This window comes from Aotus nancymaae, unplaced genomic scaffold (genome assembly GCF_030222135.1).
Source record: "Aotus nancymaae isolate 86718 unplaced genomic scaffold, 86718_ANA_hifiasm-v0.15.2.pri h1tg000006l, whole genome shotgun sequence".
Lineage (NCBI taxonomy): Eukaryota > Metazoa > Chordata > Mammalia > Primates > Aotidae > Aotus > Aotus nancymaae.
Genome location: NW_026988417.1, coordinates 80,631,175 through 80,692,122, shown reverse-complemented (window position 1 = coordinate 80,692,122; position 60,948 = coordinate 80,631,175). Strand labels below are relative to the sequence as shown.

At 36.2% G+C, this 60,948-nt stretch overlaps 1 protein-coding gene and 1 non-coding gene across 2 annotated transcripts; one reads left to right on the top strand and one right to left on the bottom strand.

Annotated features, from left to right (window-relative positions):
• Positions 1-6,437: 6,437 nt before the first annotated feature.
• IBSP (integrin binding sialoprotein) lies at positions 6,438-18,618 on the bottom strand. Its single transcript, XM_012437666.3, has 7 exons — positions 18,539-18,618; positions 15,761-15,828; positions 15,617-15,667; positions 15,444-15,521; positions 11,944-12,006; positions 8,119-8,277; positions 6,438-7,512 (listed from the first exon to the last, which is right to left on the bottom strand). Exons 2-7 carry the CDS (start codon positions 15,812-15,814, stop codon positions 6,964-6,966), a joined length of 954 nt encoding a protein of 317 aa, XP_012293089.2. The 5' UTR covers positions 15,815-15,828; positions 18,539-18,618; the 3' UTR covers positions 6,438-6,963.
• Positions 18,619-39,582: 20,964 nt separating this feature from the next.
• LOC135272176 (small nucleolar RNA U13) lies at positions 39,583-39,685 on the top strand. Its single transcript, XR_010340266.1, has one exon. It is a non-coding gene; the product is annotated as a small nucleolar RNA U13 (small nucleolar RNA).
• The last annotated feature ends 21,263 nt before the right edge of the window (positions 39,686-60,948 follow it).

Here is a 60,948-nt window from a genome sequence, read left to right as displayed (position 1 = left end):
CACATATTTTGTCCACCTGTATGTCTTAACCTGATTTCAAAACTCTTAAAAGGCATTCAGAAGATAAATTCAAATGATATGCACCTCAGGTCTTACTTTGCTATTGGTTTTGAAATAACCTGAAAGCCTGAGTCTTGCCAGCATACCTTTTCCTCTTTCTGGTGTGGAGAGCTCCGGTGGGCCAGGGAAGCACTGCCTACGTTTGTGCAAATGGATAATTACGGTCAAAAGCAGTAAAACGCTGAAGCTCCTACCTTGAATATGTAAACATGTTGTGATGAAAATGGCTTCTTCTCTTGGGAAATAAAAGAAGAAAAGTTCTTGAATTTCAGCTTTAAAACTGGATAATTATGAAATAGTGCCTCAGGTTAGGCTTTCTCAAAAGCAGACACTGAGACAAGGATCTGAGTGCCTCTAATTGACTTGGTAAGTGACCCCAGCAAGCCTGGGTGAGAGAGCGGGGCAGGGAGGCAGGAGAGGAAGAAAGCTAACACTGGGCAGATGGCCATGTGGCCAACGGGGGCTCAGTATAATAGGTATGTGTATATATGAAGAGGCACACAGAAATAAGAACATAAATACGGCAAAATGTTAACCATGAGTGAATCTAGGTGAAAGGTGTAAGAGGGTGCTCTAGTCTTCCAACTCTCTGAAGGCCTGACATTTTTCAAAATAAAAAGTTAGAAAAAGTTGGGCTGGGTGTGATAGCTCATTCCTGTAATCCCAGCACTTTGGAAGGCTGTTAGTGGATCACCTGAGGTCAGGAGTTTGGGACCAGCCTGACCAATATGGCAAAATCTGTCTCTACTAAAAATACAAAAATTAGCTGGGCATGGTGGTGGGCGCCTGTAATTCCAGCTACTCAAGAGGCTGAGGCAGGAGAATCACTTGAACCCAGGAGGTGGTGGTTGCAGTCAGCCAAGATTGCACCACTGCACTCTAGCCTGAATGACAGAGCAAGACTCCATCTCAAAAATACAAAGAGGATCCTGGTGGATGGGAGAAAGGAGTAGCTTGCAGCTCTGGACAGAGCAGCATGTGGAGGCTTGCGTTGTGAAGTTTAGCTCTAGATGGACTGCAAGAACAAACAAACAATCCTGAGGAGAACCACAGACCCTCTGAAGGAAGCAGACTGCTCCTGTAGAACCTGGGAGACACTCCAAATACTATGAGTGTCGCAACTGTGGAAGTGGGAAATGTTGACCCTCCTCTTCCAAACACACAATCCCACTGGAGAAGCTGAAGGTCTCTTTGTGGGAGAAGTTTCAGACTTTACCTGGAGCTAAGTTAGAGAGCCGAGTGAAATACAGGGGTAGAGGAAGCAGCAAAGGAGCTCGCTGGGTCCCCATCCAGCCCATTCTTGCCTGGTACCACAGGGATCCATCAGGAGAGTGGCCAGAGGAGCAGTGGGTAAAACTCCACAGGGAGAAGGAATTCTCTAGCTGAACTTCATAACAATGTGAATGAGACAGGAAGCCTCCTGACCAGAACTTGGGGGAGGAAGTGAATCTGGAGTGCAAATTTCACAGGCAGGGAAGAACTAAAGCCCTTTTCTTTTGCAACTAGGGGGCAGATATCCTTGAGCAAGTTTTCAAGCCTGTCTCACCCTTTGCCTGGAAACAGACTTGGGGATATTGTGGGGCACATGATGGGAGTAAGGCTGGCCCTTTGGTTTGCATGGGAGCTGGGTGAGGCCTGTGAATGCTGGCTTTCTCCCACTTCCCTGACAATCTGTATGACTCAGTAGAGGCAGCCATAATCCTCCATTTCCCACAGCAGCCACAGCAAGACCAGCCAAAGGAGAATCTCAGTTCAGACATGCCTAGACTGGCCCCCACCTGATGGTCCTTCCCTATCCATCCTGGTAGCGGAAGACAAAGGGCATATAATCTTGGGTATTCTAGGGCCCTGCCCACTACCAATCCCTCTCCACATTACTACAGCTAATGCTTTCTGGAAAGCACCACTTTCTGGCCAGAGGCCAACCAGGACAAAAATAAAGCATTAAACCACAAAAGCTAAGGACCTGCAGGAAGTCCACTGCACCCTCTACCACCTCCACTGGAACAGGCACTGGTATCCATGGGCTAAGAAACCCATAAAAGGTTCACATTACAGGACTCAGTGCAGACATCCCCCATTACCAGCCCAGAGATGGGTAGACTTACTGGGTAGCTAGACCCAGAAGACAGACAACAATCACTGCAGTTTGGCTTACAGGAAGCCACATCCACAGGAAAAGGGGGAGAGTACTACATCAAAGGGGCACCTAATGAGGAAAAAGAATCTGAACAACAGCCTTCAGCCCTAGACCTTCCCTCTGACAGAGCATACCCAAATGAGAAGGAACCAGAAAACCAACCCTGGTAATATGACAAAACAAGGCTCTTCAATACCCCCCAAAACATCACACTAGTTCACTAGCAATGGATCCAAACCAAGAAGAAATATCTGATTTGCCTGAAAACAAATTCAGGAGGTTAGTTATTAAGCTAATCAGGGAGGGACCAGAGAAAGGTGAAGCCCAATGCAAGGAAATCCGAAAAATGGTACAAGAAATAAAGAGAGAAATATTCAAGGAAATAGCTTAAAGAAAAAACAATCAAAATTCAGGAAATTTTGGATACACTTTTAGAAATGCAAAATGCTTTGGAAAGTCTCAGCAATAGAATTGAACAAATAGAAGAAAGAAATTCAGAGCTCGAAGACAAGGTCTTTGAATTAACCCAATCCAACAAAGACAAAGAAAAATGAATAAGAAGGGTCAGCCGCGGTGGCTCACATTTGTAACCCCAGCACTTTGGGAGATCAAGGTGGGTGGATCACGAGGCCAGACATTCGAGACCAGCCTGGCCAACATAGTGAAATCTTTACTAAAAATCAAAAAAGTCAGCCAGGCATGGTAGCGGGCGCCTGTAATCCCAGTACTCAGAAGGCTGAGGCAGGAGAATCGCTTGAACCTGGGAGGTGGAGGGTGCAGTGAGCCAAGATCATGTCACTGCACTCCATCCCAGGCCACAGTGTGAGACTCTGTCTCACAAAAAAAAAAAAAAAGAATAAGAAAATATGAACAGTGAACAAAGACTCCAAGAAGTCTGGGATTATGCTAAATGACCAAACCTAAGAATAATTGGTGTTCCTGAGGAAGAATATAATTCTAAAAGCTTGGAAAACGTAACAGGAATAATCCAGGAAAACTTTCCTAGCCTTCTAGAAACCTAGACATGCAAATACAAGAAGTACAAAGAACACCTGAGAAATTCATCACAAAAAAGATCTTCACCTAGGCACATTGTCATCAGGTTGTTCAAAGTTAAGATGAGTCAGAAAGTAACCTATAAAGGAAACCCTATCAGATTAACAGCAGAATTATTAGCAGAAACCCAACAAGCTAGAAGGAATTGGAGCCCCATCTTCAGCCTCCTCAAACAAAACAATTATGAGTCAAGAATTTTGTATCCAGCAAAACTAAGCATCATATATGAAGGAAAGATACAGTTGTTTTCAGACAAACAAATGCTGAGACAATTTGCTATTACCAAGCCACCACTACAAGAACTGCTAAAAGGAGCTCTAAATATTGAAATAAATTCTGGAAACACATCAAAATGAAACCTCTTTCAGGCATAAATCACACAGAATCTATAAAACAAAAATGCAAGTTAGAAAGCAAAAGCAAACAGAACAAAAACCAAAGTACACAGGCAACAAAGAGCATGATGAGTGCAACAGTACCTCACATTTCAATACTAACATTGAATGTAAATGGCCTAAATGCTCCACTTAAAAGATACATACAGAACTGCAGAATGGTTAAAACTCACCAACCAACCCTCTGCTGCCTTCAGGAGACTCACTTAACACATCAGGACTCACATGAACTTAAAATAAAAAGGTGGAAAAAGGCATTTTATGCAAATGGACAACAAAAAGTGAGCAAGGGTAACTATTCTTATATCAGATAGAACAAACTTTAAAGCAACAGTGGTTAAAAGAGACAGAGAGACCTTATATAATGATAAAAGGCCTTTTCTAACAGGAAAATATCACAATCCTAAACATATATGGACCTAACACTGGAGCTCCCAAATTTATAAAATAATTACTACTAGACCTAAGAAATGAGAAAGACAGCAACACAATAATAGTGAGGGACTTTGATACTCCACTGACAGCAGTAGACAAGTCATCAAGACAGAAAGTCAACAAAGAAACGATGGATTTAAACTATACAGTGGAACAAATGGACTTAACAGATATGTACAGAACATTTTATCCAACAACCACAGAAAACACATTCTATTCAACAGCATGTGGAACTTTCTCCAAGATAGACCATATGCTAGACCATAAAATGAGCCTCAATAAATTTAAGAATATTGAAATATATCAAGCACTCTCACAGACCACAGTGGAATAAAACTGAAAATCAACTCAAAAAGGAACCTTCAAAAGCATACAAATACATGGAAATTAAATAACCTGATCCTGAATGAGCATTGAGTCAAAAATGAAATCAATGTGGAAATTTAAAAATTATTCGACCTGAACAACAATAATGACACAACCTATCAAAACCTCTGGGATACAGCAAAGGCAGTGCTAAGAGGAAACTTTATAGCCCAAATGTCTACATCAAAAAGTCTGAAAGAGCACAAATAAGGTCACATCTCAAGGAACTAGAGAAACAAGAACACACCAGACCCAAGCCCAGTGAAAGAAAGGAAATAACCAAAATCAGAGTAGAACTAAATGAAATTGAAACAAACAAAAAAATACAAAAGATAAATGAAACAAAAAGCTGGTTCTTTGAAAAGATAAATAAAATTGATAGACCATTAGCAAGATTAACAAAGAAAGTAAGAGAGAAAATCCAAATAATCTCACCAAGAAATGAAACAGGAGATATTACAACTGACACTACTTAAAGACAAAAGGTCATTCAAGACTACTATGAACACCTTTACAGACATAAACTAGAAAACCTAGAAGAGATGGATAAATTCTTGAAAAAATACAACCCTCCTAGCCTAAATCAGGAAGAATTAGATACTCTGAACAGGCCAATAACAAGCAGCAAGATTGAAATTGTAATTAAGAAATAGCCAACAAAAAAAAGTCCAGAACCAGAGGGATTTACAGCAGAATTCTACCTGATAGTCAAAGAAGACTTGGTACCAATCCTTTAGAAACTATTCCACAAGACAGAGAAAGAAGGAAGCCTCCCTAATTTATTCTGTGAGCCAGCATCACCCTAATACCAAAACTGGGAAAGGACACGACAAAAAAAGAAAACTACAGATTGATATCCTTGATGAACATAGATGCTAAAATCATTAACAAAATACTAGATAACCAAATCCAAGAACATATCAAAAAGATAATCCACCATGATCAAGTGGGTTTCATACCAGGAATGCAGGGATGGTTTAACATATGCAAGTCAATAAATGTGATATACCACTTTATCAATTAATAAATTAATAAATTAAAAGATGGATGCATTTTTGTTCTTCTTGCTCCTTCTCATGATATACCTTCCTTCTTTACTCCCATTTTAAATTGCTTTCAGGTTTATACCAAAATGTGACTCACCGTTAAGTCTTTGTATCAGCCCTCCTTTGTGTGTACGTGTTGTGTAAGAGTTTTTTTCTACTTCATTCCACGTCTTGCCCAGCTAAAATTAAACCAAGTAGAAATAGGATTGCCAGATAAAACAAAGCACGCAGTTAAAGTTGAGTATCAGGGCTGGGTGCAGTGGCTCAAGCCTGTAATCCCAGCACTTTGGGAGGCCCAGGCAGGCAGATCACTTGAGGTTAGGAGTTCAAGACCAGCCTGACCAACATAGTAAAACCCAGTCTTTACTCAAAATAAAAAATTAGTCAGATGTTGTGGTGTGTGCCTGTAATCCCAGCTACTCGGGAGGCTGAGGCAGGAGAATGGCTTGAATCTGGGAGGCAGAGATTGCAGTGAGCCGAGATCATACCACTGCACTCCAGCCTGGGCAGTAAAGTGAGACTCTGTCTTAAATAAATAAATAAATAATAAAGTTGAGTATCAGATAAGTAATGAATAGTTATTTAGTGTAAGTACATCCAACGTATTTCACAAAGGCAAAATATTGCAAGGTGTATACTTATTCTAACAATTATTCATTGTTTATCTGAAATTCAAATTTAGTAGGCATCCTATATTATATTTGTTATATCTGGTAGCTTTAATAAGAGCCATTCATTCCCCTGATGTATATGGCTAACACTTTCCGTAAGCATGGCAAAGTCTTAGTTATGCTGATTTAACCCAAAGAAAATGTTTACAGTTCCTCTTAGTTTTAAATCATAGTGGAAATAAGCTTTTCTCCTTTGGTGAAATTGTCTTCCATTTGTTTCACCTTTTTCCATTCTGAATCGCTCACTTCTCTTCTTAATTATAACACATTTGAAGGATTGCATTTTTATTTGTGATGAAACTCATAGATTAGAATATACATACAAGTCACGTAAAAATACATCAGGATGATAAACCTAATATACAGTGTTGCGTAGGTAGTGCGATTAAGAAACTACACATTTATTGTATACAGTGTCATTAATGCCAATGAAATTCTTCTTAGAAGCACTTCTTGTACAAAGAATATGTTTTTGCAGTTAGCAATAGTATAGGCATTTTAAAAACTACTATTTATAGAGCTACAACCTCAAACCATTCAGTGGAATTTGATCTTATGAATTGGCATACCACTTGATAAATGATGCTGATTTACAATGATCTTTCCATACATGCCAGAAAAATAGAGACAAGAAGCCTGTTACTTTGCAGAAGCAATTAGAGAAAATTTGGAACAGTAGTACCATTCCACATTATAATATGCACATGTGTTATATTGCACCTTCCTGAGTTGAACTTTGAAAATGGTAGCCGGATGCAAAGCCAGAATGGATGAATTCATCCGAAGCCGGACCTTCACTGGTGGTAGTAGTACTCCTGACCACCATAGCCGTCATAGCTATGGCCTTTAAAGTAGCTGTACTCATCCTCATAGGCTCGGTAACTGTCTCCACGAGGTTCCCCATTCTCACTTTCATAGACTTCATATCCATTGTCGTATTCACTGGTGCCCGTGCGTTCGTACTCCCCCTCGTATTCAACGGTGGTGGTTTTCCCAAAAGGTGGGGAGGTGGTTCTATAGAGCTGTGGTGGGGTCGTAGGTTCAAACCCACCATTTGGAGAGGTTGTTGTCTTAGATGTGCTCTTGCCCTGCCCTCCGGTCGCTGTGGTGCCTTCCGCACTGGCTCCAGTGACACTTTTTTCTTCCTCTTCTTCTTCCCCGTTGTCTCCGCCGCTGCTGCCATTGCCGTTTTCTGCCTCTGTGCTGTTGGTACTGGTGCCGTTTATGCCTTGTTCGTTTTCATCCACTTCTGCTTCGCTTTCTTCATTTTCTTCCTCTTCCTCCTCCTCTTCTTCTTCATCACTTTCCTTCTTTTTCATAGCTTTCTTTGTTATATCCCCAGCCTGAAAGGAAACATTTTAAAGAACCCAAATCTAGCTTTGAAAAATGTAAAATTTAAGGCCATCACTTCATCCAACACAATATTCTACACTGTGACAGCCTTGTTCTAGGCATCTGATTTGAATTAAGAGCAATTTAATTTACAAAATGATTGAAGGCTTTAAAACTTCAGGATAAATCCCTTTGTCATGGGTTTTGATGGGCAAAGTGTGCCATTATTTAAGGATAATGTCTTTCCTGGGGGAGATTCTTCCTAGCACTTTGCTACTCACTTTTTCTGTTTTGAATTCTCAATCCTGAAATGCCATGATATCTGTCAGGACCTTTTATCCATTCCTAGATGTGTGTCCTTAGTTCTGTTATAATGTACAAGACAGTGTAATAACATGGGAGGAGAACTTGCCTGGGAGAAGATCTTTTCTTATTTGTAAATAGAAAAATTGTATCTGCTCTCACTTTTTTAACAAGTTAATGAAGATAGTATAAAATACTATGTGTATAGTGTTAGGATACCCTTACACTCCAGTAAAAAAGTTTTAAAAAGATTTAACATTACCATAATTACTAATTGTAATAATTACATTTTGGAGGAATAATTTCATTGTTACCTTCTTGGGAAGCTGGATTGCAGCTAACCCTGTATACCCTGTGCCTGGTGTGGCATCCTCTCCATAGCCCAAGGTTGTAGCAGAAAGTGTGGTATTCCCAGCCTCAGAGTCTTCATCTTCATTTGATTCTTCATTGTTTTCTTCTTCATTTGAAGCCCCCTGGTAAAAATGTTCAAGGTAAGAAAAATTATTCTACCTCGAAGATAGTTCAAGGTTTATTGGAGCTGTGAATTATTTGTCGGAGGTTTATTATTTGGAAAAACTTTGTATCCCTCTGCTGGCTGACCACTCAAAGCCTGCCTTCCCTTATGCCATTTGCACTTCTCACTTCTAAGAGCTCAACTCCAAGTTATTTAATCCTCCTTACCACACTATATTATGTTTTAGATATTTCTGCTTTGTATTTTATTAATTAAAAAACATTTGTGTTTCAGGCATTTGACACATCATTTTTCTGTACAAGGAAAAAACTAAACACTCTAAGAAATGCTTAGTGATATATTATTGCATGAAGATGATTTTAAAAATTAATACTCTTCAAATGAATGCTTATTATAATCTTTAATATTTCATTCTTTTGTGTTTATTCCATGTTGTGAGGCAAATGTTTTCTAATTGAGTTGATTTCAGTGTAATTCACAGCTAATATTAAAAGTCAGGGTTCCCTATATAAAGAATTTATTTAAACAAGCACTGGAAAATTGAATTCATTTCAACACATTTTAATAGATTGTGATAACTTTTAAAGTTTAAAACAAACAAACAGATATTTAGCCTGCCTATTATTAAAACAAAGTGACTAAAGCACCACACGTTTCATCGACTTTGTAAATTTCACCATTTTTATGAAGGGTTGTGGTACTACCAGAGTCTACCTCAAATTGTCTCCAAGCTAATTGTGTCAAATATCCCAAAAACACCATAGTGTTTGTTTATTGTTTCATGTTTATGCTCTATTCTAGCAGACCTTTCAAAGGTAGAAGGAGAAATCAATGTCAGCATCCTTAGAAATATACCTAGAGTAGGAGAATATACTATTTGCAGGTGAAAAAATCTGATTGGGTTATATGACTCATATGAGGTCAAATAGATAGCAGTTTATTGGTGGATGGGTCATGACTAAAGTTTTTTTTCCCCAGATACTTTATTTAAGGATGTTCTGCTGCCCATGAGTTAAATAGGAAAATAGATCAATCTGTTGACAGGTATGAGGTTTCAAAAATGTTATTGGATAGAAAAATAACTCTAATTTGGGCTTACAAAGATATTATCAACTCACTAGATTGCCTAACAAGACTGAAAGAAGCAAGTATTGGTGAGAATGTGGAGCAACTGGAACCCTCATATGCTGTTGGTGAGAGTTAACCTGAGTATGTCTGTTTTGGAAAGCTGGTTACCATTTACTAAGGTTGATATATGCCTTAGTAGATTTTGACTCCAAAATTTCACTTTTAGGTGAAATGGCCTCCAGAAATGAATATTTATATGTTCACCAGAAGAAGTTCTAGAAAGTTCATAGTAGCACTTTGTAATTGCCCAAACTTGGAAACTACTCAGGTGCCCATCAACAGAATTGTTATGTTCACATAACGAAATACTGACAACAAGAATAAATGATCTACAACTACAGAACAAGGTGGATGAATCTCTAAAGTTGAGTGAAGAAGTAACACACAAGAGTAAATGATGTATGATCCTACATTTATAAAATACAAAAACAGGCCAAAGTAATCTATCTATTAAGAGTCAAAATAGTGGTTGCCTTTGTTGGATTTTTTTAATGAATGGAATGGAACACAAGGCAGGCACTGCTTTTTTATATGAGTGCTAGTTTCACTTATGAGTTCAAATTCTGAAATTTCAATGAACTGTAAAATCAGGATAATTTTATTATGTATATTTCAATAGAAGATTCTTAATGAGATTAAATAGCTTAGGAGTGGAAAAAGAAAATGTGTGATCACCAAATAAAAAATATGCCTGGGTACCCTCTTCATGCAAATGCAATCCCTGGAGACTCCACGTTTAACCTAAGTTGCTAATAAAATTTTAGAGAACGGGGAAAAAAGATGTTTCAGAATCTCTTCGGGATGAAAGACTTCCGGTTTTATTTATCCACTTTTCCATTACTACTTCTAATGAATGAACTTTGTTGCATTTATTCCTCTGAATTTTTGAAACCAAACCACCAGATATTTACTGGGCACCATATATGTATAAGAAATTTTGCTAGGCAGCATGAGGAGATATACAACTGGGTATCGTGGCTCTTCCCCAAAGCAGGGATTTTAACCTATGGTCATGAGGTATCTGCAGATATGTTCTGGGAATATTCAGAGATCCTTGGCAAAATTTTGTGTGTAGGTGATTTCATCAGAGCCTCCAAAGAAGTCCCAATCTCCCTCAATCCTCAACCACCACCACAACAAATGAAGAGCCAATCCCAAAAGATATGCAATCTAGCTGGAAAATCTAGTTGACAAGGAAATTTTACAATCACTGTACAGCAAATAGCTATAACTAAATTGATAACCCTAGTCTAGTTATTGTGTAAGATTGCTATGTGGAACTCCAGGAGAAATTTTGTGGGTTTTAGTGGGTGGCGTTTTTCCTGGTACTGGCTTAACATTCTTGTAAGGTCTTCCTTCAAGCCGTTAGTATAAATTATGATACGGGAAATGTTACTTTTATAGTTAAAAATATACCAAACTAATGATTTGTCACTTTTCAAGTTCCCACACCATTTTGTTTTCAAGATAGCTGTTTAGACATAATCCATTATTGACTATCATTGTCCATTCATAAATAGCACCTGAGAATACCTGAGAATTTAAAAGGATCCCAAACCAGTGGATAGCTATAATTGACTATGCGGGAAGATGCATCCTAATTGGCATGTTTGCTTAGGCAAGAGTGTCAGTTATAAACATGGTAGCACAATTTCTAAGACATGTAGATGAATCTTAGCCAGGGACTACACTAATCTATAAAACTGTGTGGGAAGATATTTATATACCTATGAATTTTGTTATTACCCAAAAAGACATTTTTTTTTTTTTTTTTGAGACAGAGTCTCATTCTGTTGCCCAGACTGGAGTGCAGTGGCAGGATCTTGGCTCACTGTAACCTCCACCTTCCGGGTTGAAGCAATTCTTGTGTCTCAGCTTCCCGAGCATGCCACCACACCGGGCTAATTTTTGTATTTTTAGTAGAGACAGGGTTTCACCATGTTGGCCAGGTTGGTCTCAAACTCCTGACCTCAAGTCATATGCCCACCTTGGCCTCCTACAGTGCTGGGATTACAGGCGTGAGCCATCACACCGGCCTGAAATTTTTATTAAAAAGAATAACCCTATTTTGTGGGTTATGAAAGGCTAATGAATCACAATAATATTGCAGAGGATATTAACTGGTTTTTACATATTACCTTCTTGGTAAATTAAATTTTAAGGTTCAGTTTTTAAAACAAGGCTTGCACTGAGTTTAGGATTATTATTCACTTGTCTTCTAATATCATGTTCTATCCACCTAAATAGAAATAATACTATCTGTTGCTTTTTATCAGATTTTATACACTTCTACTTAAAAGGGAGACATTTTTGGTTTTGAGTACCATTTGTAAGTAACTTCAACCCCAAACTGCAATAGTGTTTTAAACAGGTCATGTTAGTGGACTCTAATTTAAATAACATTCTGCTTATCCAATAGGATATTCCGGGCAGTTTGTAAGGTGACAATGGCTATTTGCTGAGTTCAGACAAACTAGCGTCCTATTTGTTTTTTGTGCTGTCTGCTTTGTTATGAAAAGACTGTAAAATTCCTTACCTCCTCTTCCTCCTCCTCTTCTGAACTATCATCTCCATTTTCTTCAGATGAGTCACTATTGCCCTAAAAATATATATACATGTATGTATACACATATCTGTGTACAAACATATTCAACAGCAGTTTAAATTTCCTGCTGATTGAATCATGATAAAATACACACAAATATTTACTCAATCTAATTAGTATTACCATCTTGACTGATTTATTTACTAAGAACAGATTGCATGCTGATATGAGAAATATAGGAGGAGATTAGACATGCAAAATGAAGTTGGAGAAATATAGGCATTTTACAATGATCAAGATATGAATTGGATGCCCCATTTGTCAACTTCCAAAGCATTGACAATATGTTGAGACATTTTGCATGCAAAAACTAGAGCAATGAATCACAGAATTGTTTAACTTTGAGAGAACAAGGGAATTATCTGGTCCAATTTTTAAATTTGATGAAGAATGAATCAGCAGCCTACAAAAATAGTGACTTCTCCAGCCAGTTCAAGGCAGACCTTGGGCTAAGATATAGTTCACATTTTAAAATTTTATTTATAAAACATAAATGAAATGATTCAGCTTACTATAAAACCAAAGTTGTTATAGATGATTCTCTTACATAGTGAGCTCTCCTGTTGAATTTAAATTAGTATTTAATTTAAAGAAATTTAATTTGCATGTAATTTTTATTATCTTTAAATTTAATTAAAACTAGTTCCTAAAATGAGGTTAATTTGTATATGTGAAGTAAAACTTTTATGAGAGAAAAATGTATTCTTTTAATTATTTAGGGAATTGTATAGAGTAACATCTGTCTAACAAGTTCAATATTGAATGAGAAGAAATTAAACCAAAGATTTTGTATACAAAAAATATAATTATAAGCTAATAAGTTTTTCTACTTTTAAAAGGAAATGTAAATCCAACCTAAGATTCTGTCATTTCCCTCCCCAAAATTTTTAGCTTTGATTCTGATGATCCAGTTAAGTATCTTGCATTTAGAAAATATAGCTGCAGAAGGATCTTTAACTTCTGGGTTAGAAATCGGTTGTGAGACAGCATTCATGTCCCAATACTACTGAGGCTGTCCCTGTTGGCTCATTCTTCAGATGGCCACGTCATCCACCCAAGGAAAGGGAATGCTTGTTGCCTCGAGCCAAGAATAACCTCGGATGGCAAGGACAATAATTAGACCTGTTCTTCCACTGCCATGACCTTAACCTTAACGGTTGTGCCTTCTCTAGCCCAGAGGGTGAATAGAGTGTTTTATTTGAACTATTTCTATTTGTTAGTTAACTTAAATATAGAGGACAGAATATTTATGCAATCAGAACTGTTTTTCTCAGTGGGGGTATTTCAATCACTTTACGTGCTCCTTCACCACTGGCTGTCTCCCTGACTCAACCACGTCCCTCTTCAGTTAGTGTCTGCAGTGAGAACACTTTAAAAACTGTATGAAATGCCTTGAAGCCTTGTTATTTTCTTTTTTTCCTGTCTTTCATTTATGCCTTATGATCAATCTGTTACTAAGTCCAGTTGATTCTCCAAGAGGTCTTTTATCTGTCTACACAGATAGACGAGAGTTCTGAAATGCAAGACAATTCTGAAAACCCACAACTCTTGTATCGTAGCTGAGATGAGTCTGATAAAAGAAATGTAAGGTTACATTCTTGCCTTCTATATGTTTGCACACTAATAAAATATCATTTGAATCACAAAAAGACAGTTTTCTCAATTAAGAAGCTTAGGATGTTAAGTTTACTTAAACTTTCATTTCTATAGTCCAGCAGACATATAAGCTGTAGTAGATAGCTTGCTAATAACTTTGCAATTCAAATAACATATTTCATTATAACTGGTGTTTTAAAAATGATTGTATATAAATGCAGATTTGTTTGATTAAAACATGAATTTCAAAGCCAATATAGCTTAATGTATTTTAGGGTGACAACTTGGGTACTAAATACCTAACAATACACTTAAGGAAAATAAACTTTTGTAAATTAGGAGAACAGGTCATGAATACTCGGTCAGACAGTTGAATTGAGAGATATATTTTATATAATTTTATTTAAAAACAACTATCTTACAAATTCTACATTAGTTGAGATGGACCTATCTGCATATAATTTGTGATTAAAATGTATATTAAAGAGCTTCTTGATCTATAAACCTCAGGTCTATCAATATTCAGAAATGTAACATCTCCTAATATTGCTTCACTATGGACATTTTAATTGGAACATACATATATATCAGTAAAAATATCCAGATTGGAATTAATATCTCTGTGTATCTCTATGTATCTAGTATTTCAGAAAAGTTTAGGAGCTATTCAGAGAGTTGAATTTACTATCATTTCCATTTAGTTTAAAAAAGAGAACAAAGCAAACTTTCAAATGTGCACTGTTTATTTATGGGCCTGAGGCAAACCAAAGAAAGGAATACAATTCTGAAAACCCACAACTCTTGTTTCATTCATGATCACATTTTTGTGGCCACACAAATCCCCCATAATTATGATGGTGCTAGAAATACTTTAAAATGATCATTTCCTATCATTGTATGGGTTAGAGATGGATTAGCCCAACATATGGTAAGATGCAATGCCAAGCCACTGTGCTGAGACATCGTTTTCATGTGTTTTCAGCATTCTGACTGCTTTTAGTGTCTCAGGAGTCCTGGGTCAAGTGGTGCATAATTGGTGCCCTGAACCCAAACTGTATAATACTAAAAATAGTGCAATCCTGGTTTGTTGTATATTTAAAATCAACACCACACCCTCTGGTTTTCAAAGGCACTCTCACAGGTAACCCAGCAAAATTAGAAACTCTTATTTTTAGTTTTAGTTATTTTTCTTTTTGTTTACAAATTTAAGGGATGGTTTGTTTTTCTCACAAGCTTTTTTCGTGCATGTAATGTATTTCTTTCTTTCCTCTGCAGTTTTACTGTTATAATTATGCTCCAGTGTATGACATATTGCTCTAGTGACCCACACAGGTTAAAATGCAGAAAATCTTCAGAAATTACCATTGATTATCAAGGTTTTTAAAAAATAATGGCCTCTGATGTTTCTGAAGTCAATTTTTCCCCTGTGTATTAAAGGACTGCAGTGTCACATGTAAAACAGCTATCTGACAGTATTGAATCAGCTATCGTAGGACAGCTAGTAACCTTATCACTGACGTAATTGGTCAACAACTGATAAAACTGTCCACTTTTGTCTGTTAGTTAGCAAAAATACCAGAACTCAATGTGGTATGGTGTTCGTTTTTATTATATCATTCTAGACTGTACTCAAATAATCCAAATGATTTTGCTCTCTGTTTTAAAAGGGAACTTAGAAATAAACCTTATGTCACTAAAAACAAACTTCGTATGGTATGTTTTTCTGACTGAACTTCAGTGAGAGTTGAATTTAGGTGCTTTCTAGTTAAATTTGAATTATCTCCTTTAAATTATAATAGAAATTAAACTGAAGAAAAATGAATTTCTATACTTACCTGAACTGGAAATCGTTTTAAAGGAGGATAAAAGTAGGCATGCTTGTAAAGATAATATCGTGGCCTGTACTTAAAGACCTGTGTAAACAAAATAAATAATATATTCATGTTTAATATGCAATAAATATACAGCAGATATAATCAGGCCAAGGAAGTATGCTAAAATTAATTACCCCATTTTCTTCAGAATCCTCTATTTTGACTCTTCGATGCAAATTTTTCATCTGTTTTAAAGAACATTTAATTATTATATAATTTTTCTTTTACATAAAAAGACAAAACTGAAAATAACTGTAGGTTTTTGATAAAGAACTTACTGAGAAAGCACAGGCCATTCCCAAAATGCTGAGCAAAATTAAAGCAGTCTTCATTTTGGTGATTGCTTCTGGAATTAATGAAGTGGTAAGTTTAATAAAATATTAAAACTAAAAGCATAACTTTTTTGCTCATACTCAAAGACCAAGTATTGTTTTCATTTCTGTGTACTTATCACTTTGACTAATTAAAAAAATAAATTATTGCTTTTATTTTCAAATTATTCCTTCCATTTAAGTAACGTAAGACTGACTTAACCCATCTGTCTAAATAATCTTGAGTTCCATACTTGGTTTTAACCTATTTTCTGTGATTTGTTAATGGAAGAGCTTTTCATTACTGCAAGGGATTTTGAATACTTAGGGTACTTCACACTGGGGTAAGGGCCCTCTAAGTATCATCGACGTGAGAGTGTCAGCTAAGTGAATTGAATTGTTAGTGTAGTGGTGTGCCGTTTGTTTACAATTAAAAACTTGACCAGATGTGGGGTCATGCCTCTAAAACCAGTATTTTGGGAGGCCAAGGTGGGCAGATCACTTGATCTGAGAGTTTGAGACCACTCTGGGCAACATGGTGAAACCTGTTCTCTACAAAAATTGCAAAAATTAGCCTGGCGTGGTGGTGCACACCTGTAGGCCTAGCTACTCGGGAGGCTGAGCCTGGGAGGCCAAGGTTGCAGTGAGCTGTGTTCATACCACTGCACTCCAATCTGGGCAACAGAATGAGATTCTGTTTCAAAAACAAACTCAAAAAGGCAAAAATCACCAATACCCTATAAGCAGTTTCCAGCTTCCGTATAGGTTTTGGGCTAAAAATTTGTTTGTAAATTGGAAAGTAGGAGATATTTTCCTCTGAATATCTTGGAATAATTGGGATGCATGTGTGTGTGCATGTGTGTGTGTGCACGCCCATGTATGAGTGGGTGGATGTGAGAGAGAGAGAGAGAGAGACAGAGAGGATCCATAATACGGGAAATACTATTCTGATAGCATGTGGCACCCAGCAGCCACTCCCCTAAAGATGATTCCATGAGACGAGTTCTTCAGAGTTTTGCCTTGGTATGATAGCGGGGGAAGATTTCCTCAAATTTAGTTGCCTCTAGCTCCATTTAAGCTTTCATCTGCTAATGTGTGAGACGGTACTGGGGTGGATTAGGGACTCTCTAGGATTAGGATGATAGACATGGATGAAAATTTCAATTCTATGGAACAATGAAGATGCAGCTCTCAAAATGAGAATAGGTCTTGAATAATCTTGGGGCTTGCAGCCATGCAAAGAGCCTCAGTTCCACATAGATTCCTCGTAAATAAAGGAGATAGTGAAATCCTAACCTATTTTAATTTTATTTAGTAAAATTGTATTTAAAATTACATCATAATAGAGGTTGGGCAAGCTTAGTGGAAAGCCTACTAACACTCAGCCATTTGCATTGACATACAATTTAACTGTTAGCAATTTCTTATACATAGTCATAGCTTTGGCAATATTTTGGAAGCGAAATGTATTGGTGATGGCAATTTCCTCATGAATACATTTTGAAAAGTAATATTTAAAATCTGTAAAACCCATGTCATATATTGAACCCTGCTGGTAAATTTTGTATTGTGTCATCATCAGCCAAGATTTATTGTATCCTTATTGATTATCTGACACCAAGTTCTGAAGATACTGTCTTGGGTCCTAAGTCACACTCTTTTTATGTGGCAGAGTGAGTCTTCGGATTTTGGTGCCCATACAGTTTCTCACAGTCCTCTCTATCTTAGTAAAAGTTCTTGAAGGCCACAAGGGAATAAAAAGGCTTTTCCCATGAAGGAGCCCATCTTTTTAGGAAGCTCTGATTGCTATTGGGGTGGTCTAAATAATGCTTTCAACTTTGCCAGCTGTGGCCAAGTACATCAGCAAGCAGAAAGATTATTGCTTTGGAACTTTATGAAAAGCATTGAAATATTTGTAATATCTTAAAGAACTAAAAACTTAATTACATAGAACTATATAAATAGCTTTGATTACATAAATTTCTCATAACAAACTATTAAAATAACCATATGAAAATATGGCAGAAATAGCAATAATAATAATACAAAGAACCAAGTAATTCATGTAGGCAGAATTGGCTGCCTTTATAAATCTTATTTTATTTACTTTGTGATTCGCCAAAAAGCAAAGACCTGTATAGTGATCACTACTAATGCAAACAGCAATTTAAACATTCTTAAAGGAGAGTTTGAGGTTTTAATTTCAAGTTTTTATTGGAAAGAGTATGATAAAGTACCAACATTATTTATTTCTCTAGTTAGTACAATGTATTTTCTGTTCTGACTTTAGAGCTATAGTAAACATCAAAACCTAATGTTTAACATGTTGAAAAGATAACATATATACTTGAAGTACAGACTAGGTATAAGGTATAGAGAAATATGCATACATCTAGGCAGATTTACAAATGCAAAATAGTATTTCAATCACGTTATCTTGAATGCATCAGAATGAGAAAACAAACAGTTGATCTATGATGTGCAGAGAACGAAAGTAAGAAGCATATCTTCTAGTTTTTTGTGCATAATATTAATAATTTATTTACATGCCTAGGTTAACAGGTTTAGCCCTTTGGAAAAAATCTAAAATCTGAAGTGCCAGTTTAATTATAAGTAATTGTTAAACCACGTAACCATTCTACACAATGCAATAACATTTAAATGAAAAATTCAAAGCCAAGTTCAGAGATGTAAACTGTGGAGTGTCTGATTTTATGATAATAAAGTTGTCCTATTAAATCTTACCCTCTGGCAGTCCTGGGATGAGGAAGCAGGTTCACGGCAGTGAGTGGCACAGATTGAGTATTTCCTCTGCTCTCTCACTCACTCATTCACTTGCTTTTGCTGGCTATAAACTCTTCTTTGCCTTCCAACAGCCAATCACTGTCACGACCAAGGTGATGTCAGAATGTGGATTCTCACCAGAAAACCCCCAAATTTCAACACTTTTTCAGGACACAGGCTCAGTTGAATAAACACGCAATGTGGTTCTAGAGCTAAGAGGTTTGCATTGTGGAATTTAATTGAAGGTTTAGATGAAGATGAATAGTTTGGGTTCCGAATATATATAATAATATACTGGATTTGAATTAAAATAAATAGCAAAAGATTTAACCTTTTAAAATTTTCTTAATTATCCACGTTTTCACTATGTTGAAAGAAAGGAAAGCTTACTGTCGTATAATTTTACATTAGTTTAGCTAAAAAAGAAGAAAAACTAATAATAAGGAAAGGAGCTAATGAACAATCAATATTTTAATATCAATAATTTTATGTTTTCTCCTGAAATATGCTTCAGTGACTCATAAAGTTGATATGATTAAATCAGTCAGACTTTGTAAGATATATTTGCTAAAACACAATGCTGAATATAAAAATTAGAACTTTTGAGAATCATACCACTGAGAGGCAGATTTTATCTTTTGTTTTGTAAATTAAACCTCTTTAGATTGTCCATTTATGTGGCCCTTCCTGCCATGCATGTGAGGTCAGCTCATTTTTTTCTTGGGCCTCTGTACACCTGTTTTCCATTCATTTCATATTTAATTTTTTCCTATGAGTATAACAAAATGACTAGAGCTGGCAGGAATGATCCATCGTTTTTGAAATATTCATGAAAACCGGCCCCCAAGGAATGGATTGATAAACTAAAGTACGAATTTCTTAATTTACAAAGGGAAATCTAGCTCAGCAGTTTGCATATTCTCCTAGTCCAGTCATTTTATTCTTCCTCCAGTTGCGAAGTCTACTTGAGAAGTCAAAAATTAATGAACATCATTTTTAAGTTGTGTGCCAATCACCCAATTAGATTCTTTGGATAAGTCATCTTTCTTTCAGAAAAGTTACTTGGAAAATACAGACTCATAAAAAGAGAAGTTGGATACATTCTTTCAATTTTATTCAACCCCATAAATTTAGTTCAATTTACCAAACCTTGAATTATGGAGCTTTTCACTGAGCCATACTATATAAGATGTGAGAAGAAAACAATAAACTATGGTTTCTATCTAAAAATTTCACAGTTGTGCAAGGGAGAGAGACATATAGCCAGAGGATTCAGTAGCCTAAATACCTACAAGGTTCCAAGGTGCTATGGAATGAGAGAGGTTTACTATTAATTGTCAAAAGAGCAGTGGAGCTGGGCCTTTACACAAGAGTAGGAATTTGCTGGCTTATCAAGAGGGAGAGGTTGTCAAGAAGGAAGAGAGAAACATTCTTGGGAATGTGTTCAAAGGTTATGAAATTATATAAAACCACATAGCAACACCATCCTGTATTTACTGAGTGAGTGCTCACATGTGAGTTCTTCACCTGCACTATTTCACTCATTCTTCATACACAGAAAACAATTCTATGAGATTATTCCCATTATGCAGGTGAGGTATATGAGGCACAGCGCTGCTAAGTATGCCTTGTATTGCACAACTAGTAAATGGGGAAATTCAAGGATAAAAGTTAAGTATGTCTAATTTTAGAGCCCACACTTTTAATCACTGCATATTCTTGCTGGCATATCCAGAAAACTTCAATAATTCAATAGACTGGAATATAATGAGTGAAAGTAGTGACACATGAGGTTGGTCAGATAGGCAAAGCCAAGTGATGGAGGGACCTGTGAGTCACACTAAGGGGTATAAACTCCGTCATGAAAACTGAGAAAAAAAACAAATTCAGAGTTTCAGTTGGAAAAATCTTTTGTTAACAAGGCAGCAGTGACTGAAGAAGGCAAGATTGTTATGGAGAAGGGCAGCTTACAAAGGCTAATTGTAATGGTCCAAGAAATCAACAATAAAATCTGAAATAATGCAGTGACAGTGGGGATGGTGAGGAGGGAACAAATGAGAGCTATGTTAAATAGATACAGTCAGTAGGACTTAGTAGAAGTAAGAGAGGTGGAGAAGCCTAGGATGACTTCCTGATTTCTGCCTCAGATAATTTTGTGAGTGGTGCAACCATGTCTTACACAATGCCTAACAGAGCACCTGCTGTGTTCTAGTCACTTAGCAAACTTTTTTTTTATAGTAACATGATATAATGAAAGAGGTAGAGACTGAGACTCAAAAGTCTGAGGTTTTAATCTTGACTCTCCCACTAACTTGACTCTACCTCTTAACCATTCTGAGACTTCAATTTAAACCACCTTTACAAAATAAGGGCATTTTCACCAAAAAGAAGAAACTAACCATTATGTGTGCTTTCACACTCATGGAGCATTCTGATCAAATAAGTAAACTTGAATCTGATCAGGACTTTATATCTACCAGGTTAAAGGAAATATAAGGATAGAAGAACATGTAAAATAACACCATTGGGATGCATTCAGGAAAATCCAGAACATGGGAAACTTTATTAGATGCATTACCTCATTTCTCCAATAAAATAGAAAGGAAAATAAGGAAAGGGAAACTATAAATTATAAAGAACTTTAGAGACATTTCTAAAGAAATTATGAAACAATTGGAGAAATGTTCAATGCTAATGAATATTTCATAGTATTAAGGAATTATTGTTAACTTTTAGGTGTGACGATATTATTATTATTTGGTTTTAAAAAGAATTCTTGTTTTTTAGAGATAAAATAGTTAACTGAGGGTGAGGATAATGATTAAATAAGATTGGCCATAAATTGATAATTGTCAAATTATTGATAAATTAATGGGAATTAATGGGAATAAATTAATGGGAATTCATGATATTTATCTCCACTTTTATATATGTTTAAAATGATCTATAAATAGTTTTTTAAGAAAATGATAGAATTATTATAGGTCATCTCTAAGACTGTTTCAATTTAAAAATATACTGTGATGCCTTATTTTCAGTACATCATTAACCCAAACAAACCCTTTCCAACAGTCCCCTAACTTCTAAATTGGTTAGATTTTTCATGTGTGCTCATTAAAGCATTTTTTCTAAGAAATAGTACTAGAGGAAAAGAATCACCGATGCTTACTAACTTTGCTATTTCTATAATCAGGACTGTCCCAACAACACTTTACTGCAATTCTCATGATCATAACATTCTTATTTATTTAAACAGTTATGAATCGATTCTCTTAGATTGCATGTGAGCATAGATACATCTCATTGCCCCTCCATGACCAGCTGCTCTGTAAGATGAATCCATTCTGGCAAACCCCACACTCATTGTAATATACCTGCCACATACGCTGAATTGTCAAATTTTATTAATACCGCTTTCATGTTTCCTTTATAATTCAACCTTCTCCCTTTTTTCTTGTCAGTTCTGTCTTTGCTCAAGTTCTCATTACTACTTGCCAGGCTAGAGTAGTAATATTCTAATCACAGGCACCTTGCCTATTTCCCCTTACAATCAATTCTATGGCTATAGGATTTGAAATTAAATATTAAAGTCTTAGTGCTGTCTTTTGCTAGCTTTTAATTTTTATATTTCCAAACTTTAAAAAATTTTATTTTATCTTGGAAAGAACACTTAACATGAGATCTACTGTCTCAATTTTTTTAAGTGTACGATACAATACTGTTAGGTATAGGCACAATATTATACAGCAGATATCAAGAACTTAAGCATTTCACATAAGTGAGAGTTTATGCTATCAATTAGCAACATCTTATTTTCCTCTCCCACTAGCTCTGGACAAGCACCATTTCACTCTTTGATTCTATGAGTTTGACCATGTTAAATGTCTCATACAAATGGAATGATGCCATGTTTGTTCCTCTGTGACTGGCTATTTCATTTAGCATAATGTCCCCAAGGTTCATCCATGTTGTCTCATATTTCAGAATTTCCTTTTTTTTAAGGTTGAATAATATTCCATTGTATGTATATACCACATTTTCTTTATCTACTTATTCACCAACGTACATTTAGGTTGTTTCCACATCCAGCTCTGGTAAATAGTGCTGCAATGAACATGGGGCGCTAGTATCTCTTTGAGATCTGAATTCAAATTCCTTTGGATAAGTCCCCAGAAGTACTGTATTATATGCAGACAGTCCCCAACTTACAATGGTTTTATTACTTTTTTTGACAATAATGTGAATGTGATACACGTTTAATAGAAATCATACTTTGAGTATCCATACAACCCTCTGTTTTTCACTTTCAGTACAGTATTCAATAAATTGCATAAGATATTCAGCACTTTATTATAAAATAGTCTGTATGTTAGATGATTTTGCCTCACTGTAGGCTAATGTAAGTGTTCTGAGCACATTTAAGGTAGGCTAGGCCAAACTATGATGTTCAGTACTAAATGCATTTTTGACTTAATGGTATTTCAGCTTACAATGGGTTTATCAGGATGTAACCCCACCGTAAGTTGAGGAGCATCTGTAGTTCTATTTTTAATTTTTTGAGGAACCTTTAAACTATTTTCCACAGCAGTTGCAACATTTTACATTCCCACCAACGACGTACAAGGATTCCACTTTCTCCACATCCTTGCCACTTTATAATGGCCACCCTAACAGGTGTGAGGTGCTATCTCACTGTGGTTTTTTATTTGCAATTTCCTGATGATTAGTGATGTTGAGTATCTTTTTATACATGTTGACCAAATGTATGCTTATTTGGAGAAATGTCTATTCAAGTCCTTAGCCCATTTGTAATTGAATTATTAGGTTTTAAAAACTAATTTGTAGTAGTTTTAAAAATATGTTTTGGAACTTAGCCACTTATTAGATACATGGTTTGCAAACAGTTTCTCCCATTTTATAGGCTGCCTTCTTGCTAGCTTTTGACTTTGGGCAAAACTCCCTCAATCTAAAAATATCTAGACCCTAGCTCCCTTTCCAAACTCATTTAGTCTTCCTTGCTTGCTAGAATACATTTCAAGATACTTTATTTAAGATTCATGAATAGCCAAGACTAAAAAAGGAGATAGATACTTTTCAAACATATTTTCATGTAAAGTATCTTTGTAGCTCTTATTTGAAAGTTTAATAAGCTAGATTTTTTTGGATTCTAGCTCAGAATGACATAATTTTTATGTCAAAATTTTATATGACAAATTTTTTTCTATTAGAAAAATGTTAAAATATTGGCTATGTGAACATTATATTTATTTCTAAACTCTCTGCTATTTCTCTCATATTCTCCACATCCAGCTTGCTCTCTGAAACCAAAAGGTAGTGTCTAGTTTGGGCACCAACCCTCATCTTTACAGTATTCTGCTGAGCTGTCTGGACATCAGCATAATTATTCTTTAATCCTTCATCACTAGACCCTTTGCTAGGCAGTCTAAGAACATTTCATGCCCCTTTTATCCTACTAATTTCCAGTATGTATTCTGCCTTCCATCCAGCCTTATCTGCTCAAACTTTGCCTAGTTTTTCCATCACTAAGTCTCTAGGCCTAGGACTTTATATAATCAGCCAACTGCTGTTGTTTATTGAGGGCTCATAAGTCTGAATGGTGAGGGATATAAGAGACAGGTTTTATCCCGGAAACCTACGATAAAAAAAATCCTACCTCTTCTCTTTTGTCCCAGGCCTTCCCTATTTATGTGAAGATCAAGTAGTGCTCTTCCTAACCCCACCCAATTTCCCAGCAAAATCTTCACGTATTCCATAAGCCAGAAATAACAAATACCACACTTGTACCTACTATAGATGCTTATTTAAGACCATCATGTTTTCTTAGTATAATATTGTGTCCTTATGCGGTGGTGGTGGTGGATGTGTGTGTCCGTGTCATCTGTTTTGTATTGTGATTTACTGAAGGGCAAGGATTGCATCTATTTAAATTGTTTTATGTGGAGTCAGGGAAACCACATCTATGGTATTTACGTGAGACTAGAAGTTCTCATAGAATTTGACATCAGGTGAATTAGTAAGACGTCTCAGTTGAGTCCTTGCCCTTTCTAAACCGGAAGTCGAAGTTTAACAGACAACGCTATTTGCAGATGATAAATCTGAGGGCAGAATACTTGTAGACTCTTCTCTGTGATGTGGTTCCTTTGTATTAACTCAGATGGAAAGCTCTTAAATTCATTTCTCTTCTTCCAAATCTTCATTATTCAAGGTTTACGAATCTTGAATAAGAGTGCATGAAGGTTAAATTTTGCTATAGCCTTCCCAGGCAACTTTCTCTCCCAACCATATTATAAATTTATCGCTATTGGCTCTTTTTCATTGGCATTTAATTTTCAAGTCTCTTCTACAAAACAAAGAAACAAAAACCATCTTGCACTCATACTCATTTACGCCTAGCTTCTCATATATCTCTTGCTTTCTTTTCACAGCCAAGCTTCTTGAAACTTGCCAACATTTGATGACTTAATTTCTTTACCATCTACTCACTCCTCAACCTACTGCAATATCACCTTTGCCTCTACAACTCTGGAAACAGGTTACCAATGACTTCTTTCTTGTTAATCAATGAATTTTTGTTTATTAACTGGAATTGACACTTTTCAGTCACTATCCTACATGGTTTCTATAGCAGTTCACATCACGGACTGTTTCATCCTCTTTCAAAAGCTCTGCTTTTCCACCATGCCCATGGTACTGCACACACTGATTTCCTCTGCCTGCTATTTCTTAGCTGCTACCCTCCCTGCCTGCTGCTTCTCAGCTGCTCCTATGTGTTGTTCTTTCTCTTTGCTTCTGATGTTCACATTCTCAGGGCTCTGTCCTTGTCCATTTCCTCCTCTCATTCTGCATTCTCTTTGGATGACTCCTCTCATTCTTGTGGCTTCAGTGGCTTCAGATGTGTAAATCTGTTACTTTAATACAGATTATCCTCCTTCGCTTCAGGGTCATGTATCAAACTTATAATAGAAACCTCCACTTGGAAGTTCCAAAATTATCTCAAATTTCCAATACCTTTCTTCCTGTATTCTTTGTCCATTTGCTCAGGCTAAAAGTACGGTTGTCATCCTAATCACCTACCTGTTCCTTACCCCTACCTGCTCAATGTAGGCCTGTCCATTCCTGTCAACACTTCACCCCTCAAATCTTACTACTATCTATACCACTACTACTATGATCTTATTTGAGGCCACTATTGCCTTGTCTGAGTTAATACAAGAGCCTCTTTATTGTCTTCCCTTCAATCCATTTTTCACACTGTGGCCAAAGCAAGCTTTCTAAAATACCACTAATAGATTTTAAATTTCTGCTTAAAATCTTCCATGACTGGGATACACTCAGGATACAACATCAACTTCTCAGAGTTTCCTAAAAAGGCTTTTATGATCTGGCTCTTACGATTCTAGGCTCACACCTTTTACATCTGTAAAAGGTAAGCTCAATAAGCTCACAGTAAGCTCAGTCATTTAAAATATTTCACTTCCTTCTTCGCACCTTGCTTTCTCAGGGCCTTTGCACATTCTACCTTTGTCTGTCTAACTCTGGTCTGTCCTTCAGACTCAGTTCTGAAGTCACATCCTGCAGGAAGCCTGCCCCAATTCCCGTCCCAATCATGGCTGGGTCTACCTCTTCATATATTTTCATAGCACCCCTGTGGTGGTGCCAAACCTTCTCTACTGTGGCTGGTCACTTCTCTCTCATACCCTCTAGATTATGAGTTGCTGAGAATAGGGACAAGCTTTTATCTGTCTTTATATCTTCAGCCACAGTGCCTGAAGTAGGGCATGTAGTCGATAAATATTTTGAAATAATGCTTAACAAAGGGTGAATAGAAGACCATCTATTCCAGTGTTTCTTTTTCATTATCATTCTGCTAAAGACCAAAATTTAATTTAAAGTCCATTTAAGGAGAGAAATTAAATACCAAGGGGTGGACAACTCCTTTGTGGATGAATTGGTGGAGCTCAGCATAGCCCAGAGCACCAGGAGCACCTTACTTTTATTGAAGACCTCAAAGGTTTTGCCAAGAGCTAGTAGAGCAGACAGAGGCACTGAAAGCCTTAATTTTATGGCAGCCTTTGGCCAGTGAACAAAGTCTACTCTGAAGGTAGACACATGTGCTTTGAAATGGTTATCATCCTAATTATCATGAGAAAAAATAGTAAATTTAAATTATCTTTGTTGTGCTCTGATTTGCTATTCATTTGGTTTTTCTGTACAAATTCATTAATGTTTTTAGATTTTTGTATGACATGATGATAAACAATGAAATTGGCTTATAGTCTCATAAAAAGGCAGCAAACCACATTGCCACGTATGTACCTATGCAACAATCTTGCATGTTCTTCACATGTACCCCAAAACCTAAAACACAATAAAAAAAAATATATATGTATATATATATATAAAGTAAAAATAAAAAGAATAAGATTTTGTTGGATAGGATTGAGCTTTGGAGGAGTATAAACCATTGTAATATCTAAGATTATTTTGTACTCCTAAGAACCATTCCCCAATGGGACAATATTATTTTCTTCGAGAATGCAGGTCTATCAATATCGCTTTTTGCTCTGAGAAATTGAATAAGAAGCTCATAGCTCATCTGTAGGAACAATATTGATAGCCATTATAGAATGTGTTTTCTGAATAGGCTTGTGGCCAATGAAATTAAAGACCTACTTTTAAATGTTTAAAAAATTTTTAAACCTCTCTTTCCTGCCAGATTTATCCTCTAGATGTCTTAGTCAGTTTGGGCCATGATAGCAGAATTCCATAGATTGGGTGCTTTAAACAACACACATTTATTTCTCAGAGTTCTGGAGGCTGGGAAATCTGATTAAGGAGATGGAGATCTGGTGTCTGGTGAGGGCCTTCCTCCTGGTTTGCAAGTGGCTACCTTCTTCCTGTATCCTTATATGGTGAGAAATGGATCTCTTCTCCCTTCCTAGTTTTATGAGGGCATTAATCCCGTCACAAGGGGCCCCATCCCATGACCTAACCTAATTCTAATTGACTCCCAAAGACTGCACCTCCAAATATGATTACATTTGAGATTAAGGTTTCAATGTATAGACTTGGAGGGGGAACACAATATTCAGTTCAGAGCAAGGGGCTCACACTCATTTGATTCAAACTGAACCTCTTAACAAAATAGGATGAATGACTCTAAATCAACTGAAAAGAGACATAGTTTTTCTAATCATACACAATATTCATCTAAATAAGGTTTCTTCCTAAAATTAGCCTTCAGGGAAGAGGGATTTGCCTTGCAAATTCTCTCATGTATTAAAGGATACTTGTCCATTTTCTTTATATTGAAGAATTAGATAGTTAAGGCCAAATTCTAGCTTCTGATCTTCTGCTTTATCTCTTTCAACCATTGTACAAGCATAAGCGGTAGTATCTCTTGTTTTTCACGCTCTTTTCTAAATGGTGTACCTAAAATTGCCAAAACAAAAGGCTAATCAAATACGTCTGTGATTTCACCGATGATAAGTGTGGCATTAATTTTTTTTTGGGGGGGGGGCTTCTTGTCTTCAGCTCTCCTCCTTCTCAGAAATCCCTGAGCTCTTCACAGATTTTCACACGTCCAGACACTGAACAACCCCGCACCTAGGATGCTATGTGGAGGCCAAAGCTGCACCTCCCACATGGCTCCTCTGGCCAGCCGGTGACCTCATTCAGATGAGAACTGCACCCAGGCCAGCAGCAGCACCTCCGCCAGCAGCAGCAGCACCCTCTCTACAGTTGGCTCTCCTGTTGCTGCACCTCGGTAGCCAGGTCTGATGCCTAGATGGCAACCACGGCAGCTGGCATGGCTGTGGGCTCTGCTGTGGGGAACACACTAGGCCATGCCATCACTGGAGGCTTCCATGGAGGAAGTAATGCTGAGCCTGCAAGGCCCGACAGCATTTATCAGGAGGCTCAGGAACCCAGCCAGCACAGCCACAGCCTTGGTTTGGAATATGCCCAGAACCAGAGTGACTTAAATCGCTATACAAGTTTTGATGAGGTGCTGAAACAGCGCAGACTTGCAAATGAATTGGCCCAATCAAGAAGTTCAAATTGAAGAAATGTAAAATTGGCTGTTATGACCAAGTTAGTTCAGTATAAAACTATAATTGGTATCTTTTATAATTATATAAAAGATATAAAGCGTAAAACTATCAGTTAAACCCCTTCTCTGTCATTCATGGCTTCCTTACTTCAGAACTGAAATGCAAGAGGGTGTTTTTACTTTGTAGAATTTCATTAAGATAGCGTAAACTTTGGGGCTGGGCAAATGTTTGCATGGCCTCCTTCTACCAGCTATTATGATTTTATTTTTTGTGAGTTAATTAGAATAAAGTGATTTTCTTCCAAAACTTTTTTTCCTGGAAACATTTTGTCATAATAATTAAAGCATGTGCCTTCCCAAAGATTTTAATGTTTTCATCAAACCCCTTCACTAACAATTGGTTATTTTGTTGTTGTTGTTCTTGAGACAAAGTCTCACTCTGTCACCCAGGCTGGAATGCAATGGCACGATCTCGGCTCACTGCAACCTCTGCCTCCCGGGCTCAAGCAATTCTCCCACCTCAGCCTCCTGAGTAGCTGGGACTATAGCACACATCACCACGCCTGGCCTCACTAAATATTAAGTTAAAGAAGCAGTGCTTCAGAGCTAGATGATTTCAAGGCTTAATTCTCATTCATTTATTCACTCAATACATATTTATCAAGTCTACCATGTGTCATTACATACTTTATTCTGGGCTCTGGGAATATAATAGGGACAAAATTCCTCCATATATTTTAGTAGGGAGACAGATAATATATACAATAAATAAGTAATTATATAATGCTTAGAATGTGATGAGTAATAAGTGAAAAGTTAAAAAAAGTCAATAAAATTACGAAGGAGGGTGTTCAAAATCATCTACATTTATCTTCAAATGAGTCTAAATTGCGGTAAACTCGTGATTTCTTAAGCTTCTGTTTGAATCCCCTCCCTCATAATAGGGAATTACTGTCTTTCTAGTGGAATAGTTTCATTATTTTTAAATATGATTACTCTTAAGCAAAAATTTGAAATATATATATTCTCGAAAATTTCTAGACACAAGTTGGCCAAGAAATTTTGGAGTAATCTTCTTACTGAGAAAATGGACATTGCTATTTATTCAAGGACATAGAACAAGTGACGATGTGTTGACATCCTTAGACATACCAGCCTTCCACTAAACATTGTGGAATTCTTCCCCATTCTGTACTGGCCACAGTTAAGGAATAAACAAACAAAAACCTTGTTCTACAAGTGGACAGACTAGGGGATAATTTTGAACTTGCTCTTTATGTAACAATATTCTTTGACTCTCCATATTTTCATCCAGAAACAAATTTTTACTTACTAGAGAGGTTTCATGATATTATTTGATTATTCAGTTATTTTTTGAATAACCTGAATGTTTCATGAATGTTCATTTTATGGTGTTAAAGTGTCTATTTTTCTTTTTTCTTTTTTTTTGAATCAAATCAGCACATATTTTGGTAAAGAACTGAGAAATCTGTTCTCAGAAATCATCATTTCAGGGATTCCACAATTGACAAATATAGTCTTTTAGTTACTAGGTAGGGTATATTTTTGGTGTTCTCTAGGTTTTCCACTGCCTTGGACCTTCTGCAATGATGACAATAATAATAGTTTGGGATTCCACAAAAAACAAATCACTGCCAGTGTTTGGTTGTGGTCTTGTAATTTTGTACGATATGGCTCATTCTGTTGCATCAACCATAAAGGTTACAACACTCACTGGACCTCTGGGGCCAGCTGGTCACTTAGTGGACATTTATTGGGAATTACAGTGATATTTTCTGCTTGAATGTGTCCAGTGGGGATTCTTAGGGATACCTTTGGCCTAGTGCATTCCAAACAAGTTTCTCCCCTTTGAAAGAATAATCTCCTTAAGTATGTCTCATTTTCTTGCAACTGATTTTTTTTTTGACTAGGCTTTCTCTGTCCTAAAAATGTCTAGTTTTAGGTTGCTTTTTCTTTTTTCTGTTGACATTTTCTAGTTACTTAATTGCTTTTTTCTATTTCCAAATAACTTTCTGCATTGCTGTCATGGTATCACACATATAAAAAGAGCTTATTAAAGTAAGAGACCGATGGAATGACTGCTTTCGTGTATGTGTCCCTTTTAGCAGAGGATGACATCTTCCTACTATTCCATAATGTGACTAGGGATATAATTTCTGTCCTCCTCCTAATTCCTATCCACCACTCTAAATATTGAAACATCGTTTATTTACATTCAAAATTTTAAATACCTATGAAATGCATGTGTTAGAGGGATTTTGAAAGTCAAGATGGTTATCTATGCCTTTGTACTCTCCAGGCATGGCTATGTTCAGAGACAAAGGATGAGACAAACACCTCTCTTTGGTTTTTAAAACTGAAACTTTTTAAATAATTTATAATAAAATCAGATAGAATAAAGTAATGATGAGTTAAAGGGTAAGCGAATATCAGAAATAAAATAAATTAGATTAAGCAAGAAATGTAACAACTCTGGAAAACATGAGCTTTATTCACTATCATCACCACCACCATCAGAAATGTTAAAATGCCTATTTTCACCTGATACCTGGCAGTCTCCCTTCTGGAAGAACAATAACCTCTATATTCCAAAAAAATGTGCATTTCAATTTTATATAGAAACACTTAAAAATCTAGAAATAGCCATTCCTTGATAGAAATATTGGCTCCAATTTATTAGTCAAAATAGGCCAGATTCAGTCTTCCATGGTATAAGGAAAATCTTAAGTTCAATTATGGGATGATGGACTGGAGAGTTCATTAAAATTTCAAGTTTGTGAAAAACACATGGAACTCATTTTTCTTTAAATCTGATGAGCTGGCATCAGGAGATGATGTCCTCTCTCAGTCGTGCGGTTTTACATTGAGGGTAGGGGTCAAAGGATTTGCCTACAATTTCAGGCCAATTCAAAATAAGAGCCAAGTCCTCCTTGTAATTATGTTTTCCTGTAATAGCTCAAAAGCTCTGTTTCTCATTCAGATTCATACTTTGTTAAGGTAAATGGGAGAAGTCTTTGCATCTGTCGGTGCTACTGTATCAGACAGTGAGAAGCTGCCACCCATGAGAAGCCAGAATTGGTCTTTGTGGTGGAACAAGCGTTGGCCACCATGAGAAGCAGAAGTTTTCCATGAATTTGGGGGTTTTAAAATTGGTAGTAGATACTGTTCAAGGCTAGAGAGGAGAGTCACAAAAGAATAGGCTATTTGACAACAACCAAATCTAAAAGACTTCAGTGAAGGCAGCAGAGTGGATCAAATGAGGCACTGTCTTGCATGGGGGCCACTATCCAGTTTAGGGGACCACAGAGAAGTTACAAGCACAATATCAGTGATAGCTGGGGTAACAGATGAGAGTAAAGAAGGTAGCAGAAAAAGACGGATCTAACAAAGAAACTAAATGCCTTACTGTGTCTAATCTTAAGAAAGACACAAGAAAATTCAGAACTTGACAAAGCTCTTCCATGGCACTAGTGGGAGAAAAAATATTGCTTCATTCATTTCCTAAAATAAAATTTATATTTGAAGAAAGAGGGTGTTTGGTTAGCACAATACAGCCATTTGTTCCAAAATTTAAATAAAGAATGATTGCTATTTTCTGAAACACATTCTTGCTAAGCCATAATATCCCACTGATGCCTCTTCATTACTCCACTTTCCATTACTCCACTTTCCATTTAACTTACACTTGATATTACTATGTAATTTATAGCTAGATTTAATGTTGGCTGATTTGTCAATTGTCATCCACTTTATAATAAATGCAAAAGACGTTTTAAACACTCATGAAGTAATCGGTATATGTCAGTTATTGTAATTTAGGCTTTATAAAAACTATATCATAAATAGTAGGTTTTAATAAATATCTCAATCATAATGTGAAGACTTTCCATTGCATTGTGCAAACTTTGTGCTGTGGATCTACTCAGACAGTGAAGGAGTCAGCCCCAAGTTGATAAGGTAGTTCATTACTCACTCACAAGACTATTACTCACTCTAAGCAGAATAATGAACAAAGTTAAAATTGATGTAAACCATATGTGCAGGTTTCAGAGCAATGCAGTTATTCGCGACATGCTTGGGGAAAATGAGAGAAACCATTTTCTGGAGCACAATGTGTTGTGGCCTTCTTTGATTATGGTAGAACAATGAGTTACATTTTCTAATTAACGTTATGCCCTTTAAATTATCTTTTCTTTTCCATTAAATTTAAAGATAGGTCTAATTATTGTGACCAATATGAAAACTCTGGGTGGAAAAAGGTATAGAATAGAAATTGTTAAACTCTTAAACTTAAAATGTTTGAAGAGTAATGCTAAATGGTATTTATGCTTTTCAGTTGCTTCTCCTGAATAGAAGTTAATAAATGTGACTTCTTATTAAAGTTAAGAAGGAATGAGTAGAGGTTTGCAGTAAAAATATCTAAATTCTTCAACCTATATGAGATTACCAAGTAGATACATTAGTCTTAGACAATAGCATTTTAACCTTAGAGCAGTAACAAGAATGTTTACTTCTTTGACCATTGCAGTAATCAATCCATAGGAAATCTGGGAATGAAGTCAAATATTGAAAAATAAATTTTAAATGATGTGGTGGTTTTATTGATTATTTTTGAACATTTAAAAAATTGGTAGACCACATCTTCTGCAGGTAAAATTGAATAAGGAAGATTGAAATGAAAAAGAAAGGAAAGGAGAAGAAAGCTTTCTTGGAGAATTACATGGTCATCTTTTTCTCTCAGAAATAGCTGCTACCTACATTGGACATTATTCAAAACTTTTATATTTTCACCAAAAGACATTTTCCTCTTCAGTTCACATAACATCAGCAAGCTAGAGACTTACTTCTGTACCTAATGGCTGCGAAATAAATTCGTAGCCTCTTAATTTCAGCTTTTTCATAAGCTCCAAATTTATATTTCTACAAGCTAGTAGTAATAGAAGGCTGTTCTCTTTGTTAGTCTTTGATATTACAGGCAAACAGATGCTTCAACGTTTCTTTCTCCTGTTCATCCATCCATCCATCCATCCATCCATCCATCGATCATTTCACCACTTACTATGGAGCAGGCACAGTGCAAAATGAATGCTGAAGAAACAAAGATAATTAAAGCAAGAGCTTTGTTCATAATGTTTTGTGAGGAGGCCCACCAGTAGCACTTTAATATCCATATTCTGAGATGACTAAACAAACCATCTAACAATGCCTTTTATAATATTTCTTCACTTTATATTTCTTCTTTCTCAACAGATAACAAGCTTATCAAAACCAAATCAAAGAAACACATTCTAGGAAACTTAAAAAAGATCCCAGTGTGGGAGTTTAGTGTGAATTTAGTTGAAATGAGATATATTTTTTCATTGTTTTAGACATATGAAAAATGCTTTCACCAACTCCTACATGAATTTATTTCATTTCCAGAGTACTAGTAATCAATTTCCTGCCCCTTTACTATAAGGTTTCTTCTATTACCCTATAATAGTGTTCACATTCACATTTTTTTAGAATCATACCAAAGTTCTAAGCTCTACAGATGGAATTACATTTTTCAACAGTTACAGCAAGGGAAAGCCTTGTGGTCCCACATGAAACTTCCAGGTACTCCTACAGACATGGAGAGCAGTGGCCCAGCAGCTTCCAACCCACCAGACAATGCTGAGTGGAAAACTATGGGCTATTTTAAAGTTAACTCCATATATTATCTAACTCTAAAGAGTATTTCTTTTTGTTTTCCCTCAAAATTACATCATGCTTTGGCCCATGGATCTGTGTTTGTGTTCATGTAAGGCAGAGTTGATGCAGTAATCCAAACATATTCCATGCTGATGGTTGCACTTAGCAGGGTTTCAAAACTGGTAGGGCTTAAGGAGGCACTAGAATTAGATTAACCTTAAGCCTTAAACAAACTTATTTTTTAAACCAAGATATAAATACATATAATAAAAAGCATAGATCTTAATTATATAGTTCAATCAGTTTTAATAAATACTTATACCCCAATAAACACATAAAGTATTCCCCTTACACTGGAAAGTTGCCTCACATCTCTTTCTGGTTTCTGTTTGCCAGAGACAACCACTATTCTGATTTTTATTCCTAGATTAGTTTGCCTTTTCTTGAACTTTGTAGAAATGGAATTGTATGGTAAGTTTTGAGTCTAACTTCTTTATCTGAGCATAATACTTTTTGTATTTATTCATTTGCAAGTGTGTATCAGTAGCTCATTGTTTTTATTGACAAGTAGTATTCCATTATATAAAGTTACTACAACATAGTTATTCATACTTCTATTGATAGACATTTAGTTTGTTTCCACTTTTTGGCTCATAAAAAAGTTTCAGTGAACATACATGTACCCATCTTTTTATGTCCAAGATGTTTAATTTTAAATTCAAGCTATAATGAAATAATGAGTAGAATCAGAGTATAACGGAGATGGACAAGGATGGGTACAATGCATTTAGTCGGCTTTTTGGGCAGGGAAAACATCAGGACTCACCAAAAGCTCTCCACTGTAGTGCTCTCACATCAGCTCCCAGAGCTTCCACCAGACTGCTTTGGGAGCTATCATGGAAGTAAATAGACATCAGGTAGAGGTGTACTGTGGAAAGGCATGCTTGGAGCCAGACATAACTGGGTAAAGTCTGACACAGTTCCTTAAGACAAATTAATTGAGCTGAGCCCCAACCCTCAGTCATCTCATCTATAAAATCATTCCCATCTTGATAGGTATACAAATTAAATGGGATGTACTAGTTAATGTCATGCTAAATTTAATTTCACAGAATGTCATCAGAGGTATGGTAATTTACATATACGTATAAACATATATATACAAAATAAATATATGTGTACATATATGTATGTGTGTGTATATATTAGACAATACATTCAGACTGAAATTTGAGCACTAGTTTATACTGTATAGATAGTGGGATGATTTAAATCTTAAAATATTTTTTGTTTGTTTTATGTAGGTGATTCTGTGGTTGAGCCTACATAAGAAAAGCTGATGCACTAAATTGAACATGCTCCAGTGGATAATCCTCCTAATGTCAATGGCTTAAAAAATAAACCTCTGATCCGTGTTTTTCTGGCCAGTGGTAGGATTAGGGGCTGTTCTCCATACCATGCTATAGGCTAGCCAGGCAGACCATCCTACTGTCAGGCAGATGGAGTTCTGACATCTTCAACATATGGGCTTCCAAGTCACATTGGCCATGAGCATACAAATAGCAGATGGAGGAAAAGAGATAGGATCATATTGTGGGAGATTTTATTTTGGGGAGGACCAATCATTTCCATTCTTTTCCACCTGCTGTAATTCAGTCACTTGGCAACACCTAACTGCAAGGGAGGCTGGGAAATATGGTGTCACTCTAAGTAGAGGAAGAAGAGGGAATAGTTGGTGGTCACTTAGCAACACCAGGCATATAGCAAGCATTCCACAAATGTTAGTTTCCTTCTCCTTTCTTCAATAACTAATGGGAGGACTCCCATAGCCATTTTGTCTCAAAAATTATTTTCTTATTCCATGTAGAGCCCATTAGTCTAGCATCTGAATTGCTCCCCAATCACATAGAAAAAGCCCAGGGTACACGGTGAAAAAGAATCAGTCATATTTTAGAAATGATCCAGAAAAGTACAAATGTAAATTGACATCTCTCACCTTACTTAAAACTGAGATTAAAAGAAGAGACTGAAGCTAATTCTGTGCTTCATGACAACCAAAGCAAAGAAGGAAATATGAGCAAAGAGTTTGTAGTAGAACCCCTGAAAAGATTAAGATATCCTCCCATGTGATACTTAAATTTTTTAAGCTATAAGATACTTCAACAAACATTTTTTTAATGATGTTTAATTTCATGCATTTTAAACAAAATTTGAAATAGCACATCCCTTAAAAAATGACTTTGGTTAGCAAAGACATGGACTCAACCCAAATGCTTATCAATAATATACTGGATAAAGAAAATGTGGTACATAGACACAGTGGAATACTATGTAGTCATAAAAAGGAACAAAATCATGTCCTTTGAAGGGACATGGATAGAGCTGGAAGCCATTATCCTCATCAAACTAACAGAGGAGCAGAAAAACAGACACTACATGCTCTCACTTGTAAGTGGGAGACGAAAAATGAGAACACATGAACACAGGGAGGGGAACAACACATACTGGAGCCTATTGTAGAGAGAGCATCAGGATAGATAGCTAATGCATGTGGCGCTTAATACCTAGGTGATGGGTTGATAGGTGCAGCAAACCATCATGGCAAACGTTTACCTACAGAACAAACCTGCACATCCTGCACAGATATCCCAGAACCTAAAATTAAATTCAATTAAATTTTTAAAAAATGATTTTGGTGTCTTCACTCTGTAGGCATTATAAGTATGGGCTTAGCATAGCTGTTGGGTAAATCCAGCATTGATTACAGCTCTTGCGGGAGCCAACTACAGTGTTAGCAATGACAAAAGTCAAACAATTTGGAAGGCTAGACAAACTTCAATCTAAACTCTTAGAGGAATTTGTCCTGTAGATGTATATAAAGTATAGTTAAAGTAATAATAATTTATTACTTGCTGGTATTTAACCCCAAAATGAAAAGATGTTGAATATTTCTTAATGTGGATATGTAATGACCGGATGAAAAATACTTCAGAAAACTCTCTTCTCTCCTGATGACATATTCCGAGCTACCTCAATCCAGAAGTCGCATAGAAGTAATTAAACCTGTGAGTCCATTGTTGTCAGGAGAAAGTTTTACATATTCATGATGCCAAAATCTAAATAGTTAGATTTGTTTAATGTGCCTAAGCATCACAATAGATAGTATTAAAATCAAAAGATTCAACTAAAATGGTCATTTGGAGTTTTATTTTGGATCTAACGGACAGTTTATGATCCTTTTTCCTGGAAATTAGGCATTCTCCAAGGGGATTCTTTTACGTTAAAGGCTGACATTTGGTTAACTCTTAGACGCAGTCATTGAAACGGTAGTCATCTATTTCACATTTTTTGAGTTAAAAAAAAATTTGTGATTGTCCAAACAAATCTAAGTTTTCTTATCAGAAAAGCCTTGACCCTAATTGAGGGGCCCTGTAACCAACACTGAGTAGGCAAAAATTCCCTAGCCAAAGAAGTCAGAGCCTTGGTATTTGATAGGAAAGCACTATCTTTTGCATCGTTGGCCCTGATATCTAAAGCATCTGGTTTCTCTTCAAATAAAAACCATACCTTATCTATTTTTAGGTGGAACCAGTGAGGCCAGGAATATCTTGTCTGCTGTGCAGATCTACTCAAATGCCCAACTGAGACCATTAACTTTCAAGGGAATATGGTTGAAGCCAGGTTTAGTGGCTCACACTTGTAATCTCAACACTTTAGGAGGCCAAGGCAAAAGGATGGCTTGAGCTCAGGAGTTTGAGATCAGGCTGATCAACAGGGTGAGACCCCATGGTGGCATATAACTATTGTCCCAGCTACTCAGAAGGCTAAGGTGGGAGGATTGCTTGAGCCCATGTGGTTGAGCCTGCAGTGAATTGTGATTGTGCTACTCCACTCCAGCCTGGGAGACAAAGCAAGACCCTGTCTCAAAAAAAAAAAAAAACAAATTTAAATTTAATTAAAAAAATTGAAATGATAATTATTCACTCACTTGTAGGCAGCTCCAGATTTATTCATATTTCTAGTCATAGCATCAGAAATCCACTGCCTCCATGGACTTTTTGTACAACTGAAACTTGCTATTATGCCCTCCTCATATTTTAAAGTAATACTATTTTCTGACAATGGATACCTACTAATTTTAGAGAGAAAATATAGTGCAGGGCAAGAAAGAAAGTTAAAATTATTTTTAAACTTACCACCTAGCTAACTGATGTTAAGATTTGGGTGTGTGCCTCTCCAATCTTTTCGTTATAGATGTAATTAAATACCCTCTGTACCTTTCTGATGCCTATGTTCCTTTCAACCTTCCCTAGTCAAGTAACATTTGGTAATATATCTAGGGCTTCTCTAGATTATTAAAATATTTTAAAACCTAATCTTTCATTGCTGCATAATATTCTTCCACATCTATGTATCATAATTTCTTTATTACTATTGTATGTTTACATTAAAAAATGTATGTCTTTGACTAAATATCTGACCATTTCCTCAGTAAAGATTCCTAGAAATGGAATTACTACATCAGAAATCACACACATTTTTAAGTTTTAAAATTGATTATCAAATTACTTTTCAGAAAATTTGAACAGATACAAATCTTTACAAAATAGTACATGGCCATGGCTGTCACCGAACCCACAGTAGCATTAAATAGTATTAAATATAAGAGTTTGTTTTCTGATAAAGGGCCTCTCAGTTTAAGGCCCGCCACTTCTTTTGAATTATTATATAACAAATAACCATTCTTCATGCAGGCCTTAACTTTTGTGTAAAAAAAAAAATCGGGCATAAATATTTAGAGAATATATATAAATATGTAGTTTCTCATCAAACTTGTTAATAGCCATTTTTAGTGGAAAGTAATGAATTATATTTATTTTGACATTACAAAAGAATCAAACAGTACAAATAAGTATGTGAACACAATAATGTTTTTCATTTTTTATTTTCAAAATAACAATTCAAAACATCAGTTAAATGAAATGTAAAAAAATCAATATCTTCAAATATGTAAGTTCTTCGTCTGAAACTCTGTAGATTCTTTTGGTATTGCTACAAAACCTCAACGTCTGGAGGAAAAAATTCACAGGAAAAGGAGATTCTAACTCAAGAGAGTAGCCTGATTACATTGATCTCCGCTGATGGAATGAACACACTTGTCTTCCTTATTTCTTTGTAACATTTCAGTAAAATGTAAGCAATTTTTTAAAAAAACGATGCTGTAAAAAGATGTCATCAGATGCTTTCATGGTTTGTAAGCATGATGATTGCGTTTTACACTCATTTGTAAGGTGTGCCTTCCTCAAACCTTGTCACGATGTTGGCACATTAACTGTCTGATGTCGGGGGAAAAGGGGACATCTGTGGGTCAAAAATTCTAAAGAATTCCTATAAGATTGAAATCAGATAGGATTTATTTGAATAGAAAACAGAAAAAGTAAATAATTAGCAGCATTTCTTTTAGGAAATCCTGAAGAAACTCTGAGTTCAAAATCAAGATGTAAAGAGCAGGTGTGGGCCATGGGACAGTAAGTGGAAATAAATTTTAAAAGAGCTGACAGCCCCACCTGGATGCTCCCACCACTCCCCAGATGGAGACGTCCACGTAGCATGTAGATGGGGGAATGCTTTCCGGAGTAATATAATGCCTGTAAATGGAGGAGGGAAATGGAATCAGGTAGATGGACAAGTTGAGCTGTGAGTCAGTTGCAACAGAGGCCTCAGTTGATTCCACAGGGAGCTCTGAAACAGCAATGGCCCTTGAGACTTGCTCTGAATTAAAGTAAGGGAGTGAAGTCTTTGTACTCATGGTTGAACGGTCTTTGGATGTGGGCTGCTCCTGGTAGTGAGTGTAATTTTGGGTGAGGCCATTTCCTTCAGCAATTCCTGCAGAGGAACTCAGCTGAGTTCTCAGCAAGCAACACCCCGAGAGCTGAGCAAATGAGTGTTCACCTTGCAGAGCCCACTACTCACCTGAACATTCCTCGCTAAAGAGAATGTGAATCTATCTGGAGACGCGCTGATGTGTGCACTGAGAGAAAAGAAGAGCAGAGTAGAATTATACATTATTTCATAATTTGAAGTCAAACACGAAAGACCTCTCAAAAATGGCAGTTTAACCTATAAATGATGTGCATTATAATTTCTACATCCAAAATAAAGTATCTTCCCTCAGACGATTTGACTACCTCATTTGCCCCCCGTTTGGGAGAATATAATAGCATTTATAGCATCTACATTTTTTCCTAAACAATGCCTAATATTAAACAAATATACCAGTCATCCCAAGAAGGAGGAACAAGAGAAAGATTAGAGAATGGGACTAGACTAATAAATGACCCAGATATTGCAGTCATTGTAAATGGACTTAAACCAACTATTATTAATATATTCAAGAAAATATAAAGAATTTTATATCAGAGGACGAAAATATATAGAAAAGAATAAATGAAAACTCAAGAACCAAAACACAATAGCTAAAATTAAGATCTCAGTAGATAGGTTTAACAATAGAATGGATGCAGCTGAAGAGTATGTTTGTGAGAAGGAATGTAAGTTGCTAGTAAGTAACTAGATTGAAATACAATGAGAAAAAGGGATAGGACGCAGAAAAGAACATAACGTATATATGGGACTGATAGAAATTTCTTATATGTGTATAGTTGAAGTCTTGAAAGGAAAGGAGGAGAAAGAATAAAGCAGAAGCAATATTTGAAGAGAAAATGGCTGATAAATTCCCAAAACTGACAAAAGACATAAAGCCACATATTCAAAAACTGTGCAAATTCCAAGCTATATTAAATGTAAAGAAAACCACACCAAGATATATCATAGTAAAACCATGAAAACTAAAGACAAAGATACAGTCTTAAAATCAGAGGATAAAAAATACATGAGGAGCAACAATAAAGCTGACAATGATTTCTCAACAGTGATTATGGAAACAATCACAGAAATAATAAATGGCATCTATCTTTAAAGTCCTAAAAGAAAATAACTGCTAACTTCAAATTCTGTTGAGTGAGAGTATTCTTCAAAAGTGAAGATGAAATAAAGACGTTCCAGACACATAAAAACTGAGAGAATTTGTCACCATGGGGCCTGCACTTAAAAAATGGAAATTCTTTAAGAAGAAAGATAAAGTCCTTGGTAAACTAACACAGGAACAGAAAACCAAATACTGCATGCTCTGACTTACAAGTGGGAGCTAAATGATGAGAACACGTGGACATATAGAAGGGACAACACGCACTGGGGCCTATTGGAGGGCAGAGAGTGGGAGGAGGGAGAGGATCAGGAAAAGTAACTAATAGTACTAGGCTTAACACCTGGGTAATTAAATAATCTGCACAAGAAACTCCATGACACAAATTTACCTGTGTAACCAACCTGCACTTGTACTACTAAACTTACAATAAAAGTTTAAAAAAAAGAAGGGTAATTAGCCCAGATGGAAACATGAAAATATAGGAAGTAATGAAGAGCAATGGACAGTATAAAATATGTAAATAAGTCTAGTATTGACTATACATAATAATAACAAAAATATTAATAATGCTTTGTAGAGTTCAAAATATGTATAGAATAAAGTACACATGACAAAAGACAAACAAGAAATAAATGAATTTAAAGTATCCTAAGGTCTTATTATAGGGTAAGGAGCAAGAATTCCACATATTAGTAAGTCAAAAAGTCACATTGTGTGACCACTTAGAAGATATTAGATATGTGTAACTAGCACACTTACAGACGAGAAAAATGGAACGATAAAAATTACTTGATGGATTCAAGAGAGGGCAAGAAAAGAGAAAAAAAAATGGGGGGGCAAATAGAAAACAGGAAAAGGATAGTTATAAACCTGATGTATTAGTAGCTATATTATTTATTGACGGACTAAACACTTTAAAGAACAAACAAGAACAGAGATTTTTAGACTGGATAAGAAATTATCTTTTAAAATTTTTTTCTATTCTAATTTTTAATTTTTGTGGGTACATAATAGGTATATATATAGAGAGAGAGACTACATGAGATATTTTGATACAGGCATACAGTGTGCAATAATTACATGAGGGTAAATGGGATATCCATCACCTCAAGCATTTATCATTTCTTTGTGTTACAAACATTCCAGTTATACTCTTTTAATTATTTTAAAATGTACAATAAATTATTATTTTATTATTGACTGTAATCACCCTGTTGTGCTGTCAAATGTCAGATCTTATTCATTCTATCTAACTATATTTTTGTACTCATTAATCATCCCCACTTTATGCTTGAGTCCCCACTACCCTTTCCAGCCTCTTGTAATCATCATTTTACTCTCTGTCTTCATGAGCTCAATTGTTTTAATTTTTGGCTTCCACAAATGAGTGAACACATGTAAAGTCTGTCTTTCTGTGCCTGGGATATTTTATTCACTTAATAAAATGTCCTCCATTATATTAAGTTCTATCCGTATTGTTGCAAATGACAGTATCTCATTCTTTTTTATGGCTGAATAGTAAGTACTCCACTGTGTTATATGTACCACATTTTCTTTCCATTTGTCTTTTAATGGACACTGAAGTTGCTTCCAAATCTTGGCTATTGTGAATAATGCTGCAATAAACATGGGAGTACAGCTATCTCTTCAATATACTGATTTTCTTTCTTTGGAATATATATCTAGCAGTGGGATTGCTAGATCATATGGTAGTTCCATGACCATACCATTCTCCACAGTGGCTGTACTAACTCACATTTCCCCCAACAGAATACAAGTGTTATCTTTTCTGGCCAGCATTTGCTATTGCCTATCTTTTGGATAAAAGCCATTTTAACTGGGATGAGATGATATCTCATTGTAGTTTTGATTTGCATTTATCTCATGATCAATGTTATTAAGAACAAAAAATTATCTCTTAATCTCCAAATCAATGCCAATGTCTTTATTGTTTACTTTCTGAAATGAAGAGTATACTCACTTTCCTTTAGAGGTTGTAATATGTTCAAAGTTAGTGTTCTCTATCACCAAAATTGACTGCAAAGGTACATCTGTTAATGAAATTAGATTTTATGTATTTCATCTTTGAAAATGTCTTTTTACACTGATAGGTGCTGCCAAATATTGATATCAGTCCATGGGCATGTAATTTTAATTGAGCATATTAATCATTTGAAAGGCATTTGTGGAATTCTATTACATTCTTTTCTTGATAGTTGTCTTTTATATCATTTCATCACATTGCAGATTAATCACTTCCAATTGAAAGTTAGATGGAAGCTCCTTAATCACTTTAGTTAAATGAATTTCCTTGTGTGTTAAATAAATTTTGAAATATGCAAATTTCCTTTGTACTTGCATTGAGGTCTGAAAAACATTACCAGAACTGTAATTTGAGCTTGCAGAATATATCTGCTGCAAATTTGTGTGAGAATGAAGATCTCACTTCTGCTTTAACTTTTGATAGCATGGGAAGTGTATAAAGCATTCTAGGTGTAACCAAGAAAAATAACTTGGGCCCTTAGAATTTACATTTTATTTATTTAGGTGGCTAATACTTACTGACAGCACCTGTGAATTAGAAACTTGTATTAATCATAGTAAAACACAATACTATGCTCAATTTAAATTAAATTAACTTTTATATTTAATTTTGTTATCTACAACACAATTTACAGAATGGCTCTATAAAACATTTTTCTCACACATTATTTGTCATAGTTAATTTTTATAGTTCTATAGTCTTTTGGAGTATATTACCATTTTCCTTGTTCTCCTGGAGCAAAGCCTTCATTGACTTCTGGCTTGGAATTTTTACTAAGGATTTTGGAAACCAAAGCGGACTAGATAGAATTAATCTTGTCATTCAAGATGTTGCCTCACTAATATTCAGTGCACCGTTCACCTTTAAATTATGCTGAAAGAGAAAACGGCAAAATTAGAAACTCATTGACCTATTTGCACTTTTTCATTAGAATTAATACTCATTTTTGCCTTACTTTCTGTATTTGTAAAATAGGGATGATGATACCTATTTTAAGGTCTATAGGAGAAATAAGTTTAGTGCATGTAGAGTATTTGCTATTGTAGATCTTCAATATATTTTATTTCTTGTTTATTAAATTACTTAAATGTAACACTAAACATTACTTTAAAATTTGTGCATATGTATATTTCTTTTATCTTGGTACATCTCAAAGAATTGGTTGTTTATGTATCAATTCACTTTCTTTTTTAAAGCATGAATTGCAAACACAGTACAATTTTATTACTTTTAGTCCTCATGTTTTATATTAGATCTCTTGACTTGTTTATCTCACACATATGCTTAAGTCTACTTTAATCATATCCTAGGGAAAAATAACTGTACGAAGTATTCTTTAAATATATGTATGTATGTATATATGTATGTATACCTCTAAATGTAACACATTATTCATATAATTAAAACATTTTATCCTCTGTTTTATTGTATCTATAAATATGTTGCCTTTTGGATAATTAAATATTATAGTGAGGAAATTAGGGAAGGAAATGAAAAACATATCAGTCACCATTCCTTGAAGCATAACATTCACAGACCATAGAAAAAGAACAAAAAGTTTGTGGAACACTGCAGCCTGAAACCAACCATTAGCAAACCAATGCCTTTCAAATCCAAAGGCTCACTTTGTGGGTGAGGGGAATCGCTACAACCTGATGTTTCTAAGCATATCGAAAGGAACACCCTATGGAGCAATATTTTCTTTGGTGGCAACTTGTTAACTCAAGAACCACAAAGTTTTGTGCTTAACATGTGGTTGAAATTTTAAGTAGAAACCTGTAAATGAGTAGCTTAGTGTCTTAAAACCATATATTTAGCCAAATGAAGGTGTGGCTCCATGAAAGTTTCTCTTTAGATACCAAAACTTTCAAGAGCAAAGGGCTGGACCACTTTCAGACATTTCTTGCAAATGCATAGAGGCTTCTTTCCTCTTATTTTCCCCCCAAATATTATTTTCACAGCTTGGTGAAATAGAAGCCACCTTTTATATTTGCCATATTTGAATGTGAATACTGTGGTGGTTGTTTTAATAACTCAGAAGTATTCACATGTTTCCACCTGAAGCTATTCTAAAGAGAAACCACAGTTCCAGAAATAAGCAAAGCAAACAAAAACAGAATAAATGAATGTGATGTCTTTTAGATGGCAGTTATTAAGGTTACTGGTAAAACAATGTTTGACTCTGCGAATATACTTCCTCTGTCTTTAAAATGTAAATATAATTAGATATTTCTGCTCAGTCCTATTTTGGTACCCTCTGAATGTCAATGAGAGGTCAGAAGGGGGACACCTGGGGTACAGGGAGACCATTCCCGTCTGCTTCGTGTTTGGGTCCTGGGAGTGGCTCACTCTGCTGGCCCATTCTCCTAGTCCTCCTTGAAGAGGACACACCATTAGTATTCAGTATTTCTGTTATTGGGGCTTCCCCATCTCTTATTGCTGACTCCTCCTGAGTGCTCAAAGACTCCAGAGCTTCTTGCTATTATCATCTTTCTAAAGACTACTAAAGAATGAGATGTTTATTTCCTTGTTTGTTTATTCAGCAAGTATCTAGAGATCATCTACCTGTGGTCATAAAGTTCTGGGATCCAAGGTTATAAAAGGAAATGAAGAATACAATCTAAAACTTGGATTCCAAGGAGGAAATACTGTCACATTTAAAATATTTACACATTTAAATATAAAATTAAAAATTACATCACAATGTCAACGCATAAGTTAGTTGAGAAGATGGTAGCCAGTGGAGACTGTATTTTCCAGCAGGGTGAACTTGGGCATGGCCAGTCTGGCAAGTGTGGAAACCAAGCTACCTGGAAGGGTAGGCTATATTTAGTGAGGAATCATTTGTTTTCAGGAACAAAAATCCTCTCAAGATACCTCAAGAAATAGGAACTCAACTAGAGCAATATAATGAAACTGGAATGTCAGAGGCAGCCTTTCTGTCTCTCTTTCCATGTAATCTCTCTGCTCTTGCCTGTTCTAGTCTCTTCTCTGCAAACTAGCTTCCTCCATAGGGGTCTTGATTTCTGCTCTTCCTTAACCTCAGTTTATATGAGGTTTTCAACCTCTTTTGACCAAGATCCCACCTTCAACTCCAACACTGGAAATGAGCCAAAGATAAACTCTCATGAGTAGTAATGATGTAAATCGGTGCTTTTGTGTTACTTTTTCCAGAAGCACCAAGAGACTCAGATGTATGGATGGAGAAGTCAGATGGTATAAATGGTTGTAGGACTGACAGGATGTAGAATGAATGTGGTGAAAGCAACTGGAAGCAAGGGTGTTAAAAGTATGGAAAGAAAGGGTTTAAACTATTACAAGCAAAACTGTATTAGGGAGTTCAAAGGGCAAAAAACAGTGGGGTAAAGAGGAAAATCCAGGGGCTGGAATGAAGAGGTCCATAAAATGTATTTAATTTTCCATTTGCACTAGATTTCCCCTTGTAATTAACTTGAAAAGGTATTTTTTCTTGCCAAAAGTGTTATGTAGTAAATTGATGTGTAACAAGGAATTTCCCAGGAAAATCATCTGTGTTGGAGATAATGGGTAGAAAGTGGGAGCCAGGAAGTATCTTGATGGCAGTTGTAGTGCTTGTGCAGGAGTAGATGGATTAATTTTATGTTAATTCAGTGGTGGGAAGGAAGAATATCTAGTTGGCTAGTAGGTAAGTAGTGCTGAAGACACTATTCTGGGAAGCAATCATTCGTCTTCTCTGGTTATTGGTTTAAGAACGGTAATCTAACAACATTGAATTTCAGTGGGTAGAAAAGAGTTTGTAAATAAAAATGTGGGTCCTGGTCGAAGATGGCTAAGGAGTCTATATAGATGGAAGATGTCAATATAAGCATGAATTTCTACAGGTGCTGTGGAGAGTTTATTCTTTCATGTATTAAGAACATAATCATTTTGGTAAAGCATCAGTGGTCATGACTGTGAGTTCTTTGCCACACACTGGACATACACACACACTTCTGAACTTTGTACTTATTCCCAAAGGATACTCCATTGGATATTTGACCGCCAGTAGCGCCAGCACACAAATCTTGAACTAGAAGACCTAAGTTCCAATGACCTTCTCATGGTGCCAGTCCTGTGTGCACAGGCAGAGGGAGGAAGAGGCTGGGTCTCAGGTGGAGGAGTCTGTTGATGATACCTGTGTCTTTGAATTTGATGATGAGATAAGATAGAAACCAAAGCCAGGACCTTAATGCATGGACCCTGTGCTGTTTTTGCTAATAAGAAAGTGGCCAGGAGGAAGGGCCAGCACAGATACCTGACTGCAAATTGCATCAGACAAGGTTAATTAGTTAATCCAATAATCTGTACATTTTTGACTCTAATAGGCTAAATATTTATTCAGCAGACTAGGTACTACTTGAGACTGAGGCCCAGAGGCGGTATGTTGCTTCTGAAGGTTGATACATCCCTGTTGCATGATTTCCTAGTTTTTGGCACATAGTTCCTCCCAAGAATTGTAGTTGAGATATATAGTCTTATTTTTCCAGATGGTATAGTTTTGAATGATATGGATGAAATTGTGGGAAATATTAGCCCAGAATCACAAATGGGTTCATTTTAAGCTAAAGAGAGATATTTTTGCTCCTACTGACACATTAGACATTTCAAAAGTAGCTGTAGATCTAAATAAAACAGCATCAGGAAACGGTAAAGACTATGTCAGGTCCAAATGATCTTCTGGGTTTCGGGCAATTGTGCTAAGGTGTGGCTTTTCAGAAAAAGATTAGTAAGGAGTTTATATCCCAGAAGATATATGGAACACAATATTCTGGAACACTGAGGATCCACCAGCTGAATACATTAACATTGCAGAGGTAATTATGTGATATTTTGGTCACTGGCTCACAGTTCATGTCGATGAACGTGAGATATCTTTGGATAGCATCTTCTTTGGGAGCTGCAAGAACTGTATTTCAAACACAATATGGATACAATTAAAACAGATGACCTCACATCTGTGTTCATCTGCTTGGCATAAGCCTCCAACTGGCTGTGACTCTTGAACTATGTTCATAATATATGTGTCTATAACATTCTTCATGTCTTTTTAAAATTAAGATAAAATTTACTTAACATAAATTAACTTTTTATAAGTGTGCAGTCCACTGGCATTTAGTACATTCACAATGTTGTGCAATCATCACCTCTATGTAGTACTAAAACATTTCATCATCCCAAAAGGAAACTCCAAAATCATTAAGCACTTTATGCCTTTTTTACATTCATACCATTTCCAACTTCCTGGAGGTTCTTCCATCTCCCACCCATCTGTGGAAATTCAAACCAGGTTATGTTGAAACTAAAATAGTTAGAAAAAAGGAAATGAGACAGGAACAAGCCTAAGGGTAGGCCCAGTAGCTGGGATCCCAGGTGGACTCACGCCATGTTCTGCCTTCAATCAGAAGTTCTCTTGGAAGATCTGCATTAGGCAGTAGGTTCTTGTCTTCTATTTTTTTAACTTTGAACTTTTATTTGTATATATATAGAAATACCTTTACATTAATGCATGCTGCAGATTCAGTTTTTTAAAATTTCAACTTTTATTTTAGATACAGGGGGTACGTGTACAGGTTTGTTACATGGTTGTATTGCAACCAGGTAGTAAGCATAGTACCCAATAGGCAGTTTTTCAACCCATGCCCCCTTCTCTCCCTCTCCTCTTCTGGTAGTCTGCAGTGTTTATTGTTCCCATGTTTACGTCCATGTGTGCTCAATGGTTAGTTCTCATTTATAAATGATAACATTAGATATTACAGCAGATGCTGGCAAGCCTGAAGATAAAGACAATGCTTATGCACTCTTGGTGGGAATGTAAATTAGCTCAGCCACTGTGGAAAAAGGTTTGGAGATTTCTCAAAGAAAAACCAGCACTACCATTTGACCCCGTATCCCATTACTGGGTATATACCCAAAGGAAAATGGATTCTTAATTAAAAAAAACAAAACAAAACAAAAAACCACACACACTCGTTTGTTCATTGCTGTGCTAGTCACAATAGCAAATACATAAAATCAACCTGGCTTCCCAGGAATTGTGACTGGATAAAGAAAATATGGTACATATACACCATGGTATATTACACAGCCATAAAAAAGAACTGTCCTTTGCAGAAATGTGGATGCAGCTAGAGGCCATAATCATAAGCAGATAGTTATTTCAAGTACAGTCTTTCTTTGCATTTTCAGCTCTCCCTTTCCCTTCTCTTCACACTCACAACCTGCCTCCTCCACCCCACATATATTCTCTCATTCATAACAACTTAGTACGTATCCTTCCACTTCTTCATTTCTATGTGTTCATAGAATCATATACAGACATTAAGGTTGACTATAAGATGAATTTTTTTCTTATTTTTCTTTAACAAACATTATTATAAAATGAATACCTGTACAATCACCCATCTTATGTATTTTACTCAATGTATGTCTCTTGGATATCACTTCAATTCAACTAGATTTATTCTTCTTAATAAATATCACATAGCATGAATGTGGCATAATTTATACCATAATTCTCCAATTGATGGTCATTCCTTATGCTTTCACTATTTATGCTTTTCCCACTATTAATAAGAGTACAATAGACTTTCTTATACACACGTCATTGTATACTACAAGCTTTATTTGCATAGGATAGATTCCCTGGAGTGGTATTAGATCAAAGCATATGCATTAATTTTTAAATTTCAACAGATATTTCAAAGTTGCTTTTAGAAAAGCAGTGGCAACACACATTTCTACTTTGGAGAGAGCCCTATTTATTACACCTTTGCCAGCTTGCTAAGTGTGCAATAATAGTCATTGTTGCTTTAATCTATATTTCACTAACTACCAGTAAATCTGACCATGTTTTCATATTTGTGAGATACTTAGGTTTCCCATTGGTTAAAATACATATTTTTGCCTACTTTTTCTATTTTATGTCTTTTACTTCTCCATTTTTATTATAGCTACCACTTTGTCTTAATCTATGCTGTAATTATTTTCTCTAAATCCATTGTTACTTCATTTTTATTAAAAACATGTTGGTTTTTGTTTCCGTTTTAGCTCCCAGTACATAAGCACTCCATCATCTATAGACTGACGTTAGGTCTCCTAGGTTTTCTTACAAGATTTGTATTATTCATTTTCCTATTTGATTCTTTAATTCATCTTAATTTTTAAATTTTATATTGGAAAAATAAGTATCCAATTGTATTTTTTTCAAAAGATATGTAAAAGATTTGGCTGTGTCCACACTCATATCTCATCTTAAATTGTAGTTTCCATAATCCCTAGGTGTCATGGGAAGGGAGGAACCAGGTGGATATAATTAAATCATGGGAGCAGTTTCCCCCGTTCTGTTCCCATGATAGTAAATTCTCACAAGATCTGATGTTGTTATAAGGGGTTTTCCCCTTTCCTGGGCACTCGTTCTTCTCTCTTGCATGTCACAACATAAGACATGCCTTTGTTCCTCCTTCGCCTTCTGCCACGATTGTGAGGCCTCCCGGCCATGTGGAACTGTAAGTACATTAAACCTCTTTTTCTTTATTACCCAGTCATGGATATTTCTTCATAGCAATATAAAAATGAACTAATACAGTAAATTGGTACCAGGAGTGGGGCACTGCTATAAAAATACCCCCAAATGTGAAAGCAACTTTGGAATTGAGTAACAGGCAGAAATTAAAACAGTTTCGAGGGCTCAATGAAAAGAAGGACATGTAGAAAAGTTTAAAACTTCCCAAGGACTTGTTAAATGGCTTTAACCAAAATGCTAATAGTAACATGGACAATAAAATCCAGGCTAAGGCGGTTTCAAATGAAAATGAGAAACTTCTTGGGAACTGGAACAAAGGTAATTCTTGCTATGAGTAAACAAAGATATGGGCAGCATTTTGCCTCTGTCTGGGGCATTGTCTAGTGGAGCTGTGAGAAAGGGCCACTGTGCTCCAGACCCCAAAATGGTAAATCCATCAACAATGTAAAATGTGTCTTTGCTTCTCCTTCACCTTCTGTCATGATTCTGAGGCCTCCCAGCCACGTGGAACTGCAAGTACATTCAACCTCCTTTTCTTTATAAGACCCAGTCTTGGACATTTCTTCATAGCATTATACAGATAAACTAATACAGTATGGTTACTTGTCTCAGAACCATTTATTAAAATCCTATGCTTCCTAAAAAGTTGAATAATTATTACATTAAATTTTTTAATGTTCACTGGTGTCTATATATGGTATATTTATTTTATTCTACCAACCTGATTATTACAGTTTTATACTACATCCTGTTATCTGGTAAGACCAATACTTCCTCAATGTGTTCTTTTACAAACTTTTCATAAACATCTTAAAATAGTTATTCTTCGTTAGAAATTTAAGATTATTTTAACTACACTTCCCACCCCCAATGACCTACAAAACAACTTGGATTCTAACTGAGGTTGCATAAAGTCTATGTATCAATATTGAGATAATTTATTTTTATTAAATGTGATTTTTATGTCCAATAATGTTATTTATTTCCATCTATTTATATCTTTTTAATATAGTTTAGTATGCTTTTATAATTTTATTCACATAATCCTATGTCTACATTGTTATATTTATTTCTATGTTTTCTAAAATAGGTTTTTATCACTATTGGTAATGGAATACTTTTTTCATATCCATTTTTGGTTGTTATTACCAGACAGAAAAAAAGGTATTAATTTGGGAATACTTTCATTATTTACTTTGATTTTTTTCTCTACAGTTTTTAGATTTTATAGGTATAAAGCCAAAACATGGACAAAATTATTTTTTGTAAAGCCTTTTTTATTTAGTCTTTGTTCCTTAAAAATGAAGTCAAACACATCTAAAAATTCTCTTCTGACTCCCATTGTTTTTCAAAATTAGAGTACTCCTACTTATTGTTCTCTTGATACAACTTCCAGTTTGAGCTCCTCTTTGATTCATGAATTCTCCAGGAGCATGCTTCTTTATATTCACATAGCTAAGATTTTGCTTCTAATTTTATTGGATTATGCTACTCAAATGTAAGCTATAAAATCCCTGTTTTTTAACTTAAAATTTTCTTTGTGAGTAAACGCACAACTGATTTTTTAAATAGATGTATAGAAAAATATAAATTTCCACTGGGGGGAAACTCAGTTCCTCTACATTTTTGCTTAATGTTTTTGCCTATTGAAACCATACTATTCTAAAAGGAGTATGTTAAAGCCTTTAACTATCATGTTATTTTCACTACATTTTCCTTGTTTTGCTGACAGTTCAATTTAATGTATTTAGCTTCCATATTGCATGCTATAACCAGGTTTATGACGTATATTTTCATAAATTTCACAAATTGTACCTTTTATCATTAAATAATGTTAATCTTCATATGATTTAGTAAACAGATTTTGAAGAGCTACTCAATAAATAGCATCTCTCTTTCCCATGTAAATAGAACAAGGTGAGAAATAAAAGCTAATGAATAGTATCAATGGCCGGAATACTGTGATAATTTGTAGATCCCAGTGTGAAAATGAAAATGTGAGCCCCCTTGTTTAATGGCCATTAAAAATTTCCAGATAATGACAGCAGAGCATTATGCCAATTCAAGAGATTTTTAAAGTATGAAACACTGTGTGATTAGTTAGATTATAAACCCACGCAGCTGGCCCAGGATATGGAAGTCTAAGTGTTTACTTTGTTTCTAATAAATCTGATATAGCAGAATATATGAGAGCTAAATTGGCCTGCTAACTATAAATAGTTAACAGGCCAGTTTGGTTGATCTGCTTATGACTGACCAATACTACATTTCTGGTAGTCTAAGTGTAGTGTTTCCAAAGTCAATAATTTGCTGGACACAGCAGCTGACACCTGTAATCCTAGCACATTGGGAGGCCGAGGCAAGTGGTTCACTTGAGCTCAGGGGTTAGAGACCAGTCTGGGCAACATGGTGAAACCCCATCTCTACCAAAAAATAGCTGGGCATGGTGGCATTTGCCTGTAGTCCCAGCTACTTAGGAGGCTGAGATGGGAGAATCACTTGAACCTGAGAAGTTGAGGCTGTAGTAAGCCGAAATTGCCTCATCGCACTCCAGCCTGGACAACAGAGCGAGACCCTGTCTCAAAAACAAGTCAATCGTTTAAAAATCTTGTTGCATATAATTAATGTTAAATGATGGCATCTAATAGGTAATTTTATGTATGGAAGAAAATTCTGAGTAATGTCATTGAGTCTCCTCTTCCATATTTTTTGCATATTTCACTTTTTCTTAACTTTTGCAAAAAGATTTGTGGATGAGTCATGGATGATAAATGTCCCAGGAGATTCTCTCCTCTTCCTTCTGCACGTGCTAGGAACAACACAGGCATTGGCCATGTGCACCATCTCTCACCACACTGGAACTGGACTTCTACCCTGACCTAAAGAGGCCACCCTAAGTGATGAGAAAGAGCCTGTTCTTTACAACAATTTTATTCTTGGCTTTTCTTCTGAGGAGACACAAGTAAAGTACATAATTAGTGTCAACAATGATGGCATGTATTTATTTTTTTATGATGTGGACACCCAGCTTCTGGGACCAGCTTTGAGGTCAGTGCTAGAGAGACCACCCAAATGGTTTCATTTTTGTGTTGTCTTTGTTGTTCTAGAAGATTAAGAGCTAAAAAAGGATCATGACATGCTGGGGAAAAAGGCATGTTACAAAGAGGATAAAACATAGTTCTGTGATACACCAATCGTGTATGATGTATTCCAGTTCCTCACACTGAACAAATTACCAGTAGCAATATGCTATGAATAGATTCAGACATAGCCTTGAGATTTGCAGAAGCCAATCAGCTATTCTAGTATTATTAACAGTTGTGTGCTCCAACAAGTCAGAGGGAAGAAAGGAAAGTATTAGGAATTCTGTTAGTCTTTAGCCAGCGGATGGGAAGACAATCAATGATGGTGGTCCCATAATATTATAAAAGAGCTGAAAAACTTCTATCACCTAGTAACGTCATTGCCACCGTAATGCACAACTCATTACCCTTTCTACATTTAGAACGTTTAGATACACAAATACTTAGCATTGTGTTACAATTGTCTATAGTGTTTATAGTAACATGCTGATCAGGTTTATAGCCTGGGAGCAATAGGCTATACAGCATAGCCTCAGTATGTAGTAGGCTATACCATCTAGGTTTGTAATAAGTATACTCCCTGATGCTTACACAATGACCAAATCACCTAACAGTGCACTTATCAGAATGTATCCCTGTCATTAAAAGATTGTGTATATCTTAATAGCCAATGAAATGCAAACCTCAAGTAAGTATGTAGTCACTGTATGAAGGTTACAGACTATAATTTTGTTTGAAATTTAGAGATACAATGACTCAAATTTGAGGGAATAGGTAATGTAACCAACTTTTCCTTTATGTTCAGAGTCATTGATATGGCAACTATAAAAGAAGTCACTATGTTCCATCAGTTCTAAATGCGATCTGGTGGCAACCTGACTGACAGAAAAAAAAAATTATTTGGGGTGCATAATTGTTTTTGTTTGTTAGTTTGTTTTTTTGAGATGGTGTCTCTTTGTGCCACCTAGGCTGAAGGGCAGTGGCATGATCTCGGCTCACTGTAACCTCTGCCTCCTGGGTTTAAATGATTCTCTACCCCAGCCTCCCAAGTAGCTGGGATTATAGGCGCGTGCCACCACACCCGGCTAATTTTTTGTATTTTTAGTAGAGATGGAGTTTCACCATCTTGGCCAGGCTGGTCTTGAACTCCTGACCTCGTGATCCACTCGCTTGGGCCTCCCAAAGTGCTGGGATTACAGGCGTGAGCCACTGCGCTCAGCCCCATAATTGTTTTCTTAATGAGTATGTACGTTTTAAATTTGGGAAAATTTAAATATTAAGTATAGAAATTGTAAAGACAATTACTCATGTTTTGAATTGAGAAAGCAGCATATTTGGCATTCTAAATACTTAGAAAGTATAAGAGATTATTCTACTAGCACAACAAGTCAGCCTTGTGATTCAATATGAAGAATCAGCTTTTGATTGTTGATCAGTTATATCTTATGCTTGTTTTCCATTTCACTGATTCCTATTCTTAACTTTATCATTTCCTTCCTTCTATTTCTTTAGACTCAATTTTATGTTCATTTTCCACCTTCTTGAAATGGATGATTAGATCATCAATTTTCAGCCTTTCTTGATTTCTACCATATATATTTAAGGTTATAAATTTTAGTCTAAACACAGCTTTATGTATGTATCATAAGTTTCGATAAATAGCATTTTCATTATTTTTTAGTTCATAATTTTTGATTTTTGTTTTAATTTTTTGACAGGTATTATTTAGAAGTATATTGCTTCCCTTTTTAAGCATATGATCATTTTTCAGTTTTCTTGTTTTTGTTTATAGCTAATTTCCATCATAATCAGAAATGTTAATTTTAATAAATGATTCATGTGCACATGATATGATTGTCTCTTTTAGAGTTATTGGGTACAGTGCTTTATGTATACCAATTAGGCCAAGTTTGTTACTAATGCTGTTCAAATTTTCTAAATCCTTACCTTTTTTCTATATTCTCTTTATGCTATGGAGAGAATTGTGTTAAAATCTCATACTAAGAATATGAATTCATTTATTTCTGTTTTATATTCTGTGATTTTAAAATTCATATTATTTCAGGTTACTAGGTCCATAAAAATTCAGAATTGCTGCATTTTCCTAATAGGTTGATTCTTCTAACATAAAAATATCCCTCTCTATATCTAGTAATGGTTTTTAACTTAAGGTCTACTTCGTCTGACATTAGTATGGCAACACCAGCTTCCTTTGAGTTAGGATGGCATTATTTATATTTTCCAAACTTTTACTTTCGGCATTTTATTTTATTTTAAGTCTTACCCTCCTTGATCTTCACTCTCAGTTAATGAGAGTTTTAATTTGTTCAGGATAAATGAAGCACTCCAAAGAAAACTGGCACAGACTTCCAGTACCACATCAACCCATACACTAGCATATGTGCCCACATATTTTTCCTTTCCATATGCCACTATATATATTTATTTAAAGACAGGGTCTCTCTCTGTCCTGCAGGCTAGAGTGCAGTGGCACAACCGTGGCTCACTGTAGCCTCAACCTCCTGGGCCCAAGTGATCCTCCCACCTCAGCCTCCTGAATAGTAAGGGCTACAGGCATGTGCCACTGTGTCAGGCTTCTATATGTCACTGTAGATGAACTTTCTGTGATCCTGTCTATGCACACTATTATCCACCTGCTCAAGGCACCAATCCAGCAATCCTTACTTTTCTCCTAATTCAAGAATTTTCCACTCTGCTAGATGGTCCTGATGGCAGCTGCTGGCCATCTGATGCAGCTGCTGCCATCACACCATAACTGCACAGAATGCACAGGGAGGAGGCAAACAGCAACCCCCATTCTCTCATCCCCTCCCCCCAAGCCCACCACCCTGGGAGCCACATCAATGAACTCAATCCCTGAGTGCCAGCGCCAGGCCCAGCAAGGACCTGGAGCACCCCCTCCCAAGGCTGTGAGGGGGCATGGCTGGGTACCACACTCCATGGAGTGGCAGGAGAGCCACTGAAGTCATAGCTGCAGATCAGGGCCTCCTGCTCCACAGAGCAGGCAGAAGCCCTATCCCCCTGGGTACAGCTGCAGCTGCCCAAACCAGGGGTGAAGACCCAAGTAACCCTGCACTCTTGGGGGGCATGAAAAGGCCCCTCATTGCCCTTGTAGGCTCAGAGATGCCTGCTCCCATTGTCTGGCCTCTCACTCCCAGTGCCTGCTCAGATCTTGGAGCAGGGTTGGGGCTAAGTCTGGGCACTGTCACAGCCTGGCTGGGTATGTGCACTCTCAAGGCAGTGTTGACAGGCCAGCCCCCTGCCTCCTAGGCTCCCTCCAGTCTTTGGGTATCAAAGAGTGTTGGAGGGGAAGCTGATGGGTGAAGGGGATGAGGGTGACTGAGCACTGGCCTGCAGGTGCCCCTTAGTGCTAGCAGCCTGGGCGCCATGGATGGTCAAGGGAGGCAGATAGGCTCCTGAGCAGAGGGAGTGGGTCCCCAGTGAAGCCCCACCTTAGGCTGGGGCAGTCCCGAAGCCTGTTGACTGGGCTGCCAGTCCTCAAGAGCAGAGGTGGAACTCATGGTCTATTTTCCTGGGCCCACCCATTGCTTCTCATGGACCAATCAGCATAGCACTTCCCTCTTCTGAGGCCCATAAAAGCCCTGGGCTCAGCCAGAGCAGGGCAGAGGATGGAGAAAGGACTGAACAGGTTGGTCAACTGCAGAGAAGAGCTACCCTGTCTGCTGAGAGCTTCAGAGACCTGCAGAGGTGTTGGGACTACCAGATGCAGAGAGGAGCAACCCAATCCAGGGCCTCATCTCTGCTGAGAGAGATGTCCAGATGACCATAGCAGAGAGGAGCTGCTTTCTCAAGGGCCTCTTCTCTGCTGAGAGCTGAACATACAACTGGATGACCTGCCTACAGAGAGGATCTACCCACTACAGATCTCCTCTGAGCTGTGCTAACACACGATAAAGCTCATCTTTGTCATGTTTACCCTTCACTTGTCTGTGCAGGACAAGAACTTGGGCAAAGGCACTGCCAGCCATGAAGGTTTCCAGCCAGAAAATTGACACTCCAAAGATCTCTGTAACAATTCCCAGTAGTATATAAACAAGCAGTTTTCCCCTAACTATTTCAAGAAAGCATACAACCAGACCCATACTGGCAAGATATAAATTAAGTGCTTATTCATGGGGGGGAAATATGGAACAAATTGTGGGAAATATTTACCACTCACATCACTCATATTGCAGACAAAGAGCTTCAGTCTACATTATACAGTTTCTACAAATTAATTAAAAACACAATCACTTAACAACATTGTTAAAGAATAGAAACAAACAACTCAGGAAACTAAATTCTGATTTCAGTCTTAATCATGTAAACGTGCTGTCCCCTGCCATGAGAGAAATGAAAAAAACATCCAGATACCATTTTCACCTCTCATCTTGGCACAAGTCAAAAAGTTGGTTAAGGAGACTCTATGGGGTACTGGTGAAGAGCCTGTGTCTGGAAGTGGAGTACGTGGGCTCTGAGTCTTATGCATAGAGGGAGTTTGAACATGTCTTGACCTCTCTTTCCTTAGTTCCCTCATTAGTGAAATGGGAATCTTAATTATACCTAATTCATACTGGGCTTATTTTGAGTATTCTATGTATAAATTTATATTACATACTTACAACAGTTCTTGGCACAGAGAAAAAGCTGTTACCATTAAAGCGGTATTTGTGGATGGGGAGGCTATGAGAAAATAGTCAATCTCATCTGTTGTTGGTGGAAGTAAAAATTATTACAGCTCCCATAAAGGGCATTTTGGCAGAATCTAGCAAAATTGCAAATGAAGATGTCCTTTCACTAAGCACTTTCACTTTTGTGAATTGATCTTAACAAATATACTTGAACATTCTAAATGATGTACATACAAGTTTAGTCACTGCAGCACTGTTTGCAAATGCTCATCAGTAGAATAGTGGTCAGATAAATTAGATGCATTCGTTCATTGAAATATTAGCTGGTCCGAGTGCAGTGGTGTTTACAACTGATTCATCACAACCAGTTACAGATGTCTTTGTTCCTTCTCCACTCCCACTGCTTCACTTGACTAGCCTTAAAAAAATAAATGATAATTTAAAATTTAAAAAATTTTTTAAAAAAGAAATACTATTTACTAAACTCTCTGCATACTGACCACACCACCTTCTTGCCATTCCTTGAAAATGTCAGACATGCTTCTATTTTGGACCCATTGCTACTGTTCTTTTGCTTTCGGTGCATTTCCTTGTGGCTTGCACTATCATTTCTTTCAGGTGTGTATTTACTTTATCAGAAAATATTTTTTGTGACCACCCTGTAAAAGAGTATGCCTCCATCTCAGTCATTCTTTAACAACCCTCCCTCCTCCACCACCCTTCATGTACATTATTTTTCTTTATGGCATTTGCCACCACCTGAGATTATAATACCTGCATGCAGGCAGGCATGCGTGCACACACACATATACATACACACCACATTAATTTACATGTTTATTTCTGTCTCATCTCCTCCATGGAGAATGAGCTCCATGAAAGCCGGAGCATGATTGTTTTTGTTCACTGTTTTATCCCTAGTGCCTAGAACAGTGATTGAAAATGAAACAGGAATTCAAACACTGACAACAAGATACCCATTTACTGGCTCTGCTTCCCTTTGTGGTCTGGTCTCATTCTCTTCTATTGCAGACAAGTTCTCAAGAGTTGGCTGCCAACAACTTCATATTCATTTTCCCATTTTAGGAACCCCAAGTCAAGTGAGGGAGCAATTTGAATAGAATCACTTTAGAGACAGGGGATGTTTGCATGTATGGGAAAGCAGCATTTAGTTCCCCTGATGATTATCTGCTTAACCAGTGAATTTGCTATTTACACATTTTACATTAATGATAGCCTGGAATACACATTTCCACACCTTCTATTGATTAAAATGTTGAAGTACTGAAGCTTCCAAGAAATTGGGGATATTCTATTTCTCTTTTCAGTTCTATAAGTTTTTGCTTCATACATTTTTAAACTCTGTTAAGTATATACACATTTAAAGTTGTTTTGTCTTTTTGGCAAATTGTTTTCACTATTATTATGCAATGTTCTTCTTTATTCCTAGTGATATTCCCTCTCCTGAAGTCTGCATTTTCTGATATTAACATAGTCAATCAAAGCTTTTTAAAATTACTGTTGGAATGATATACCTTTTCCACACTTTTACCTTTAACTTCTCTGTCTTTATATTAAAAGCAGAATTTCTGTTGATAGCATATAGTTGTGTCTTGCTTTAAAAAAAAAAATCTAGTCAGAAGATTTCTGTCATTTAATTTATATGTTTATACCACTTATATTTAATGTAACTATTTATATGGTTGAAATGTAATCTATTACCTTTCTAGCAGTTTTCTATTTGTTCTTTTATTTTCCCCTCTTTTTGTGCATTCTTTTGGATGGAGTTTACTTTATCATTCCATTTTAATCTAATGTATTGGCTTATTATCATATTTTAAATAAAAAGTTTAATACTTGTCCTAGGATTTATAGTGTACATCTTTATTTAATTGCAGCCTAATTCATATTATATATGCATCATAATATATATTATATATTATAACATGCATCATATGTTATGTAAGAGCCTTACAACAGTGTACTCTCAATTTCATTCTCCCATCCTTTGTTATTTTTAATGATATATACTTTTGCATATAGTATAAACATAATGCATTGCTACTCATTTTACTTTAGACAGTCTACTATGTTTTAGAGTCAATTATAAATAAGAATATAATATATTTATCTTCCATTCATGCCATTTTCAGTATTTTTTATTTATTTCTATAAATTCAAAATTCTTTCTGGTATCTTTTTCTGAAGAATTTACTGTAACAATAATTATAGTGCACATCTGCTGGAAATGAATTCTATCAGTTTTTGTTTTTAATCTGAAAATATACTTATTTCTCT

Coding starts and splice junctions, on each gene's coding strand:
- IBSP (XM_012437666.3), bottom strand. CDS start 15,814: ATGAAGACTGCTTTAATTTTGCTCAGCATTTTGGGAATGGCCTGTGCT. Junction 15,522..15,616: donor AGGATTCTGAAGAAAATGGG/GTAATTAATTTT, acceptor TTGTTTACACAG/GTCTTTAAGTACAGGCCACG. Junction 8,278..11,943: donor AAGAGGAGGAGGAAGAGGAG/GTAAGGAATTTT, acceptor CATTTTTACCAG/GGGGCTTCAAATGAAGAAGA.